Here is a 62,756-nt window from a genome sequence, read left to right as displayed (position 1 = left end):
GATGTCCAGATGCTGTCCCGGGCCCTGCGCGAAGGCACAGAGGGAGCAATCAGCTGGGGGACACGGAACGCTCACCCAGGCCCCAGGCTCTAGGGAACACAGCAGCCTACACTCAGGTGTCAATAGACAGAGAAGTCCGTGGCATGGAGGAGAAGAGATGGAGCTAAATCCAGGGTTTTAGGAAGGATGTTGAAAGAGCAAAAGGATTTGGATCAGAAGAGATAGGGAGACAAGTTGTTCCAGGTTGGATAGAAACGGTTTGGCAAAAATTTGGAGGTATTTGAAGATGAAGAGTGTGTGAAATGTCCTTGGCTGGGGTAAGGGCAGGGCAGCAGCTGCGGGACATTGAAGGCTGGGCTGTAACGCATGTCAGAGAAACATACAGTCAACAAAGCCACAGAGGGGGATCACCGTGTGGGGAGTGGGTTCCAAGAGCTGTGAAAGGCCTTTAGCATTATGCCACAAGCTCCTGTGTCCGCAGCACTGGGCACAACGCCTGGTGCACAGTAGGGGCACAGAGGTTTACTGAAGGGAGAACGTGAGGGAGGGAGGGAGGAGTATCCAGTGGTCTCTGATCTGGAGAACTTTCTATTCTCCTTACAAAGTGAAACCTAGATGACATGTGACACAGGCTTCAGAGGAATGCCGTGGGAGCTGCCCACAGTCACTGTCCTTCTAGCTCACACTAAGGATGTGTAAGGGCTGAGGGAGATGAGGTAAGCTCAGAGCGGGGCTATGCTGGCTCAGGGAGACTCCCAAGAACAGGGCAGGGTGAGCAGCCATAGAACAAGAGGAGGCAAGAGACAGAGGGAATGATGGATGGAAGATGGAGAGGATGGATGGAGAGAGAAGGAAGGGAGAGAGAAATTCTGGTTGTTTCAATAAGAACCACGAAGACAAAATGGCAGGGAGAAGGGTAGGGAGGGATGTTGGGGACGGAGAGGGAATGGATTCCAGATCCACCCCCTAAACTAAGTGGGAATGAGCCCCCTTCAGCCTGGCTCCAAATTCTCCTCCTTCCTGCGGCCACACCCAGGCAATGGCCCACGGGTGGGCAATCTCCAGGGACAGTGTCAGCCATGGGAGGAATAGTGGTCACAGCAGCAGTGATAGTCTTGGGGGAGGACCGGAATGCATCACCAGAGCCAGGGATCCAGGATGGAGGGACAGCAGGTAGAATCTGGAGCAGCAGGTCACAGGAACCACAGGATAGTTTGGAGCAGGATGGCACTGTGTTCACGGAGCCACCCTTGTGGGGAGGCCGGCACTCCTGGGGAGGCCCCAGCCAGCCCGCATCCTTGGCTCCCCTGGGTCTGGAGAGAGGCAACAGTTCAGTCTCAGCTTGACAGTGCTTCTTTATTTGAACTCTAAACAGATGGCTCCTTTCCTCAAGTTGCCCTTAGTCTTATTAGCAGATACACATTAGAGGAGAAACAGAAGTGATGAAATAGACCCCCCACCCCAGGAGTCTTTCCTTGAAACCTCCAGGCCCTGGGTGAGCCTCTCTCTCTGCTGTCTCCTCCCTCCTCCCAGTGGACTCCCGGAACTTCTCAGCCATGTGCCCCAACTCCATCTTCCTCTTCTCCTCTTTCTGTCCAGTGCTTGAAGGCTTGGACGTCAATGGTCCCTTGCTCATCCTCTAGCCTGCCTCATTGTAGGAGTCTGAGAGAGGTGAAGTGTGGAGCTTCCTTTCCCTGGGGAGCCTGCAGAAACACACAGACCCCTGTGTCCACGGTTGGCTCTGGCCTGGGCTGCTCATGTCCCATGCTGGGGAGAGGGTCACTCCATTCCTAATATTCCAGCAGAGAGAGCTGCTGTCCTCTGTGGGTCAGGAGAAGAGGCCATCAGTGAGGTGTGCCTCCAAGAGGTCTGGGGAGGGGTGAATGATCCGCCCCTTTCCTGAAAAGAGGAGGACACAGCTCTGGTTGGAGCCCCCAGATACTCTCTCCAGTGGGCTGCTCTGTCCACAGCCGTCCATCCTCTTCTGGACTCCTGACTCCCAAGAGCAGGCCCACAACCCAGAGAAGATGAATCAGGTTAGGGAGGTGAAGGGCCAGTGACATCCCCCTGGAGAGGCTGCGCCTGGGGCAAATTACCCTATAACAGCAGGTTAATTAGATAAGACCCAAATTACATGAGCAAAGCTTGCAAGCCCAGCACTTTGAAGGTTTCATGTTGTTTCAGAGGAGGGGAGGGCTTGATCTCTGGCTCAGCACAGAGAAAATGACTTCTTGCTCCCAGGCAAGCCAAACCCACGAATTAAGCACTTGATGGCCCCTCCACGAGCCCCAGTGCCAAGCACATATAAGGAAGGGCCCCCGTCAGTCCTCACAGCAACCTGTGGAACCTCTGTGGGATTTTGCCTTTGTCCCTCCTGCATTCGAGCTCCACTCCCACCAGCAGCATGAGCCGCCAATTCACCTGCAAGTCAGGAGCTCCCAAAGGGGGCTTCAGCGGCTGCTCCGCCGTGCTCTCAGGGGGCAGCTCGTCCTCCTACCGGGCAGGAGGCAAAGGGCTCAGTGGGGGCTTCGGCAGTCGGAGCCTCTACAGCCTGGGGGGCGCCCGGACCATCTCCTTCAATGTGGCCAGTGGCAGTGGGAAGAGTGGAGGGTATGGGTTTGGCCGGGGCCGGGCCAGCGGCTTTGCTGGCAGCATGTTTGGCAGTGTGGCTCTGGGGCCCGTGTGCCCAACCGTGTGCCCGCCTGGAGGCATCCATCAGGTCACTGTCAATGAGAGCCTCCTGGCCCCCCTCAACGTGGAGCTGGACCCTGAGATCCAGAAAGTACGTGCCCAGGAGCGGGAGCAGATCAAAGCTCTGAACAACAAGTTCGCCTCCTTCATCGACAAGGTGGGTCTGCTAGGATTTGGGGAACCTATGAACAGCCTTCTAGTCTCTTCTTAGAACGTGAGTTTTTGTTACAGCAGGAGGGATTGAGGTTAGAGATGTGGAGGCACTTACTGTGGACAAGGCAGGTATGTTCTATCATCAGGGTGACTTGTGTAAGATTCTCTGTGTAGTTGCCCTCTAGAGAGGCAGGTCAATCTCTACTGACAGTGGCTTAACAGGGTCAGTGGCAGGAGCTCCAAAGGGAAGAGCCCTGCTTCTTATTCTCAAGGGCTGGCTTGGTGCCACTGCTAAGGCTGGGCCCACACAGGCTGTGTACACAAAAGCCAGTATGAGGGAATCTCCCCCAGAATAAGGAAGCTGTGCTCCCCCTGTCCATCGCCAGCTGATCTCGTCCTCTGGTCATTTGACCAGCGGCTCAGGAGCACGAGTGTGTGGTCATTTCTGGGTGACTTTGCCAAGGGCATTTATTTCGGTTGGCTGAGGACCGTCTTTCAAGAGGTAGAGGAGTGCAGTAGAGAAGAGGGCTCCATGAGGCTCTGAAGTTAGACCTGGCTTCTACCCTGGCCCACTTACCAGTTGTGTACTTGGGGAGAGTTTTATATCCTGTCTGTGCCTCTGTTTTCTCACCTCTACAATGGCGATAATAACTTCTTGGGGTTGTTGTCAGGCTTATAAAGGAAAATGCATGTGAAGCTCTTGGCATAAGGCCTGACACATATTAAATACTCCCCATGGTGGTTGTTGCTACTATCATTTTTATTTCCGGAGATTTACAGGAGGGGTGCTGGGAAGGAGAGGAATCAAAGGTCTGGAACAGGCCTCAAAGGCTCACCCAATCCAGATAAGCCCTGACTTTTGGTAGATAAGAAATTATTGTTTCCATCTTATGAGTCAGCAAAAGCATGGAGATGAAGGCCATGCTCAAGGTCATAGGCGTGGGGGTGGAGAAGATGAAGTTGGACGCTCCTGCCTCCAGACCCAGTACTGGGGACTAGAGGGCTATGTTGGCTCTGTGACAGTCAGACACCAAGGAGAGGTCAGCCCAGGACAAAGCCAATGGTTGACGTGGTCAGCAGCCATCAGGCACCCCCCGCCCCCAACTCTCGACTCCTGCCTGGGGAGGAGTCCTTACTGCCCCTGCTCACCTCAGGGGCCAGCACCGTCTCTGTGGCTGCTACTTCTCTAAGCCATTTCCCATCTGGAAGATCAGCTATTCTGAGGTTTGGGGCTGGGGGATGGCAGCGGCCTGAGCTTTGGTTGGGCTGGTCAAACCTCATTAAAGGATGAAGTGTAGAGACACGGAAAGAAAGATGAACGAAAGATGAGCATGAAGGTAGTCACCTCTGTGAACAACGGTGGTCTGACTGGAGTGAGGATGAAGTAGGCTCAAAGGCCTGGGCAGTTTCCAAACCATTTTAGTCTCCAGAGGAGTCCAATCCCATAACCCAGGCAGCCAGGGAAGGTGGGTACACCTTCTCAGTGACCCAGCTGTGTCCGGTGTTGGGTCCAGATATGTACTGGTGTCCTGCGTGTAGGGTTCACTCTGGGGTTAATGCCCAGCCTCGTGGATATACATTTGAAAGTCAGGATTGGTTAAGCCAAACCAAATGCTGGTGGATCTGCCAGGGTTGAGCTGTTTGGTGGCTCATCCCATCCCAACATTGAATCCCACACAGTTTTCCGATGTCCTGTGTTTCTGACTTTAGGGAACACAACCTTATTTAAACAGTAGCTGTGCTCATGTAGATGAAGGGAAGTCACATTCAAAAACTGTGCCCTCCCAAACTAAACAGGACAGGTGTGTGCAGGTCCACGCCCTCGGGTCAGCGTTCCGACCCAGGGAGGCCATAGTGGCACCGGGAGCTCCTTCAATCCTTCTTGCCCCACACGCCATGCTTGCTCTAGGGAGGATGGTTCTGAGGAGCAGGACTAGGGGAGGATGAAGAGGCCATGAGCAAAACGGAACTGGGGCCTTGCAGTTAGAGAATAGAAGATCTTGGCCCACTGAGTCTCATTGAACTCGATGTGTTATAAAATGAAGAGCAGACCTCTTCTTCAGAGTGGTCAACCTTCCCAAAGATGGACCCGGCCTGACTCTGTCCTGGCACCTTCAGGCATGCCCTGCCCTGCCCTGGTTTGGCCGGGGTAGGTTCTGAGTGACGGGATGCATGGGTTGTAGGGACTCGTGTCTGGGTTCCATTCTGGGCCACACCACTCATTAAACCGTCAGACCTTGGAAAGGGGCTAAACTTCTCTGTGCTTCCGTTTCCTCTCTGTTACAGAGGGTTAACAATTTGCCCACCTTGTGCAGCTGTTGTGAGGGGTAAAGCGCTTTGCACCGTGCCCTGTGAGTGACAAGTGTGACTATTTCTGTGGGGGCTCAAACGTTTCTGGGCTTTGGGTTCCAGGTGCGGTTCCTGGAGCAGCAGAACCAGGTGCTGGAGACCAAGTGGGAGCTGCTGCAGCAGCTGGACCTGAACAACTGCAAGAACAACCTGGAACCCGTGTACGAGGGCTACATCAGCACCCTGCGGAAGCAGCTGGAGACGCTTTCCGGGGACAGGGTGAGGCTGGACTCGGAGCTGAGGAACGTGCGCGACGTGGTGGAGGACTACAAGAAGAGGTGAGCGGGGAGGGGACCCCCGGTAGCTTGACAACTGCCCCGTCCCTCTGAGCTCATCCTTCAGAAGTGGGCCCCTCAGGGCCCTGGCATCTACCCCCCACTTAAAGTTTTTGGAGGTCGGAGTGGGGGGTGCAGGGTTTCTCATCATACCAAACAGAATCACTGCAACAAAACTCTAGAACTTGCTCTCTGCCCTTCCAGCCTCTGGCTTGGCACTTATGACAAATGTCCAGGTAGTTGGACAATGGGCGGAGGATTATGGGCAGAGGGAAACTTTGGGTAACCACTCACGTGTTACCGAGCTCCTGTGTCCTCATTGGTGAAAGCAGGCTTAAATCCATCTACCTCCCAGAGCTGCTATGAGAAGTAACTCAGGAAATGCTCCCATTCCTTTGTAAGGCTTTATGCAAATTTTGAGGGAGGGGGTTGCATCTTACTTCCGCTGAGATATCCCACAAGACATTCGCTTCACATGCTCTTTCCTCATTTTCGAAGTTGGATATTCAACAATCTCCTTCTTCCAAGCTTGGTCACCACACGGTCTCCCCGATAAAGCCTTGCTTGCCTGGCTGGGCCCACTAGCCCAGTACTCCACAGCCCTGCAGCAGCTGTGCCGTCTGATAAGCACACTGCCTGCCCTTTGCTCAGGGTCTTCCCTGGGGAAATGAGGCTTCCCAGTGAGACGCATGAACCCTGGCATTCCCACAGGTATGAAGAAGAAATCAACAGGCGTACAGCTGCAGAGAACGAGTTTGTGCTGCTCAAGAAGGTGAGGGGGCAGGCAGGCCCTGGGCCCTGGGCTGGCCTGGGACCTGGAGATGCAGAGCCTACAGTGTGCTCTGCTCTCAGAGAAAGTGAGCTGATTCAGAGATAGTGAGGTAGGGCCGGCCCCGTGGCTCAGGCGGTTGGAGTTCCGAGCTCCTAACTCCAAAGGCTGCCGGTTCGATTCCCACATGGGCCAGGGGGCTCTCAACCACAAGGTTGCCAGTTCAATTCCTCGAGTCCCACAAGGATGGTGGGCAGTGCCCCCTGCAACTAAGATTGAACACGGGAGTTTGAACTGAGCTGCCTCCCAGATGGCTCAGTTGGTTGGAGCGCCTCCTCTCAACCACAAGGCTGCCGGTTTGACTTCCGCAAGGGATGGTGGGCTGTGCCCCCTGCAACTAGCAATGGCAACTGGACCAGGAGCTGGGCTGCACCCTCCACAGCTAAGAGATTGAAAGGACAACAACTTGACTTGGAAAAAAGTCCTGGAAGTCCACACTGTTCCCCAATCAAGTCCTGTTCCTCTTCCCCAATAAAATCTTTTTAAAAAAAAAAGATATATGTAAACAAACAAACAAACAAATAGTGAGGTAAAGGCAGGGAACTGTGATGAAAAACTATCCAGAAAGGGGAGAAAACGGCAGGGAGGATGCTGGCCTTCCTGAGTGTTTAATGTGGATGCGGTTTGTCCATAATGAAGAACAGTAGATGACAACACACAGGGGCTCCCCCTGCAGCTTGGAGCTTGCTCAGACATCACAAGGATGACTGACAGCAGCCTGGATGGGAATCCCTTCCTTCGAGGGGTACCCATTCCTGCTGAGGGAGCAGAGTCTCAGGACGAGGCAGGGTTAGGCCTTTTGTTCCTTCCTTTCCTTTTCCATGGGCCCCCATAAGAGAAGAAGGCAGCCACATACCTGTGCAGGGCACTCAGCCTGGGGCAGCTGTTGCCTTCTTGGCTGCATTGGCAGTGACCGGGCGATGGCTGGGTTATCTTTCAGGATGTGGACGCCGCTTATGCCAATAAGGTGGAGCTCCAGGCCAAGGTGGAATCCATGGACCAGGAGATCAAGTTCTTCAAGTGTCTCTTTGAAGCTGTAAGTCTGTCTCTCCACTCCGCCCTTCTGAGGGCAGCCAGTGGGTAAAACTCTATTCTGGGGGCTGGGAGAGGCACCAAGGCCCTCACTCTCAGGGAGGCCTCCCTGGTTAGCCATTGATCTCCCATCTCAGCCCTGAGAGACGGCTCAATCTCCGTCTTCCGGGTGGGAAGGAAATGGGCCAGGCCCTGGCTCCATGGTGGAGAGAATCCATCTGGGGCCCAGAGGAAACTCTCTCTGCCCAGGGAGCAATAGCCTTGGTTCAGAGTCTCACCTTGGTTCAAAGTATTTGCTCACCTTGCTTAGAAGAGGTTTTCAGCCTCTGACAGTCAAGTCCTGAGACCATCCCTGTTTCCCCTGTAGGAGATCACTCAGATCCAGTCCCACATCAGCGACATGTCCGTCATCCTGTCCATGGACAACAACCGGGACCTGAACCTGGACAGCATCATTGATGAGGTCCGGGCCCAGTACGAGGACATCGCCCTGAAGAGCAAGGCCGAGGCCGAGGCCCTGTACCAGACCAAGGTGAGCTGGGCGGGCGAGGGCAGCTCCAGTAGGCATGAGGGCTGGACCTGATCGTCCCAGAACAGAGGCAATGTCCAGTTAAATGTGCTATGTGCCCTGCCCCCCTAACACCACAAACCCAAGACATCACGTACTTCCACGATGCGCTCATCATGCTTATCCATGGTTCTGTGCTCTGGGCTCCCCAGTTCCAGGAACTGCAGCTGGCAGCTGGCAGGCATGGGGATGACCTCAAAAACACCAAGAATGAAATCTCGGAACTCACCCGGCTCATCCAGAGAATCCGCTCAGAGATTGAGAATGTGAAGAAGCAGGTGAGGGGTCCAGTTGCCTGTGGCCTGAAGTGGGAGGGGGCACCATTGGAGGTGGGATGAGTTGGCTGAGGACATCAGCCTCCCAAATGTCCGCCCACGAGAGGAAAGAAGCCAAATGAGGTCACTGCCTCAAACACTTACAGCAGACATCCCTGGGGTGTCTCAGCTCCTACTCACCCCAAGGACCTCTGCTTTGACGCCTCCTCCCCCAGGAAGTCTTCTCTCATCCCCCAGGCTGGGCTAGGACCATAGCCCTTTGTCCCCTCTGCCCCAGTCAATGTGCTCTCCAGTCACCTGTGCTTTTCTTGTGCTTGTCATAATTCTATAATTGCACCTGCGTGTCCCTTCATTCACCAGACTGGAAGAAGGCAGGGAACTGGCTACTTTGTTCCCTTTGTTTTCCTAGCACCTAGTACAGTGCCTGGTGCCTGATAGCACCTTAGGAAACATTTGTTGATCAAATGATTGAGGAGAAGTGGACTCAGAGAGCACCCATTAAAGTGCCTTCTGAGGATATTTATTAAGGCCTTACTCAGAGTTACTCCCAGGAATATAGGCTGCAGCCTCAGCTTTCGTAGGTGGCGAGACTAGAGGCACATATGTAATAACAATGGCCATAGTTCCTATCGTTTTATCACATGGAATCCTCACAAAGACTGAGGCAAATGTCACCCATTGTTACAGATGAGGAAAGTGAGGCTCAGAGAGGTTAAGGGGTGGCATAGCTGGCAAGCGGCAGAGCGGTGATCTGAACTAAGGTCTCCTGACTCCCAGTCCAGTGCTCTTTCCACTCTCTCATGGACTTTAACACTTGCTCATCAGTGATGTTGGGCAAGTTACTTGTCCTCACTGCACAGGGTATTGTAAGGCCGGGAAGAGCTAAGGTACGTAAAAGGAGGATAAAGGGCTGAGTGTTGTGCCAGGTGGGCAGTAAACACTTGGGAAATAAGAGTTGGTCCTGAGGAATCTCCTTCCCCGTGCCCCTCGTCTGAGGTCCCATGCACCTGGGCAGCCACTGTCACTGTTGCTGCCACACCATATTCCAATGACCTCTCCTCCCAGACTTTAAACAACTCAAGAGCAGAAAGCAATCTGACTCTTACTCATTTTATATCCTTGGCACAGGATAGCCAAGTAAATGTCTTTGTAATAACTGAAGTGGTGCTGAATTGGCCATCATCTCAGTAGGCAGGATGCACTGTTTGTCATCACCACCAACATCTAAACACAGGGAGCAGAGACAGAGCTCAGGAAGGACTTGTCAGTGCCAGAAGGGGCCCCAGCCAAGGAGAGGAGCAGGGGATGGAAGGGTGGAGGTGGGCATCTCGGCCTGGAATCTCAACGAACAAGTGGGTTTGGACATAAGTGACTCCAATGACCCTTTCCAGTTTTCCAACTTCTTCAATTCATCATTTAGGCTTCTAACCTGGAGACGGCCATTGCCGACGCCGAGCAGCGGGGGGACAACGCCCTGAAGGACGCCCGGGCCAAGCTGGACGAGCTGGAGGCCGCCCTGCACCAGGCCAAGGAGGAGCTGGCCCGGATGCTGCGCGAGTACCAGGAGCTCATGAGCCTGAAGCTGGCCCTGGACATGGAGATCGCCACGTACCGCAAGCTGCTGGAGGGCGAGGAGTGCCGGTGAGGGGGTCATGCTCTGGCAGGAAAGCCCTAAGAGTTAGCGCTTAAAGAGAGGACTTAAAGAGAAAGCCTAGCACATCATAATCCAGAAAACATGAGCTCTTGGGGAGCGAAGGGGTGGTGATGACAGGAATAATAATAGCAGTTAATAATCCCTACCCAGGCATGAGTGCTTACTTCATACCAGGCACTGTGCTACCTGGATTAGCTCATTCAATCCTCAAAACTTTCCTGGGTGTACCTAAGCACACCCACCACCCTACTCCCTCCCCCCCCAAAAAAAAACACACACAAAAGACATTACTATGTTAGGCCTTCTTGTTTCATCTTCCTTACCTGTCCAGGTATACCATAAGCTTGTCGGAGATGTCCCAGGGCAGACATCTCGGCTTCCCCAATGTTCTTAGAAGACGGAAAGTCTCAGTGCCAAGGCCTGACCCCTGGGAAGTGTGTATACCACCCCATCATGTGCACCTCCTATGAACTATTGCTTGACTTGGGTTGCTGCCTTTTTATCCCAAAGATTCAGGAGCCCCTCAGCTTCTCAGGCTCTGCTTATGCTAAAGAAAACCTGGAATTTCCATAGGTGCCCATTGGGTTCAATAACCCACATCAAGCCAGTGGGGGTACTAGCTCTGAGTTTAATAGATTGTGAGTTGCATGATTGCTCGCACTTATTTTATTTCTCTCCTTAACAGGATGTCAGGAGAATTTCCCTCCCCTGTCAGCATCTGTAAGTACTTACATACGTGGACCTAAAATTGTAGAATCTGCAGACCAGAAAGGGCCTTTGTCACACTCCGTGCATGTCAATGAGCAATCTGAGAACCAGAAAGGGAGAAACTTTGCCTGAGATTACGAGTTAGATTGCAGAGCACGCCAGCAAACAGGCCTCCTGATTACCAGCCTAAGGCTCCTTTCTCCTTATCACTCTGTCTCCCCATCGCCAGGGGCTCGCAGCCAGGAAGGCTGTGACCATCGGGAAGGGGAAACAAAGGACATGTTGCAAGAAAATGAGTATGGGTGTCGGTGAGGCTTGGGGAATCACATTTGCAAGTTGTGATGGGACCTGGGCTGGAACTTAGAGGAAGCCGAGGGAATTATTAGTGAATGGGGGACCTTGGAAGTCAAGCTGACAGTGATGGATCTCTGGATTTCTCATTGGAGCTAAGAGAATTAAACTAGAGCTTCTGAAAGATCCGTCTGTGGGACAGCTGGCAGAGGGAGAAGTTAAAGGATGATAAGTTGAACAAAAAATGGTAATAGAAAGGGCAGAGGGTGGGTGTCCAGAATGACAGGTGGGTGTATTGGTCGATGGACCAAAACGACGAGCCTCTGAGAGTTAAGAATCGTCCAGATGGGGTATAAGCTGGCCAGGACGTGGGGGAAGCTGTCTCCGGGATATTTTTACCTGGGGGTGGGGGCAGCTGTGACTGGAGCCCCGACCCAACCCATGGATCCAAGAAGAGCCCCCAGCTCTAGCTGCGGGGCGCTGACCCACTCTTCCTCTGCAGCCATCATCAGTAGCACCAGCGGCAGCAGTGGCTATGGTTTCCGGCCGAGCTCAGTCAGCGGCGGCTACGTGGCCAACAGCAGCAGCTGCATCTCTGGAGTGTGCAGTGTCCGCGGCGGGGAGGGCCGCAGCCGGGGCAGCAGCGGCGACTACAAGGAGACCCTGGGAAAGGGCTCCAGCCTAAGTGCCTCCTCCAAAAAAGCCAGTCGGTAGAGAGGGCTGCCCAGTGCCCTCCCACCCGCCCCCTACGTCCCCAGGGGCTCTGGCTCCCACATGTGCTCTCTCCCCAGCGCCCTGTCAGCCCCATTCCCACCCTGCTGACCCAGCTCTTGTACCTCAGCTGTGACCTTGGCCCCTCCACTTGTCCCAACCTGTGCCTTCCTGAACCTGGACAGGTGTGGACGACTAAACCTGGTGAAATTCCTTCCTGCACACACCCGATGTTTACCTCCCTGGGGGCAGTCGCTCAGCCATGACACCGGCTCAGCCGCTGGCTCCAGCCTGTGGCTCAGCTGCTAACTCCTCTGTCGGGCCCCTGCATCTCAGAGCAAGGCCCGCTCTCACATCGGGGCCTTTGGCCCGGCTCCTGACGATGCTAGGAGCTGGCTCTCTGTTCCAGACAAGGAGGGACCGAAGGACGGACAATCAGGACAGGCCCAGCCCACACCCCACCCTGGCTCAGACTCACGGCTCATTCTGAGTGGGACCAAGCACAACTCAGGGGCTCTTTCTTCACTCTCCTGCACCCAAAAGCAGAGAAGAGGAGGCCCATTTGCTTCTTTCTTCTTAAAGGCCCTTCTGTTGCATTCCCAATAAACAGCACAATCTGATGGCGTGGTGTCTCTGAGTCGTCAAGGTGTGTGGACCTCCATTCAGATCTTCACATGAGCAGGCACCACACCCAGCACAGCACTGCACATCACCTGTGTGACCCATAGTTCTAGATTAATTGTCTCTGTAGAGCAGAAACAGAAGAGGCTCAGAGCAGACATGGCAGCGGGGCTGAGAGCACTGTTCGTGCTGCAGCAAGAAGAGCGTGAAGCAGAGTTTGGGAGGAGAGAGCGAGGAGGGGCAGAGACAGAAGAAAGGAAAACCATAGGAAGGGTATGTGTTGCAGCCTTCCTGAGAACTGGGTCTTTCCTAGAGGAAAGGCGGGGATTTGGAGGACAGCTGTCTGCATTTGTTCAATCCTTTCCTCTCTGCGCAGGGACCTGGCTCCTCAGGGGCTGTCCAGGAGGGGTTGGAGATGGTTGGGAATCCACACTCTGGGCCTCTCTGCTGGAAAGCTAAGGAAGATAAGGAACAAGTTCTTGGCACCTGAGGTTTGACTGGGGTGGGGTGAGTTGGGGGTTGAGGCAGGCTGTGAATTTCAGTGACTGTCGTTGGCATCTCCCCCGACAGCTGTTCACCCTGGAAACACATGGTGGTGGCCAGTCCTACCCTGTGGTGAGGAGAGATGTAAGCAGGACAGAAGGGCATTTCCCAGTGGCCAGCAGGAGCCTGCAAACCTCAGCCTCAAAGTCCTTAGAGGCCCGAGGGGCATCCAGAGATAATGGTGGAGAGATTTGAGAAAGGGATGGATGGGCTAGGTTGGCAGGTAGAACTTCAGAGTAGTGTCCGGGGCTTCGAGCAAAGCCACAGAGCCAGGCTTGAATCCCCCCATGCCCCAGGAGGTGACCATCAGCCAGAGCCTCCTGGCTGCCCTCAACCTGGAAGCCAACACCACCATTCAGCAGGTGTGAGTGGAGGGAGGAGGGCAGATCAAGACTCAGCAATAAGTTTGCTTCCCTGGTCGACAAGGTGAGGTGTGTGCGTGTTTCCAGAATCAGGTGGAGACACTGCTATGTCCTCAGCAAATATCCATACACCTGCTGCTTCTGTTCCCCTCCTGCCTTTGCAACGGTAAGGACCAAGGGGGGATAGCAGAATGAACTTTCCAGTCAAGAGACCTAGAAGAAATGCTAGATTCTCAAGTGTGGAGATGAAGGGCGCTTCTCTAGAAGCTGCTGGTTTATCACCCAGGTCTGGGGAGGAAGTGAAGAACTCTCCCATATGCCTTTGTGCCCCAGGGCTCACAGAGGTCTCCTAGGGGGGTAGGGTTATCCTAGGTTCTGAGTCTGTTTTCTCAAGCAACAGATTGAGGTGCTGAAGAAGAAGTGGAGCTTCGATCATGGGACAGGACCTGAGTTATGTCAGGTCCTGCAGTGACAAGGCTCGGCTGGATATAGATTACAGACCAGGCAAGACCTGGTGGATGATTTGGGGACAATTTTAGGGACAAATGACTAGCAGGTAGGGTGGCCACTAGGTTACATGCTCCTACATGGTCATTTGATCGTGGCAGCCAAGAGCAGCAGCTCTTTACACAGGCTGAAAAATAACCTGGAAACTTGAAAAAATGCTGATGTCTGAGTCTCTACCCCAAATCAATTAAAGCAGGCTACCAGGGTGGGACCCCAAGCATTTATTGGTGTCTTGTAAAAGTTAGTGAAGGGGGGCTGGCCCGGTGGCTCAGGCAGTTAGAGCTCCATGCTCCTAACTCCGAAGGCTGCCAGTTCAATTCCCACATGGGCCAGTGGGCTCTCAACCACAAGGTTGCCAGTTCAATTCCTCGACTCCCATAAGGGATGGTGGGCAGTGCCCCCTGCAACTAAAATTGAACACAGCACCTTGAGCTGAGCTGCCGTAGACTCCCGGATGGCTCAGTTGGTTGGAGCGTGTCCTCTCAGCCACAAGGTTGCCGGTTCAACTCCTGCAAGGGATGGTGGGCTGTGCCCCCTGCAACTAGAAACAGCAACTGGACCTGTTGCTGAGCTGCGCCCTCCACAACTAAGATTGAAAGGACAACAACTTGACTTGGAAAAAAGGCCTGGAAGTACACTACACACTGTTCCCCAATAAAGTCTTGTTCCCCTTCCCCAATAAAATCTTTTAAAAAAAGAAAAAAGTTAGTGAAGGGATTCTAGGGAGTACTGGTTGAGAATGACTGGCTTAATCTTGAGTATGTTGCAGCTGTTTCCATACCCACAGGGGAAGACAGGCGTGATCAGTTAGCAATGCCTGCCATGGCCACCGTGGAGGGGGTGGGGACACACGGTGCCTCTCTCATTGGTGATTATCTGTGCTTTACAGTTTACCAGGTACCTTCCCACCTATTGTCTGAGCACAACACTGCTATTGCCATTTCACAGATGAAAATGCTGAGGATCAGATCCCCGGCCTCCCTCCAACCACCCTGGGCTAGAATAGATCCCAAAGATACCCTGTTCATTGCCTGAGGGGAGAGTGGGTGCAAGGTTCTCACTCCAGCTCATGAATCTAGAAGGGAGTTGGTCCTTGGCAGTGCTGCCACCTGCCTGTTCTTCCTGGCTGGAAGCTTCCAGTAGGAGAGCAACTGCAGGGTAATGTGGAGGTGGGCTTGGTGCTGCCCTGACTCCTCTCATGGCCCTGATGTCCTGATGTAGGGCTCTCTCTCCTGCACAGCAGGAACTGCTCTATTTATTGCACCAGTGAAGGAACTGAGACCCAGGCAGGGGCAAAGGACTCATCTAAGGTCACCTAGGTTTTAGAGGCAAAGCCAGGCTCGGACCCCAGAGCTTCATGCTCTTTCCAACACACTCATGGTAGGGTGGCACTGGGCTCCAACATGCGTGAGGAGGGCGTGTCCCTGAGGTGGGCAGGTTGTCTCAGGAGCAGATGGGATTCTGGACACCAATACAGTCCAACAATTTTATCGTGTTCAGTGGCACTCAGTGGGGTGGAGGAGGGGAGTACAGGTGGGGCCTGAAGCAAGTCAGGGAGGCTGGAGGCCGCATGCGAAGGGAGGCAGGGCAGAGGCTGTCTGGGGCAGCCAGAGGCTACATCATGTGCAGCTAGTTGGCTCTTTCCCGCTCAGTCCTGGCTCCCTGAAGCCCAGGAGGAACAGAGAGAATAAACAGGATCTCTAGAGACATCTGAGTCAGAGGCAAGGGTTCAAGTTCACACTGCAGCAGGGATGAGGCCTAGGACCTTTCCTCCCCTCAGGGTGTGGAGGGGCCTTCAGTAGGACGGTAGAGCCGGAGGCCCAGACGGAGACCTGCACAGGAGACCAGCTTCTCAGGAGTGTCACGGGGGCTCCCTGGGAGCAGGAGTTGCAGCTGAGCCAGGCCCGGTCTCTCCCTGAACGATAGCTGCCTTTGGGTGCCCTTGGAGGTATGCACAGCCTGGCTTTTCTCTGCTGCTCAGCTGCTTCCATCTTCCTCCACCTCCAGGACCACGTCCAGGGGTGGGACATCTCCTGGGCAATTCCCACTCCTCTAGGCCGAAACAGAGCCTCAGAAAGGGTCAGTGACCAGATCTCTGCCTCCGAATCCATTGTGCCTTGTGTGTTACTCCCTGTCATAACAATTCCTGCTGGATCTCCACACCCAGCTAGCATGAGGACCAAAGGGGCAAAGACCTGCTCACGTGCATTCTGAAGCAGGAAATGCCACCCTAAGTCACGGAGCTCCTCACACTGCTGTGTCAGGAGAGCTGGCCTGTTGGCCTGGGGCTGAGCTTCCTGTCGTCTTGCAGGAGGGGTCAAACTGCAGGCCTAGGTCTCAGGCACCTCCATGTTCCCGTCCACAAGCAACAAGGAGTTCCTGGACCTGGCTGCGTCATCTCAAGGTGCAGCCCCACAGGGGAGAGCATGGCTCAGGGGCAGGAGGCCCAGAGGACCAGGGGCTCTGCAGCGCTCCCTGGCTGGGCTCCCTCTGCCTTCTGACAGCTCAGGACAAAAATCGGTAGTGCTGAAATCCAGATTTCAAAGACGTCAGGCTGGAAGATGAATAAAAACTGGGCAGGAAAATTCCCAGAAATGGGATGTCCTTTGGCCTCTGAGTGACTTTCTATGGGAGTTGGGGTTAGGGTGTATGCCTGGGGTGCTGGCTCTAGGTACTGAGTTCCTGGAGCCATGGTTGTGTGAAAGTAAGAGATGGGAAGTGGGAAAGCTGAGGACAAATGTGACATGGGGGTTCCTTGCACTGAGGGACTGGAGTAAACCAGACTCAAGATGGAACGGACTGCGTTAAGAGACAGGGTGCTGACCGTTGTGGGAGATGCTCATGAACAGACTCCGCAGCTCTTGATGTGCGTCATCGTCATCGGGAGCTCAGCAGTTACGGGGATGCTTTGGGTAGATGCTTATCAACTTTTAATTTGCATATCGCTTTTCTGGGGATCTTATTATGATGCACCTCCTGCTTCAGTAGGTCCATATGGCACCTGGGGCTTCCCTACAAGGGGCTGAGGCCTCCTGGCCGTGGCCACGGCTCAGCGCCTTTTCTCCATCTGTGAAGCCGCATCTCTATGACTGTATCCTATGCTCTAGGCCCAGAATACCACATGGGTGTCTGAGAAGAGAGAATGGACACTGATGTTTATGGAGCACCTGCTATGGGCCAGAATTTCCCTGGCCTGGGCATGTTGCCTGCACCACCGCTCTGAGGTGGGTGTTGTTATTCTTAAGAGAGAAACATGCTGAATCCAGGGCCACAGAGTGAGTACACAGAGCCAGGGTTCCGTGAGGTCTGTCTCTCCAAAGCCCACACTCTTTCCACATGGCCACGCTGCTTCCGGATATGGGAACAATTCGCCTCTGCCCACTCACCCTACCCTGACATCCTGTGGGCTTTCTGCTCGTCATGTTGGGACTTCTATCCCTCATATTCCGTCATCTGAAGCCTGATGTCTCTGAGTCCTAGGCAGTGGGCTGAGTTCCCTTTTCCCTACTGATTGCCATGTAACCCACCGCAGTTTCCCCAGCACAGGCTGCCAGCAGAGGCTGTGCCAATCCCCTCAATAGAGAGGGCATTAAGGCAGCACCAAATCAAGCTCCCCTTGAAGCCCCGGTCTCCTGTGCCAGAGGCAGCGGGGCAGCGGGTAGTGTTGGCCCTGGAACAGAAGCAGGAGAAGATGAGGAAGGTGGCTGCAAGGAGGTGGGCTGGGCAGTGGAGCCAGTGCACGGTTGGAGGTATTTTGGGAGGGACTGGGCTGAAGCAGACTGGCAGTTTATCCTGAGAAGCTTCCTGGCTCTGGGAGCAGCAACATCCAAACGAAATCCTAGACCAGAGAGAAGAATCTGGAGAAGTACAAAGGAGAGGGCCTTGTTCATGTAAGTGGCCTCTCTGGGCACTATCTTTTCTCCAGACAGCAGTGTGGTGGCCAGGCTAGCCACCTCTGCAGCCACCCCTGGCAGAGGAGTCTCCGCTGTTCATGAGTACTTTCTGAGGAGACTCCGGAGTCCTCACGTCTCACAGCCTGGCCTTAGAAACACTGCATCATGTCTGACTGGGACCCCGCCAGCTACACAGGACCTGACTCCCTGTCACGTATGTGTTACTTTGCCCAGCAATAAAGACTGTCTCTTACCTGCCTCACTCACCCGTCAGCCTTTTCAGGGGTGAAGGTTCTTGGGTAGCCTAACCCCAATTCTCTAATGGTCCCTCATTCAACAGTGGCCTTATCACAACACCAGCTGAGGAGAGAATATATTTTTTAAGGACAAGTTTCTCCCTTTCTATGCTTTAGCTATTTCTTATCCCCCCCCCCCCCGATTCTAGTCTGGAATATAATCCATTGCCAGTGCCAGTGGAAGAGGGAGGAAACGCCTTCTAAAAATGAAGACTAGGTCACAAAACAGATAATTCAGAAGCACAGAAGACCCAAGAATTATTTTCATTTACGAGAAATAGAAAACATTTATCTTGTAGGAATTAGCTCCCCCAACTTGGTCCTGATTTATTTCTGGTTTGAATAGATGTTTGATGGTCCTGGAATTCAGCCAAATCAGTAGAGAGGGGTCTCTAGTTCTCACAGAAAATCCTCAAAATAAACAAAAGGTGGATGAATCGTGGCTTTGATGGCCCGAGGGACGGAGGGAACAAGGGTGGGTTGTGGGAAGATTCCTTTCGATTTTTTTCCCACAGTCAAGCAAGTGGAGCATCGGGGAAAGGGGCCTCATGCAGGCTGAGGCAGGTTTGAAAGAGGGGGTTGGTGGGGACGCCACACCCTCTGAAACCAGAAAGATGGGGTGTTCCCTCTGCACGTCCTTCACTCGTAGGTCAGCCCAGGCCCAGGGCTCTCTGAGATCCCTTTATCCACTGTCAGGGGTAACGGAGGGCATCTTCCCAACTTGGTGGGAGGCAGGTTCGCACCGCCCTTTGCATATCCTTCGTATTTTCTCCATAGCATAGGTGCACTGTTATAAATGCCTCGGCTGGGAGAGGTGCGTGGTGAGTGCTGAGCAAGCCCCCGTGTGCCAGGCCAGCAGGGTGGGATGTGGAGAGTCCATCATCGACTAAGATTTCCAGTCAGATGCGAGAGCCACCAGCCTTTTATTTTGCCAAAATGGGACATTTAAAAAAAAGCAACAATTACCATCGACTGCCTTCATCACTTCATAAAAGAAGGAGACAATTTAACAGCAGAAAGGACACTCTCTCAGAACAAGTTCAGTTTTTTAGATTAAATAAAGTTAGCCACACTTACTTTTCTCCATTAGCTCCAGATGAATGAAAACTGCTTTAGCATGGTCCCTGCCGCAGCATTCATTGTATGACCTCTTTGTATCTCAGTATCCTTACCTAAACGATGAGAATAAAACCACTCAGTCAACTATTCAATATTTAGAAAATCGTCAAAAGAGATAATGAAGGGGAAGCCTGCAGAAAAATAGCACGAGCTACGGAGTGAGGGAGTGATGTCAATCCTGAAGAGGCAGTGCCGTGTGGGGGGAAGGGCGAGGGCTTCAGCCCCGCGGGCAGGGCTGTGCCTCAGAGGAAGTTCATTACTCCTTCTGTGTCAGTTTCCTCTTCTGCAAAAATGTGAATACTTAATAATAACAATAATAATAACAACAACTACAGCCTAGCATTGTTGTGGTTGAGACCTAAAATGTAAGGCCCACAGTAAACGTTAGCTATTATTAGTATTATTACTGTTATTAGAGACAATGAGAGCAAACCACCGGTAATTTTTAGTTCACTGGAAACTCAGATTCTAACTTGATTTCCCAGCAGCAAGCGTGTTTTTCACCTCCTGCCTTCATCTTGTCCCCTAGACTGCTGTATTTGAGCCCATCTTTCTGAAACTTGGCTTCCTCCAGGGAGCTAACCCATTTCTTCAGAGCCCATGCCTTCCTTCTCAGTCTGTCCTCATCATAATGGAGCTATTGTCCCTGCACGTTTCCCTGAACCACACCCCTGGAATCTCCTCCTAAAACCATGCCTTGCCCCTGACATGTATATATTTTGCTTGTAGTTTACTTTAAACAGGATTGCTGGTTTGATCCCCAAGTGTCCCCTGCCTTTTAATAGTCTCAATCGATGTGTTGTTTCCTCCGCAGGTCCCTGGTGGGCAGAGCTGGAGAGGTGCAATGTTTTCCTGTTCAGTGTTCAGGACAGAACTGCCACAAGCTGACTCAGTGTTTTAGATGATGGTGGGTACAAGAAACCTGCAGAGCTGTGTCCCCAGTGCTCCAAACAACATTCACCTGCACCACACCCGTCTCTGCAGCTCAGCCACCCCTCTGTCTCGCTTCAGAGCTTTCCTTGATGGCGCTGGGAACAGCTACCCGACATCCCCGGGGCCAGGCATGCCAGCGGTCACCACCAAAGCTGACTTCTAGCCATGAGGGTCTGAGGGCAAGAGCAGACAGGCAGGGCTCTGGCTCAGTGCCAAGCCTGGGAATGGAATTTTTGTGGCACCACGGTTGACTTTTTAGGGCTTCTGTCTGGAAACTGGGATGTGAGCCAGGACAGATGAGAGAAGAATAGACTAAAAGAAGGTGTCCTGAGTGGAACAAAGGGAGGAGGCAAAGGGGCCTCTAGTTACATATTTGAGTCTCTGCAGATGTGGAAAGTTAAGGACACAGAGGGACAGACTATCAGGCCCACAAAGGCCAGGACCTGGGGAATGGGCAGGAAGCAGGAAGGTCAGAGACAGTGGTGTGCTGGTAAATGCTTCGCAATCAGATCTCCGAAAAAAATGTGTATATACAGTAAATACACACACATACATACATGTACACATGGATAGATGTCCGTATGTATACACATACTTATACGTATGTACGTACAAGTTTATGATAAGTTTTATTAATATTTAAGATATGTAGCACATAATTTATAATAATAAAATATACACTACTTTTTATTGTAAACTATATAATGCCATTTGAGTCTCATAAAATGCTTTCAGTTGATTTTTGCTAAGCTTTTATATCCATCGCTAGCTGACAAACAAGTATAGCTCCAGCATGAACATTAATTCACATTTCTTCCTAACAATTAAGACAAAAGTGAAACAGTGAAGATGGATGTTGTAACTTGGCTTGTTCCTCAGTGATGTGAGTGACTTTTTTGCTAAATCAGATAATAATTTTTAAATACTGGAAGATAATTTTGTCCGTTCTTTTGGCTGTTCACAATGTAATGGCTACAGACAACAACACACTTTTAAGTTTAATCTGTGTAACATTTTCTTCATCACTTAATTAAATCTAGACCAGGGCTGTCCAACAGAAGTATAACGCAAGTCATGCATGGAATTCTTAATTTTCCAATTGCCACATTAAAAAAAATAGCTGAAATTAATTCTAATAATATACTATACTTAAGCCAATATATACAAATATTATCATTTCAACATGTAATCAATATAAAGACTGTAAATGATATATTTTACATTCCTTTTCATACTAAGTCTTCGAAATCCAGTGGGTATTTTACATGTACAACATATCTAAATTTGGACCGCCCACATTTCAAGTGCTCAATAACCACACCGGGCTAGTGGCAGCTGTGATTGACAGTGCGGCTCTAGACAATCAACAAAAACAATAAATCACGATCTGATTTGCAGTGTTTGGTGATTCCTTTGGTGTAAATGCTCACACGATGGTGATTTCAAGCTACCAACACGATATCAATAATCACAGAGCTATAAAGAGATGTGCAGTGGCCCATGATTGTATATTACTGCCATCATTCAGATTCAACAGATATAAACAACCTCAAGGGCTTAAATAATAGAAAATAAGTAGGCTAGGGCGGGGCGGGGACTGGGCAGGGAATTCTGGGATCTCAGTTATCTTAGCTGGCTGGTCTAGAGGGGATTGTGGCTCCAAATGTGCTTATCTCTGTGGCCCTGCTGACTCCTTGCTCTGTGGGGAGAGGACAGCTGGAAGGGGCCAGAGCGGAGGCTACTGAGGTGGGGTGCAGGGAGGTAGCCCTTGTGACTAAGTCAAAGGGTGCTCCTGGATACAGGACCTATCCTCGGGACACTGGCTGGAGCAGAACTAGGCACCTACGCCAAGCCCTGGGTGTCAGTGGACGGGAGGGTAGAGCAGGCAGAGGGTCAGTGCTGAGCCCATCAAGGAAATGGGAAATAAGTACAGACAGAAGCTTGGAAGGTAGGAATAATGATAAAAGCTTTGTTTATTGAGGGTGTCGTGTGTACCAGAACATGGATTAGGTTAATTTTTAATTTAATACTTCCTTATTAGATCCTTATCAACAACTCCATTAACAACTCTATTCTATATAAATGAGGAAACTTAGGGACTATAAACGTGCTTACGGTCACCAGCCAGAAGTCTGGTGGGATCAGGAGTCCCCACACTCGCTCCTACCCTGACAGTGGACAGTGTGCTGGAGGAGGAGAGGAAATGTCACTGTGACCTCTGTGTCTGCTTCAGGGCTTGGCTCTGTCTCCAGGAGCCAAATCTGAAACATCGGTGTTGGGAAAAATGCTCCAGAGAAGCTGGGGACTCCATGTGGGACCAACGACATGCGTCTGGGAGGCAAACTGTGAACTGGGCAGGACTGCCAGATAAGGTCAAGGCCACCCAAGGACTTGAATGGGGATGGCCTGTGTGGCCACGGTCATGAGCTTTGTGCACTAGGGAGGGAGCAAAGCCCTCAAGGTGAGAAACCTTTCAGGAATTTCTCCTGGGTTCTGCCTGAGGTTAGGGAGAATGGTTCTCAGCATCTCTAGGAAGGCACTACCTCTCATCAGTAGGGTGGGGTTGGGCACCTCAGCCATCTCCTCTTCCCTGACACACACTTGGGCAGAACTGCCCACGGCCCCAGTTGTTTTGACTGCCTGGTCAGAAGCTACTGCTTGCTACACTCACCCTCTCACCTTCTAAGGACTGTAATTTGGTTTTCTAAGTGCTCATTTGTGGTTTTCAGACACTCGATGGTATAATTATAGAAATGGACTTGCCACCTCCCTGACTCTGGGTCAGGTGTACTTGCTGATCCAGGTGCACAGCTGGATGTTCTAAGGATAAAAGCAGCCCAGGTATTGCCCCTTGCCCTTGCCCCTAGTCTCTGCCCCTGCCTAAGTGCCACAGAAGGAACACGTTTGGTGGGAGATGAGGCCTGAGAGCAGAGAATGAGGCCTGGCCTTACAGCTGGAAAATGGATGCAGAGAGTCAGGAAACAGAGGGGAGTCTCTTTGCCTATTCCCCAGGGTCCTGGAAGGAGGAAACCAGAGGCATGTGAGGAAGGGGTCTGGGGCAGAGGCTTGAGGAAGGGACAAGTGAGCAGGGAGGGACCCTGGGCCGAAGCGCACTCCCTGCAGATGTGTTAAAGCTGTGCTTTCCAAAGCAGAGACCACTAGCACTGCTGGCGCATAAAATCATCTCAGGCTGTGTCACAGCCTGTTTTATAGTCCTGCTGTTATACGTATGTGTGGTAGAAAAGATATCATTCAGTAGTTAACAGAGTTGTCTTACAACATACATACAATAGGTAAATTCACAAGCCAGTTTAGGGAAAAAATATTAAAGAAAATAATAGTACAGGTGATTCATGATTATGGGCAAAATCATGATGGTGGCACTTGAATGACTGTAGTTTGGCAAATATTTAAGGAGTTGTATACATATTAGAGAGGGCTAAAGAGGCTCTGGCTGGAGAGGCCAGAACCCCAGCATGGGGTTGGGTTGGCTGCAGGCCAGCTGCCAGCCCAGGGAGGCTGTGAGAAGGGCAGGGTGGAACAAGCTGCTGCAGTGTAGATAGCTTGGGATATACCCACAGTATTCTCCCTGGGGGTTGCTGTCCTCCGAGTCAGAGAAGGGTCAGGACTAAGCAATGTCCCCAAACTTATAAATTTGCCAAAGGGAAAGAGAAATTGATCCTCTTCTGAGTAACGCCGCAGAGCAGAACCACGACTGAGGAGCAAATGTTGGAGGGAGGCCGATTTCAACTCACAATGAGGAATAACTGTCTTCTAATGAAAACTCTCTGAAAATGGGTTTGGTGGGTCTGGGGAGAGGACAGTTCCCATCACTGACCTCTAGTAGGGCTGGGGAAGGGATGCCCTCTGGTTCCTCCCAGCAAGTGCAGTGTGACCCTCCAATGAGGGAAGGCTGAAGAGAGACAACCATTGTGTTCTCAGAGGCAGGCTGAGGAGAGGGTCTGCAGCCAGGTGGTTGGAGGCCCGTGTTCCCAGGGCCCAGCCACGTGCTTGAGGAGAGATGCTTACCCATCCAGTTGAAGGCCAGTTCCAGTTGCTGGGAGAGGAATGAATGAGAACAGGGAGAATGAAACTCTGAAACCTGAGAGGTGTTCCTTCCCTCAGCCTTCAGATTTGTGAATATAGACCCTGCCTCCGACACCTCAGGGTTGTCCATGGAAAACAACCCCAGCCTGAATCTGAACATGCCAGAATAAAGAATATGGCCAACCTGCCTCCCAGCCTGAGGCTCAGCTTGAACCCTGGTACCAGACTGAGGCAGGTAATCGATGGTGCTGGAGGCCTTTGGAGGTGCCTGCGCAACTGACTCATGAGGTGGGGCCCAACTGGGTAATCTGAACCTGATGTTTTGGTGTTAGAACATTCCTGCTGGATTGGTTTCCTTAGAGAGCAAACTCAAGATATCATTTACTCTGCTCCTTCCACTTCCATCTGGGGCCGTGCACCACCAGTGAGAGAGTCGTAACCCACGCTCAGTTTCATGGAGGGATGTGGAGAGGTCACAGGTTGTGGGAATCCTCACGAGGGTGTAGGGTGAAGCGGAGGTAGAATTCACCAGCAGCCTAGAGCTATTGTCAGGTGAAGGACTGTCATTAGCTTGTGCTCCCAGCTGAGGTAATTATGACATGAACCCATTAGGCCTGTTTGTGTTCTCCTCAAGGAGCAGAACCTCCGGCAAAACTCTAACACAAAGGGTTCTGTTCTTGCCAAACAAGAAGGCTATAGGGCTTTGGGAAGATGGATGGAGCCTATTCTGTTTGGGGTAAACCTTCAAGGGACTGTCTGGGGAAAGGGTGGGGGTGGTTTTTGCTGCCACCCCCACAAGGAACTATCAGCATTTCGTTCACCAGGCCAAATTCCTCAAGGAGAAACAGATCGTGGTGTCATATGTCAGGATAGACCCATTCTTCACCAGTTGGCAGAGACTCTTCCCTACAAGCTGCCATCTTGCCTTTCTTGGCCTCAGCAGCGTGAAGCCCGGTAGCTGGCATCAGGCGATGTGGGGAGAAACCAAGGTAGACAAAGGCAGCAATGAATGAAGTCAACTGTCCAGGAAATAAAGCCACCAAGCTTCTGAGAGACCAATCCCCTCAAACAAACAGGACGAAGCCTGCCAAGGTGGGGTGCTCTTCACCAAGCAGCCTGGGTCCACCCCAAGAGGCCAGACCCCAGGGTGGAGCAGGCATGGGCTTGATGGCTCATTCTCTTCCAATGGTAACTGAAGGATGGGTCTGATTCTGGCCTGAGTTCTTCCTACCCTCTCAGCCAACAAGTGAGCACCTGCATTTGTCAGTTTATGATTGACACTGCTCTTGCTGAGTGTTGGGGCAAGGAAATATGGAGGGGTCGGAAAGGAAAGGTCAGTACTGACGAAGGTAGACTCAGGGACCCAACCCAGAGTGAACACTGTTTAACAGACCAGGTGACAGAAACCCAGAATGCATGCAGACCCTGAGGCAGGAAAACATGCATCCATAGAGCCTCCCCAGCAGATGTGAATGTAGCCTGTTTACTGCTGTTCCATGGCCCTAGTGCAGGGACTAGTAGTATAACATGTACAATAGGCTGTTAAATAAGACAAAAGGGGAGCCTCTGCAGTGGACAGTTTTTGGAGGAGAGCTGTGAGGAGAAGAATTCGGGATGAAGGAGAGGCACATAGGGCTGGGTGGAAGAGGCAGGGAAGATATCCTGAACTTGGAAGAGGGTAACCGGGCTGTGGGGGATACAGAGTAGATTCCCTTGACCAAAGCAGACTCTGGATAGAGACAGTGTGTTTATTTCCTGTTGCTGCTGTAACAAATTGCCAAAAAAGCAAATTAATTATCTCAGAGATATGGAGATTAGCGTTTGAAATGAATATCACTGGGTTAAAATCAAGGTGTTGGTAGGGTTATATTTCTTCCGGAAGCCCTAGGGTAGAATCCGTTTCCTTGCCTTTTCCAGCCTCTAGAGGCTGCCCACATTCCTTAGCTTATGGCACCTTTCCTCCCCTTTTTCAAAGTTGACAAGAATGGTCAAGTTCTTCTCACATGACATTACTCTGACCTCCTCTTTTTGCCTCTCTCTTCCATTTAAGGATCCTTGGGATTACACTGGTCCCACCTAGATAATCTAAAATAATTTCCTTATTTTAATGTCAGCTCATTAGCAACCTTAATTCCTTCTGCAGTCTTAATTTCCCATTGCCATGTAGCAAAACATAATCACAGGTTCTGGGGATTAGGGTGTGAGCATCTTTGGGAACCATTACTCTGCTACCATAGATGGTGGGAGGGATGGTGAGAAAAGAGGACCCATAGGAATGAGGAAGTGAGTATAAGGCTAATAGGTAGCTACTATGAGCTCTTGAGCAAAGGAGGGCCATGCTTCACGGACAGACTGGGGATAACCTCAGTTCTCAGGGTTAGCATGAGATCATTTTCCAGACTCAAAACAATGGAGCCATGTTATGTATGTCTGAGGTCTTGCAGACCATGACACGTTATTGTTCTCTGCTGAGGGCAGTGTGCCAACATGCAGGAGTCCATGGTTGGTGCCAGACTGAGGGGGCCCAACCCTCAAGGATGCCCAGGTCAGCTGATGGCTGGAGACTGCCCAGGAGCCTGGGTAGGTCATGTTGCTCTGGCTGCAAGGCATGGATAGCCACTGAGTGTCTCCCTAGGCCTGGGTGGGTGGAACAATCCCTTGGAGCAGACTCAGATACCTGTTGGGAATCCTATGCCACTGAGGAGGGAAGAAGGGCATGGTGAAGGTGGGAGGAGGGTCATTGTGAATAGAGCTTTTGTTCATACCTTGGCACATATCCTGCCCGGGAAGGCTGATGGCTAAGTGAAGAATACTCAGGCCTCAGAGATCCAGAGAGTTGCAAAGTTCCATCTTGTGGGAGTATTGTAGTGCTGATGGCCCTAGTGGTGTCTCCAGAATTTCTTCATGAGTAGGGCTTGAGGTTTATAGGCTAGATCTAGTTAAAAAGAGGTGATGGAATGGCAAACCTGTCTGAAAGATGATTTGCAGAGGAGCACACCTTTTCATTTATGTGGTCTGTTGAGTTGAGGAGGCTTAGGGTACTGGGCTTCTCGAGGTCCCCTGGGCACCAGCACTTGAGCGCTGGTTGAGATCATTGATTGGCTCTAGGAACAGCCAAACCTGGGTCAACTCTCAGGCTCAACACTTATTAGCTGTGTGATCTTAAATTAGACACATTTCCTTTCTGAGCTTCAGAAAACAGGGATAACAATAGTGCATTATCACCATTGGATAACGTGAGTGGTAAACAAGACAATGACTGTTAAATCACAGCACAATGTCAGACACACAGTAAGCACTCCAATAGCCATTCATTTCAAAAAGGGGCTGGAGGAAATCAGGCCCAATGTCACCAAAAGAAATGAGGCTGCACATCTGAATGAAATGGGGTTAATTTCTCATGCAAGGACTTGGTCCAATGCCTATGAGGTCACTGGATAGCTTGACCTATCCCAAAAAATCAAAAATTCCAAATAACCCTCATGGTTCATCCCATTTCATCCCCTCCTGTGTGTGGCCTCTGCTCATCCAGAGCAAAGTTCTGTGGGGTCCTGTCTTGGTGGCTTGGCCATAGGGAGTTTCAAGATTGGGAAAGATGAGAACTTGAAGGAAAAGGTGAAGGCTGTAACAAGACTCCAGAGGAGGTATTGGGGGAGCAGTTTTCAGATACTGTTCGTCCATCTGAAAGACGCTGCCCCAGAGGCCTCTGGGTCTTTGCCCCATCTGGTGCCAGGGAAGTAGAGAGAGGAGTGGCAGTAGGTGACCCCCAAGCTTTACCCCCAGGAATGTTGTAGAGAAAGGCCCCAGTCCACTGGAGTCTTGCCCCAGAGTCCATGGGTTTGGACAGTCTGGAGAGCGGAGGGGGTCTGGTTTCCCCAAGGATCTACCCCCCGTCTCCACTCAAGGATAGAGCTTCCTCTCCCTCGGCGTTGCTGGAAGATGCTGAGACACACTGACTACCCAGGGGCATCTGAGGCCCTCTGTGTTTGCTTCCCTCAGGCTGGCTGGAGACCAGAGACGGGGTTGAAGTCCTTCTCTTCAGGGGCAAGACAGGGCTGTGGGCTGGCAACTTGAGTGCCAACAGTGGTGAAGAGAAGGGTTTTTGGAGCCATACTTCCCTGGGTTCATATCTAGGGTCTGTCACCTACCAGCTACTTAAACTTTTTGGGCCTCAGTTTCCTCATTTGTAAAATAGCGATGATAATAGGCCCACCTCATGAGCTTGTGAGGATTAAATGAGTTAATACATCCAGAACCGGGTCTGGCACACAGCCAGCGCCATAGAAGTGTGGCTAGTATTATTGTCTTCTATCATGCCACACAGCATGTCCTGGGCACTGACCCATGCCATGTCTTGAACTGTGGACGATTATGGAAAGTCCAGAGTTTCAGAGAGGCACCCCATCCAGCAATTGTCAGACGTGTCTCATCCATTGGAAACAGATTGCCTGAGAAGGCACCTGGGCCTTTTCCTCATGTTTTGTGGCAGGGAAGCCAAAACAGAGACAGAGACAGAGACAGAGGGAAAGACAGCGACAGACAGAGACAGAGCCAGCGTCAGAGTAACTGCCCCTCTTCGAATGAAAGCAGGGAATGGGGAGGTAAGCTCTGGAGTGGGGGGTGTGAATGCACTCATCTGGCTAGAGAGCAGAGTTGAAGCTGACTGGCCATGGGAACCCAGAGACTCATGAGTGGAATGAGGGACTACGATGGAAGCCCTTGAAAACTGTTTCAAAGGATATGGATGCGACAATGGAGTACTGAACACAGGGAAATGGAGTCATGTGTGATATCTCAGTCCTTCTATCAGTCAGGGGGAGTACAGGGTGGGGAGAGGGGGAAGACAGAAAGGGGTTTCCATCACCCATTTCTCTTTCCACCTGTGGTCAGCACCCACAGCCTGGTGGAACTTGGTGGCCTGGCACGCGCATGTGCCTTAGGGGAAAGGGCCTTGGTGCTGACTTTGGCTCAAAGGCTAGTCTCCACCCTGGAAAGGCCCGGATCAGTGCCAGAAGTTCTCAGGGCTCTGGGCGGGGAGCAGTAAAACCACATCACCCATGACAACCACTGGTCAGGCCCCTCTATCCACGTAGGCCTCTTTCCACGGTGGCCTTGGGAAAGGGTCCTCTGAAGGTCATTGAGATATGCAGCCTTGGAGTGAGACATGAATGGCTCTCGCTGAAGCTCAGGTGAGGCAGTGCCTGGCAATAGATGGCAGGAAGACTAGGACCAGACCCAGTGCTGGCTCTCACCCCACCTTGCTGAGGGATTTGGGGTTAGGTCTTTACTCCTCTATGAGTGAGTCACTAAGGGACAAGTGGGCATGCCTGGGAGGGGGTGGGGAGGAATAGAAGTCAGGAAAGTGGTCAAGGCCTGCCTTGGATGGCTTGTGGAACCTGAGTTTTCCCTGAAACCAAGTTAGACAAGGTTCCCTAATCCAGCCTTTGCATGGCCACGCCTGTCACCAGACTAGTGTTGTGGGTGACCGTCCTGGGCTTGGCAAGAAGAGCAGGAGGACCCCCAGCCTTGTCCTCAGAACCTTCATCACCCACTCGGGCTTGTCCCATTCTCTACTGTACCCCTCACTGTGGTGGCCCAATGCATGACACCCCATAATTGCATGTTGAGTGAAGAAATGATGAAATAATGGGTACAAGTGTTTCCACACAGTCTCTTTTCTCAGTTGCCTCTGACCCTGTGTCTCTCTTGGGAAAAGCTAACCTGTTTTTACAAGCACTCAACAGTGACTGTTGGTTCCAGTGGACAGTGAGCAAGGCCAGTGGTCTCTGTGCCTATGGGATGTGAAGACGTGAGGGTGTGGCTGGGCCGGGAAGGTGTCCATTTGCCTCCAGGACTGTCCTAACTCAAAGGGTGTTTCCTGAGGCTGACTGGCCCTGCCTTGGCGTGTCGGCTTTTTTGTTCCCCATCGTATCATCACTGACTCACCCCAGGTGATTGGAGCTCACCCAGAGCAAAAGGGAAAGCCAGATGGAAACCAGACTCTGTCTCCTGTGCCTTGCCCTAGCTCCTCAGGACACGGTGCACCAAGCAGAGACTCTGGGAGGGCAGTTCCAGTCTCTACCACTGAGACAGGGTAGCTAGCATGTCGCTAGGTAGACAGGGAGGTCCCTCGTGGAATAAACAAAGACAGCATATCCTAAAACTCCAGGTTTTGAAATCACTCCTTCACTCCAGGACATAATGTAACAAGGCCTTGAGGTTAATCATAAAATTCCTTTTGGCCTGACAAACGGAGCAGATCTGATAGATAAGAGTGGGTTACTTTGCTAATTCCTTTAGGATGGGCAAGCAGAACAAACCTGGTAGACGAATTTCATTAGAAGGCGTCAGTTCCCTTCTTCAAACAAGTTCCCTTCCCCAAGCAGGCAAGGGAAGGTATCAAAGTAAGAGCTTTTGCCTCAGTCACGGGGCACCCCCATTTGGGAACTCTGACCCTTTGCTTTCAATAAACTATCCTCTTTTTAAAACTCTTTGCGTCTCCTGGGTCCGTGTTTCCATTCTTCGGTCTCACGAGACACGATCCCGGCCTACACCCAGAAACTGCCGGCAGATCCAACATCACCTACATCACTTGGGGACTCACAGAGACATATTCCTCCTTCACCACCCATCCTTAGTGGTAGCTCCTGTGGCAGGAGTAGAAAGGGGCAGGGAGAAAAGGAACATGGGCAGGTTGAGAATGTAACCATGCTCCCTTGCCCGCCTCTGACACCCTAAGGATGGAAGCCTAGTATAATTGAACAGTGTCCTCGTCTCTCCACCACAGGGAAACGTTGCATATTCCCAGAGCACCAGGCACACGCACACCCACATGTGAGGACTAAAGCAAATGCCAAGAAAATCATAAAAGCCCTTCTTTGCTTATTCAGCATTTTAGATATATACTCGTAGATGCAGAGTTTGTAGGACAGAGCCTGGCACGGGGTAAGTCCTATGTAAGTGTTTATTAAAAAAAAAATAAACCGTCCCACCCACCCCCCCCCCCCATGAGGAAGCAAAGCACAGAAGTTTTTGCGGTATATCCTTTTTTTAGTCCCTCTGACTAATTAAAATATTTGCTGATTGCCAGCCCATAGTTTCAATCAACCAAGGGGGATTTTCAAAGACTTTGGTATGCCATTGGCAGAATATCTTCCAATGAGGGAAGAACATTCCCCAGACTTGCAGGGACCTGCTGGAGGGAGGCTGAGAGCTCTGTTCTGCAGTCTCGCCCCACAAGTGCCAATCGCCTGCTAAATCTGAGGGGTAGGGGCCAAGCTGCTCCCCACAACCCCTTGCATGTCTGCTCCACCCTTCCTGCCCAACCCCAGCCAGCTCCAAGTTAAAATTCCAGCTCACATGGCCTCCCTTGACGAGCCAAGGCCCCTTTCCTTCTGCATGTGCAAACTGCTTATCTCCTAGCACCAGAATGGGAAATGGCACTGAGAGGCTGGGCTGTGTCCAGGGTCCCCACCAGTCAAAGGCTGGATTAGGGCCAAGATACAGCCCAGACTGAGCCCATGAGCTTTTATACCTACCTTCTGACCCAGAACTTGTGTGACGCCCTTGCACAAGACACTCAACTTCACAGGCTCACTTGTCACCATGACCCAAATAACGGCAATAGGGGGTCACGTTGAGCCCCTCCAAGCCAGGACACAGAGGTTGCTTTCCTGTGGACATTTGTGTTTCTACTCAGGCCTATTTTCAGATGTGGGGTCTGAAAGTCCTAGAGAGGCTGGTGGGGTTCCCAGCATCACAAGACAGACTCAGCCGCACGAGGGAGGGGTGTCGAGGGAGGGGTGTCGTATTCAGCCCCAGTCCACAGAGGGGCCAGTTTCCTCTATGCCCTGCCATCCTGAGAATCCAGCTGAGATCAAAGCTGAGACCCAGAGCCGGGGTGTGGGCAGAATTTCTGCTGGCTATGTGGGAGGCAGAAGAATTCTCCCTCAACTCCTCCCAGAGGTGAAGCCTTTGTGAAGAGTTGCTGGGGCGCGTGCAGCTCCACCTGCCCTTCCCCATCCTGCTGAATCTGGCTCCGGGAACACAGATAGGGCTGCCAACCATTGCCCATTCCATAGGGGAGTCATGACTCAGCTATGGCTCCCCACTCTTTGTGCTGAACACCCATGGGGTAGAAGGTTTGCAAAGAGGAAGACACTGAAGTTTTCTTTTTCTCCTCGAGGGGGACGTGGTGGCTGGGCCGAGACATGGAGGCACCTTGTGGGCTCAAATACAGTCTCTCAGGGCGAGGGGTGGGGGAGAGGAATAGAGGGAAGTCCAAGGAATGAAGAGACATGAAATCTGTCCTCAGGGTGCCCAGGCTGAAGGGGACAAGTGACCTGCCCTCTGGACGTGGACACAGAGACAGACGCAGGTGAATAGCATGGGGCTGGGGAGGATCTCACCCACTCCTTCCCCTCACATCTGGGGAAACAGTGAGGGAGACGATCTTATTTCTGTCAGTTCCACTCAAAAGTGATTGCTGAGCACCTCCAGTGCACAAGGCTGGGCTGAGTGTGCGGTGAGTCAGATTTGTTCCCTAACCTTGGGGAGTGGTACTCTCTGAGATCTAGAGAACATGTGCGAAACATCTTCTATGAAACATGCCTTGAATTCTTGGATTGCACATGTCTTCTATTAAAGGCACACAGATTGGGGTTGGGGCCCCGAGGAGGGAGCCCTGGGCCGGTACTGCAGGATTTGCCTAATCCTTGCCCCGTGACACCTGGACCAGTCTGCTCCTTGCCTGGACTGGAAGGTGTGTCTCTGACACTGCCCGTAGTCTCTGTCCCTGCACTCCTCTGTGAAAAAGGCCAGAGCAGTCGTCCTTGTTCCCTCTCTGCCAGGAAGACCAGCAGGGCCAGCCATTAGAGCTCACTGCGCCCTGCACTCGTCTTTTGCTGATGGGAAAAATGGTGCCTGGCGAAATGAGTAACGTGTTCTGCCAAGTCTTGGTAACTCCCTCAGTGAGCTCTGTGTAATCCCTCTCTTCCCGCCACAGTGCAATTCCAGGCTGGGGTGGGACTCTCCCACACAGCAGCGGGGCTGTGCCGGGCTCCCCTAGAGGAGCAACCGTTGTTTAGAGCTGTCCAGGACTGGCACTCTGGGAAAGGTTGCTGGGTGGAAGGTTCCCACAAAGCTAAACAGAAAAGAGCCACTTTTCCCCCATGTCAGGTATCCAAATACTCGCTGCCACAGTGACTTACCTACCCACACAACTTTGGTCCCTGGCATCTAAATCTGAGCTTGGCACACTCTAGCGATTCTCAGACTGGCCAGAATGCATTCCTGTTCCACCAAGTCCACAGCTGGGAGGAGGGGGTATGGGGAGAAAGAATGTCCCAGTATCTCAGGAGGGGTGGAGCTTCCCCAGGGACAGTGGGGATCATACCCATGACCTGTGCTGGAGGGGACATACCTTGATGGTGAGCCTCCAGTGCAGAGAGAGAACTCGTGCCAGGAGTCCTCAGACACCTGCTTCAAGCTGAGAACTGTTCTGTCAGGGGCTAAGCAGCCCCCAATAGGTCTCAGGGCCCCCAAGACACTCACATCTGTTCCCTGAGAGGTAACAAAGTGTGAACTTGATGAAGTCAGTACATTCCATTTCTGAGAATCTCCGGAATTTTCCAGACAGGGAGGCAACCCAAACTCCATTGCCTAAGACCTGTAACACCCGCTCTGGCCATCGATCTGTCTGTCTGGATTTACCTGCCCACTGCTTTCGCATCACCGTGTCTGGTGCACAATCACATTTTGGTTGAGCCCCAGCAGCTCATTTTCCCACAGCCGCAGCTCCCTTGTGGCCAAGGACAGGCCCTGACTAGAGATCCCGGAGCTCAAGCTGTGTCCTCACTCCTTTACTCGTGAGAACGTAGCCCCTCAGACCCGAGGCTTCAAAGCCATCTCCACCCCACTACTTCCAGCCCCAGCCAGGGGCCCCCCCATAGCTCTTGAGGGTCCTAATGCTGCCTGAGAGTCCTGCTTCTGTTTGGGGGAGGAAGAAAGGTGGCTCCACTCACATTTGCAGCCAAAAAGAGACAGTGTGATTTAGGATTGACACTTGCCAAGGCCTGACCAGACCCCCTCTCCTCCACGTGGACAGGCTTTGCAGAGGGTTCTTTGGGGGTCTTCCCTAAAGGAACTGGGGCAGATTGTTATGCCAGCTACCTGGTCCTCCAAGTCTGCTCTGTGTAGTCTCGCTGGCAGGATAATCTGCAGACCTAGAATTCCATTTTCCATTCCCCTGGCCCTGAAGGAGACTTTGGGCTGGAGCCCAGAGAAAGCACAGCAGTTCCCGCTGCTTAGAGCGGGTCGGTTCTCCGTTATAACAGGCCGGCAGATTCTCAACACGTTCCTGATGAGATTAGAAGCTCCTGCAGGTATGTGTTTGTGGCGGCCCTCAGCCTGTATCAACAGATACAATGACTCATTTCTTGCCTAGTGGAATAACCAAGGGCTTGCTGGGACACACCTGGGGGGCTGGGGAGCAGGGAAAGCGACTCCCCGTGAAAAGACACATAACTGGCAGGCTGATTCTCAGGACTTTGGTGAGGGATCTCTGGGGTTTGCTCAGCCCCACAGGGTCCTGCCCAGGCAGAAGTACAAGGGAAAATGCTGAATTAGGAGGAGCTGTGGAGGAATAGGTCTGGCCCTGAAGAGAGCAAAGCGGCATACACCAGGTGCAGAGGGTGTCCCCACTTTCTCTGTCTCTGGGTTTGGAGTTTAAGGAGACTTCCTGGCCTGAACCTTGCAGGAGAATCTTCCCCTGGGCTGGGGGATAACTATGCCTCTCCCATGAAAGGAAATTCTGCAGTAAAGGACAGTTTATTTTCCCTTTTGGCACGTCATAGCTGAGATATCAGGCTACAGTTGCCTTCCAAGTGCTGAAAATCCGTAGCAACCTCCTGTCTGGGAAGTGAGAAGGGCAGATCACTGCCAGTGGGGACTTGCTTTGTCCTCCACTCCTGGACAGTATACACCTTGCTGGCATGGTTGTTAATATCCCTGGTCTTATAAGGATCCCTCGGGACATTGGCCAAATGTCCCCTTGCTTCCTGGAATCCGTCTTGGGCTGCTTACAGCCCTGGGCCCCCACGGGGACGTGAGCCTTGCAGGCAGCGTGGCCGACTTGCTGCCAAGACACCCATGCTGCAAGGCAAGGTTCTTCCTCACTAAGCAGAGCCTGCCAGGAAGAAAGCGTTTGCACCCCACACCACTGTGCAGGTGTGATTGTGAGCTCACAGCTGCCCCCCAGGCATGCCCAACCCACTTAATCATTCACAGCTCTACAACTCTCCCTCCCATCTCTGCTCTAGAGGATAAAAGGGGGATTGCCTTCCTGGGTAATAGCCACCTACTGCGTCCTGCTGAGCTCTGTTCTCTCCAGCACCTCCAACCCCTAGTGTCTGCTACTCTTCCTCCACCGGGAACAAGTCATCATGTCTCGCCAGTCGAGTGTGTCTTTCCGGAGTGGCGGCAGCCGTAGCTTCAGCGCCGCCTCAGCCATCACTCCATCTGTCTCGCGCACCAGTTTCACCTCCATGTCCCGGTCCGGGGGTGGTGGTGGCAGCTTTGGCCGGATCAGCCTTGGGGGTGCTGCTGGAGCAGGGGGCTACGGTAGCCGGAGTCTCTACAACCTGGGAGGCTCCAAGAGGATCTCCATCAGCGCTGGTGGTGGTGGTGGTGGCTTCAGGAACCGATTTGGTGCCGGTGCTGGAGGTGGCTATGGCTTTGGAAGTGGAGCCGGGATGGGATTTGGTTTAGGCGGTGGAGCTGGTGGTGGCTTTGGGAGTGGTGGCGGTGTTGGCTTTGGGCTCGGTGGAGGTCCTGGCTTTGGAGGTGGCTTTGGTGGCCCTGGCTTCCCTGTCTGTCCCCCTGGAGGCATCCAAGAGGTCACTGTCAACCAGAGTCTCCTGACGCCCCTCAACCTGCAGATCGACCCCGTCATCCAGCGGGTGCGGACCGAGGAGCGGGAGCAGATCAAGACCCTCAACAACAAGTTTGCCTCCTTTATCGACAAGGTGAGACAAACTCCTTTGTGAGAAACCATTATGAGTGTGGAATAAATGCAGAGGAAGTAGGAAGAGGGAGATTTTCTGACTTTGTGCAACTAGCTTCATAGTTTGCAGTTACGTGTTTTATTTGTTTCCGTGACCCAGATTTATGGCCTACTTTGTTAATTAGACTGACAGCTTGGAAGAGAGGGTCTTAGTTCTTCCGCTTCAGAGATTGCGCCAGAAGGGCTGCTTGATTACTGTTGGGCAACGAGACGAATCCTGTGCTTCATGTACCGGGGCTGATTGCAGAGAAAGGTAGATGAGTTTCTCAGGCAGTAGCCTGAGTGCCTTCGCAGCCGCCACTGCCCTAGGCTACACTCTGCCCAGCCGTGCCCAGAGCTATCTGTGTCCTGGATAAGTGCCCTGTCTCCCCAGAAGAGTGAGATTAGGTGCTTCACTCTGGATATCCCCTCCCGGGACCCAGGGAAAGGCAGTGCACCTGGGAAAGGTTTCAGGGGACAGCATGAGATTGGAGAAAAAAAACACCACTGGTGATTAATGACTGAAACATGAAATTCAGGTTTTTGCATTTTCAAACTCTGTCCCCTCCAGGTGCGGTTCCTGGAGCAGCAGAACAAGGTCCTGGACACCAAGTGGACCCTGCTGCAGGAGCAGGGCACCAAGACCGTGAGGCAGAACCTGGAGCCTTTGTTCGAGCAGTACATCAACAACCTCAGGAGACAGCTGGACAGTGTCCTTGGCGAGAGAGGCCGCCTGGACTCGGAGCTCAGGAATATGCAGGATCTGGTGGAGGACTTCAAGAACAAGTGAGTCATGGTGGAGTGGCGAGAGGGGTGGCTGATATCTTCCTGGCAGCATATGTACTTCATAATCAGACTACTGCTTCTATCTTCCCCATGGGCTAGACGCTTATGCTTTCTAGGGACACCCAAGGTACTGAAATCAAATCCAGGTCCGTGTTTAGAAATTTTCAGCCCCAAGCTCAGCCCCTCTGCAAGGCACTTAGCAACCTGCCACAGCAATAAGCTCGACGCCCTTGGTACCAGCTGGTGAAAGAGCAGCAATGTAATCCTGCTTTTGGGGTTTTTTCTCCCCAGTACACTCAAAGTACACAGCATGGGCTTTTTGGTAGATTCCGCCCAAAGCAGGAACTGATGACATAACCCAGCTTGATGGCTCAAATAATTTCTTTAGTCCTTATGAAACAGCAGCTGGGCTGCTAGATATTTTTTGTTTGTTCAAAGACTTTGAAAGCTGGGAAGAAAAAGCATTAGAGACATTGATTAGATGTGGAATTGGGGAGAAATATCACAGCTTTTCTACAGGAATATTCTTGAAGCCACCTGGTTTACATGCAGGTGTTATAGCAATAATGGAATGATTCTCAGGTGGGCAGTTAAAGAGAAAAGAGTATTCTAATGGGTAAGGGCCTTGCCCAGTGGCTCACACTACCAGTGCCCCCTCCCTCTCTGCCTATATGATGTGAGAAGCCCTTTCCCAGTGGAAAAGAGGCCCACAGTTGACTTTATGCAATAAAGACCCCAGGCCTCACTTGCCCCTCATCTTCTGATAAGCACTTCCTGTTCCTTTTACCCCAGGTATGAAGATGAAATCAATAAGCGTACCACCGCTGAGAATGAGTTCGTGATGCTGAAGAAGGTATGTGGGCAGAAGAGAACCTGCTGCCTATGGCTATGCTCTCTTAAGGTGTCATTCATTTAAGTCAGGGTGGAAATTGGGTGCAGTGCCAACCGTCCGTTTCTCTAGGACGTGGATGCCGCCTACATGAGCAAGGTGGAGCTAGAAGCCAAGGTCGATGCACTGATGGATGAGATCAACTTCCTGAAGATGTTCTTTGAGGCGGTAAGAAATGCCCCTTACTCAAGACCCAGAGACATGGTCACTGGGACAGCACCAGGGATTAGGGTCTTCAGGCTTAAGTGGCTTCCAGTGGCTCCTACGCTGTAACTACACCCTTCGCTTTCCTGTCCCTTTAGTAGCACTAACCCTTTATTAGCTTATAAAGCGAATCCTTAAAAAACAAAAGACCTCTTCAATAATCCTTTTGCAGAGTGAGTTATTAGAGGCACAAAATACACCTTTCCTGGACCTCCCCTTTCTGTTTTCTCCCAGTGTGGCAAACCACTCAACTAGATTCTTTTGAAATAAGGTATGACCCAAGAAGATTCACATCTAAGAGGTTATTATATACAGTAGAGGTTTCTTGGAGGTTCAGCGTTGTTTACGTTTTTTTTAAATAGATGTAGTAATGGTTTGGATTACTTATTAACTTATCTAAATGTTTGATGTTAGGTGGTTATTATATTTTTTTCTCAAGTTGACAAACCATAGTGAGTGACCTATTTGAATGGACCTGACCCGAAATAACACAGAATCAGAGGACTGACTTCAAGTTTCCCACAGGAGCTGTCCCAGATGCAAACGCACGTCTCCGACACGTCTGTGGTCCTGTCCATGGACAACAACCGCTCCCTGGACCTGGACAGCATCATCGCTGAGGTCAAGGCCCAGTACGAGGACATTGCCAACCGCAGCCGGACAGAAGCCGAGTCCTGGTACCAAACCAAGGTGCGTGCTATGGTCAATACGCCATGAGTGAAGGGATGGCCATGTGTCTAGGATTCTCGGCCATGACTAAATGCCAAGGATGGGGCTCCCAAAACCTGCAGAGGCCTCTTGGATTGAATTATGGGAACAGTCATGTGTGCCTTTGCCACATAAATTCAAGAACTGTAAGGAGAATCTCACTCTGAATCTCCCACCACTGTCTCCAGGAAAGCAAAGGCACTAAAGAGGAAATTATCTAAGACCAGAAACCAGCCCTGGACCTCAGATAACTACACCTCTTGCCACCTCTTGGTAGCTCCTGCCTGTGAACATTGGGAAAGTGTTTCCATCCTCATATAAATGGAATCTTTCCTTTTCTCTGGTGGCACCAGTATGAAGAGCTGCAGCAGACAGCGGGCAGACATGGCGACGATCTCCGCAGCACCAAGCATGAGATCTCCGAGATGAACCGCATGATTCAGAGGCTGAGAGCTGAGATCGACAATGTCAAGAAGCAGGTAGGGAGAGGCTGAAAGAAGGCAAGAAGGGGCCTGAGCTCTGGAAGGGAGGCTTGTTTTGTTTTACTTTTTCTAAACACATACACACCCAGAGCTGCAACAAGTACCAGCATTTCAATGTTTCCCCCATCCACAATGACGAGAACAAAGGTACTGGCTTGTCTCTGGGATCTCAGAAAGAGATGCCTGAGCCCAGCTCACCGCTAAAGTATATCCCCACTCTTCCTTCCTTTCCCTCTAGTGTGCCAACCTGCAGAACGCCATTGCTGATGCTGAGCAGCGTGGGGAGCTGGCCATCAAGGACGCCAGGAACAAGCTGGCAGAGCTGGAAGACGCCCTGCAGAAGGCCAAGCAGGACATGGCCCGGCTGCTGCGCGAGTACCAGGAGCTCATGAACACCAAGCTGGCCCTGGATGTGGAAATCGCCACCTACCGCAAGCTGCTGGAGGGCGAGGAGTGCAGGTGGGCAACAGTGCCAGGGGGAGCCTCACGTTTGATAAGTGGAGCTTCTTCTCCACTACAGGATGTAAAACACACACATGAGCGACCATTATCATGTGCATGATAATTACCCATTTTTATTTGGTTTTAATCTGCTGCCTGGGCATACAACTAACCTGTGCAATGTGGTCCTAACTCACTTTTCTGACCCTATTCCCACCACCAGTATTCTTAGACACTGCCTCTCCTTCAAACAACTAAACAATTCAACAAATGTCTTCCCCGTTCTTCAAATACTTCCTTCAGGGAGCCTTTCACGATTACTCCAGCTGAGTTAAATTCACCTGCCTTTGGATTCTCAAACTACTCCGTTTTCTTCAATCTTCTGACACTCTCTACTGCCGACTTTCTGTTAGAAGTATTTCTGTCCATGCCAAGTCCTCTCACAGAATGTAAGCTCCTACAAGGCAAAAACTGCTTCATACATATTCATAGTTCCCACAACCTCTTACTCATTTTTTCTATATAATGGGTGGAGGAGAATGTGAATTATAATCTTCCTTTGGTAGCCTGTTTCCAGGTCAGGTCCCCTTCATTGGGAAATCCCTCCAGAGAGCTATCTCTTTCTCTAATTAGAACAGTTTTTTGGTCATGACTATAGGAGTTATCCACACAGAGTCATGCTGTCTTTGGGGGAGTTTGTAACTCTTATTTCAATTTTTCCTCTTTCAGATTGACTGGAGAAGGAGTTGGACCAGTCAACATCTGTAAGTACTTTAAACAGACATTAACAATGATGATAGTATTTGGTGCCAACTCAGAATCTTGCTGTTTCTAGATTCCAGATATTCCAATCCACACTTATGGGCATTTAACACACTTCATGAGAGACAGGTGGTGGAGGGGAGAGAACCGAGATTGAGACATGAGGCAATGTGCCTCATGTTTTATCTCTTACACATCTTGTATTCTGCCCTCTGCCTTGCCCTCCCCTCCCCCCTTCCCCCAAGGACTTAGCACCATCCCTGGCCTACTATGTTCACCAACTGTCTGTCAGGGACTTAACTAAATGACTTAGTTCTTTGGGCCTCATTTGCTACTCTGTAAAAGGGGCCGGTGCTAACACCAGCAGGATCAAATAAATTGGACCTGCAGGATCAATCTGATAGACTGGTCTCACCAAGTTCTCCCTCTTTTCTCTGCAGCTGTCGTCACAAACAGCGTGTCCTCTGCCTACGGTGGTGGCGGTGGCTATGGCGGTGGCTATGGCGGCGGCTATGGCGGCGGCCTCGGTGGAGGTCTTGGCAGCGGCCTCGGTGGAGGTCTTGGAGGAGGTCTCGGCGGCGGCCTCGGTGGAGGTCTTGGAGGAGGTCTCGGTGGAGGTCTCGGTGGAGGTGGTGGCGGCAGCAGCTACTACTCCAGCGGCAGTGGGGCCGTCGGCCTAGGCTCCGGCTTCAGTTCAAGCAGTGGCCGAAGCATGGGGGGGGGCTTTGGCAGTGGCAGCGGCGGTGGGGTCAGTGGCTCCAGCGTCAAATTTGTCTCCACCACCTCCTCCTCCCGGAAGAGCTTCAAGAGCTAAAAGTCTGCTGCAAGTCACTGCAACTCAAGGGCAGCGACACGGCCCCTGGTGGCTGCCTCTTCTAGGTGGTTACCAAGCCAAGTTTTCTCTTTTACTGGAGTGTAGTCTAGACCAAGCCTATTGCAGAACCAGACTCTTTGGTTCCTGGAAAGCCCCGATCCCTCGTCTCTAATCTCCCATGCCTCGATTCTATGTTCTGCTTCAAATCAGTCTTTAAGTCTCTACAGCCTGGTCCTTGATCAGAGAAAAATCCAAAATTTTCCAGTATCGAAACCATCAAAACAGAGTCCCCACTCCAATCCCAAATTTTGTTCTGGTTCTGACTACCTCCATAGTGTGTTCAATAAAATGCTTTTATAATATAAGCTGTTGTGCAGAATTATTTTTTCAAGGTCTACAACCAGCCTAGAAATCTCTTGAGGGTTGATCTGTCCAGATGTGATTGGTTTCTTTGATGATTCACGGGGAGAATGGAATGACCTTGAAGGGAAAGTGGTCATTCTGGGTGGTCCAGAGATTCCAGGACACCCGAGAGGAGGTTGCTAAAGCCTCTAGAATGAAGGAATCGCTGGAGGGCATAGACAGGAGTGTCCATTGTATTGCAATTTGGACAGATTGTAGAGTCTTTTGTTGGAGGGGTCTCCCTTCAAGGTCGGCCAACTTGCTAGTAAGAGCATAAATCAGCTTAAGTAAAATTTATAAATAAGGCACATATTGTCTTCAGAACCCAAAAAGGTCTAAAAGACATTGGGCCTGTTCTAATATTGTGGCTACGGGGAGGGTCAATAGCTGTTTCTTAATAGTGTCAGAGACAGAGTGGCCCTTGGATTACCAAATAATTTCCGGAATTTAGCTGAGGTGACACTATGCATGGGACAATGGCCCATCCTTTTTTTGTGAGCTCCCTTGTGAATATATGTCCTGAATGAGTGTGTCCAGTGAATCTCTTTAGAGGAGGACTCATCAATGTAATATTATACCTATGTTCCTGGGGAAAATCAGATGCATTTAGCATCCTGCCTACAAAGACCGTGTGCAATGGCAGAGCTGTTGAGGTACTCCAAGTGTCTGGGAAAGACGTATTAGAGCCCTTTAGAGGGGAAGCAAACTATGACTGAGAGGCTGTTGAAATGGCCATCGAACAGAACATTATTAACCAAGTTGCTGATTGGATAGGGTCAGTAATTTCAATAACACAGTAGTGGGCTTTAATGGGTGTGAGCGTGGCATTAGAGCTGTGGTAATCCAGTATGAGGGACCTTTATTCTTTCCAATTTTAAAAACAGGCCAAATTGGGTGGCTTAAGTGGAGAAACAGAATACATAGCACCACTTCTCTCTCTATATCCCCTGAAATGAGTTTCACTTTTTGAAGGGCCTGTTTTAATTTACATGGGCATCTTAACTATTTTAACTGGAAAGTCCATCTCATTTTGTCAAGCCAATTTTCAAGGATCAATGACTTAATTTAATGTTAATTTGTTTCTCATTGGGTCAGAGTGTCCATGACCACTGTGAGGTATTTTAGGGGGCAATGGATGGTGGGATCATGTGAAATTTACGTAAGTCAATAGTTCTGACAATTAAGGTGAAGCATACGTGTTTGTTCTCTATTTTGTGTTCAAGATTACAGGGTACCTTTTTCAAATTAGTGAGATTCCCAGGCATAAGGATAATTTGAGTTCCAATATGGATTAAGGCCATGAAGCTTTGCCATTTGGTGTATTTCATCAGATGTTAAAGTTAATGCACAACCTATGTGATAAAGGTGCAAAGTCAATCCACACCACTTTTCAACTTCTTGATGTATAAATTCTCTTAGTAAATTTTGGATTTCCCATTGCATGAAATTGTGTTTCAGTTTTTTGTTTTCTCCCCAGGTTTTTTACATTCCTTCCGTTCTATTTCTTCTTGTTCCTTCCTTCTTTCCTCCCTCCCTCCCTCCCTCCCTCTCTCCTTCCCTCCTTCCCTCCCTCTCTCTCCCCCTCCCTCTTTCCCTTCACCTACTCCTTTCCTTTTTCTGGTTACTAGATACACTTGTGGGAGAGAGGGAATCTCTCTACCCTGCTCATATCCTCATATCTCTAAATTTCTTCCCCCAGAGAGCATCAAATCAGTATCGTCAGAGTTTGGGAAATTCCCCATATAAATAGTTGAATTAACCCCTTAGTTGTGCCACAAAGGTGTCATATATGTTTTCCCCTATAACCCTGAGGATGAGGATTTTTTGTTTTTCCAACAGAGACATAGGCAGCAGCAGCAGCAAAGGCATGTTGTAGGGTCCTAGTAACTCACCTGCCCATAAGCGTGTGGCCTCAGCATGTCATAGCAACTGCTCGTCCTCTACTTGTGCCATCACCTAATAGGACTATATATTGCACAGGTTATCAGTCTTTCCCCTGAGCATTTCATAGAATGGGGGTCAACACTTGCTTGAGACACACATCAATGTTCATCGGTAAGAGTCATCCCTTGAGCTTAGTGACTGTCATTGTTTACAGAGGAATTGAGAAACACAGTTCAGTATGAGGCACACAACTAGGTCTGGGTTGAGACACATGACCCAATGCCACACTAAGAAGGCCCCAATCCCATACTCCTGACCCTTCATGACAATGACTGAAACATTTGATATAGGTCAGTTAAGTCTCTAACAGAGGCCTTGGAAGAACTCAGTAAACGCAGCACAAAGCACAACAGCTCAAGGTGCAAGCTTGACAGCAGGCAGCGACACAATTCAAAGAGCCCACGAGCCAGAAAGCAGCAGCTCAAAGTGCATCCTCGTAAGCAGGCAGCAAAGCCAGACTGCAAGCCAAAGCAAGAAAAGAAAGACCCTAACGGTGGCAGCCATCATCTCAACATCCTGCTCACAGTACCATTTACTAGACCACCCTAGAGAGGCAGGATGAATCTCCACTCAAAATTCGGTTTAGCTATTGAGACTGATGAGGCCACACGCACTAAGATAGTATGAAAATGTATGTTACTCACATAATAAGGCTTTCTGAAGAAAGCAAGACAGGCTTTCCAAGCTGGTTCAAATATGGTTTGAAAGCGCAGGGAAAGGAGAGTAGAGTGGAACTTCTATTCTAAAAGTTGTGTGGAAATGAAAAAGATCTAAAAGAGTCAAAACAATCTTGAAAAAGAAGAACAAAATTCTCATAGTTCCAGCAATTGAGATTTATTATAAAGTATAATAATTATGAGAGTATGGTATTGAGAAAATGACTGGAAAATGGATCAATGGAACAATATATAGAATCTAGAAACAAACTGCATATAGATTCATTAGATTTATAACAATGGTGCTATTGCAGTGCCATAGGGAAAGAATAAGTGCACAGGAAGTGGTGGCTGGTTAGTTGACTCTCCATGGGGGGGGGGGAAGATAACATGAGTCCTAATTCATCCCATTCACGAAAACAATTACAGTTGTATTATAGTCCTATATGTGAAAGATAAAACAACAAAGTATTTAGAAGAAAATAGAACCTATCATGATGCCCTGAGGGGAAGCAATATTTCCTAAACACCATAAAAATTGCTTTCCTTAGAAAAGTATAAACTTTGCTCATAAAACAACATTAAGAGAGCAAAACAGCAAGACCTAACCCAGGATAAGACACGTATAATATATCTCTCAAAGAACTTGAATGTAAAATGTCCAAAGAACAATAACATATTGCCCACAATAACGTTCTGTTCAAGTGTTGGAAGAATTCACAAAGAAAGAACATATGCTGAGCCAGTTTCAAAAGACTAAAATGACATAGACTCTCTGCTATGACTATGGCATATTAAATTTGAAATAAAAAAACAATAAAACATCTCAAAAATCCTAATTATTGGGAAACTAAACAAAATACGTTTAAGTAACCTATGGGTTAGTTAATGAGGGGATACTTTGGAGGAGAGGGTCTGAAGGTCGGCCCTGACCTATCCTCTGCCCCTTTACAATAGAGATTCGGAGCAGCAGCCCAACCACCAGCGCCCTTGACTGTAATTCAGTATGAAGATGGACCTACTTCGTTGATAGGGCCAGATTTAGCAAATACAAATAAACACAAGACGTGCAGTTCAATGTGCATTTCAGATCGATAACAAATAACTGTTTAGTATAAGTATATGCCATGCAATATTTAGGCAGGCTTAATACTAAACGTTTAAAATTGTTTATGTAGAATTCACATTTACTCGGCGTTCTCTATTTCGTCTGGGTGGCCTATTCACAGGTGCCTGAGATAGTAATGCTTGCTCTGAGTATCAAGCCTCCTGGCAAGTAGTTGGCCTCTACAGAACTGGGTGCTCGCTGGCCCTCACTTAAGGGTGGTGAGGGAGGCCTGTAGGTAACCTGCTGCCATGGAGCTTCTCACATGAGGTGGGAGAACCAGAATCTTAGCCTGGCTCATTTCAAGTTTCCCTATCAGCGTTGGGGGTTTTGTACAGCACGGCTGTTCCTAGCTCTGTTTTCACCATGACCTTGACCTCAAACTCCACAGCTATATAATAGAAAGGTGGGAGGTGACTAATTCTTAAAAGTCTTCCCCAGCTCCAAAGCTTCTGCCTAGTGACCTGCTCAGCAGCAAGACCTTTGCCCACCTGCAGACAACCATGGAATGAGGCAAGACCGCAACTGGATTTGTGAGCCAGGGCAGAGGGTCTCTGCCGTGGCTTTAAAATACCAAAATATTATTGTAACTGAGTGGTTATTGCTGTTCTTGTGGAAGTTTTCCTTGCTTTTTATTCTTTTGCATATAGATAAGACCAGGTACAGAATGCCTGATTAGTTGGATTCTAGAATAAGCTTTTATAAATATGGCCTAAAAGATAGAGAGTCCATTTCTGTCTGAAAGTCGAAATATAGCTCTTACAGTAATATCTGGAAAGATTTGAATGAACCTCCATCATCTGTTTTTGCTTGTCAAAATTTGTATACATGTTTGCACTGAAAATGGTTTCTGCATATCCTATGATATTTTCCCAGCCAGAACCATCTCCATGCTAATCTGAATGTCATCTGTCACTGTGCCCACAAATTTGATAATCTAGATGAAATAAACCAATTCTTTGAAAGACACAATCTTCCAAAATTCACACAAGAGGAAATACACAATCTCAAGAAGCCTATATTTATAAAAAATTGAATCAATAATTAATAACGTTCCAAAATAGAAATCATCAGGCACAGATGGGTTCACTGATGAATACTATGAAACATTTAAAGAAGAAACTGTACCAATTGTCTTGGGTTTGGCAATGACTTTTTAGATATAACACCAAAGGCATGATTCATGAAAGAAATAATTGATAAGTTAGACTTCATAAAAATCAAAAATTTCTGCTCTGCAAAAGACACTGTCAAGAGAATGAGAAGTCAAGCTACAGACTGAGAGAAAATACTTGCAAAAGACGCATCCGATAAAAAGACTGTTACCTTAAATAAAAAGAATTCTTAAAACTCAACAATAAGAAAACTAACAATCTAATTACAAATTAGGGCAAACACTTTAACAGACACTCCACTAAAGATGATTTATAGATGGCAAATAAGCACAGGCAAAGATGCTTCACACCATTTGTCATTAGGGACGTGCAAGTTAAGACAACAAGATACCACTACACATCTACTAGAATGGTGAAAATCCAAAACTCTGACAGCATCACATCTGGCAAGGATGTACAGCAAGAACTCTCACTCATTGCTGGTGGGAATGCAAAACCGTACAGCGACATTAGAGACAGTTTTGCTGTTTCTTATAAAATTAAACCTGCTCTTACCATATGATCCAGCCATCATGCTTTTAGTATTTATCGAAACGAGCTGAAAACTCATGTCCATGTGAAACATGCACACTATGTTTGTAGCAGCATAGATTCATCGATTGTAAAAACGTATGCTTTGGTGCAGACGTTGATAGTGGGGGGGCTGTGTGTGAGGGTGGAGGGGGTACTTTCTGCTCAATTTTTCTGTGAACTCAAAATTGCTCCAAAAATTAAAGTCTATATTTTAAGTGGTACAACTATTTTGGAACTTACTTTTTTCTCTCTCTGTGTGTGTGTGTGTGTGTGTGTGTGTGTGTGTGTGTGAGAGAGAGAGAGAGAGAGAGAGAGAGAGAGAGAGAGAGAGAGAGAGAAATTGAGAGAGAGAAATAGAATTATCAAGGCTCTGATTATGTAATACATGAAATATGCCTGAGCAGACTAGCTACACATTTACTCTTTTCATTTTTTTTATTTTGGTCATTGTGGTCTCATTTATTTAATGTATGGTCACTGTGGTCTCAAGGATATATTTTATTCAATTACTTCTTTACATTTTTTTTATTAGTTTCAGGTGCACAAGACAAAGTAATACTTAGACGTTTATTATTTATATCCCTCACACTGTGTGAACCCCCCTCCCCCCATCCACTATCTCTCTGACGTCGCACACAGCCATTACATTTTCACTGTCTCTATTCCTAATGCTGTACTCCGCTTCTTGTTGTATATACATACATACATATATATACATATATATATATATAAAATTATAGTTGGCATTCATTATTTTTCAGCTTCAGGTGTACAGTGCAGTGATCAGGCATCTACATCTTCCCTGTACACATTTACTCTTGACGCAGCAATTCTATTTCTAGGTATTTATTTTAGCAAAATGAAAACACATGTCCACACAAAGACTTATAAGTATGTTCAGAATCGTTTTACAGAAAGTAACCCCAAACTGGAAATATTTTAGGAACCCATCACTCGAAATGGGTTCTGCCAGGGTATCCACAATCTGTCACTAATCCCAACCCTAGGCTAAAAGTGAGATTATAAAGGATTATCAGATGGAAGCCACTAAATGTTGAGGACACTGAGGCGTGTTTGCTCTCTAGGATATTCATACTATCTGAGGTGATTTTGAGATGAATTGTTTGGATAGAAATGTCCCCAAATCATCCTGAATTTGGGGGAATCACCCAGTATACTCACAATTAACTAGATATTTCCCCTTTACTGAAATAAAAGGAGTTTAACCAGAAGGCAAATATAGTAACATCGTGCACCTCGTTCAATCACTTACATTATTTAAGCAAGTACTTGTGTATCTCAGTAGAGGGTAGTTGGAGTATTTTTACCCTACTACACATTTTTTTTTAATTGCACGGTATAGTGAGGTGGACCCTACAGTGGTGAGGAGGTAGAAACCAGGAGGCAGAAATAAGAAGGGAGGAGGGACATGAGGGAGAGAAAAAGAAACCAATCCACAGCTGGGTGTTCTTAGGGATTTTATCGGCCCCTCTGGAGCCCTGGCTTGGCTATCTTCAACCCCTGTTCTTATCGAGGACCTCTGATAAATGCCAGAGGGAGAACCTGTTCCTTCTTCCCCTCATCCATGCCCTTTTGCCCTGCTCACCCCAGGCCTGATGTACACTAGCCCAGCTGTTCAGCTCATTCTCTTCCCACACTCACGTCTTCTCTAAAGTACTTTTCACCAACAACAGCACTTCTTGCCTCCGAGCATCTAAATGCCTCACTCATGAGTTATGCATTGCTCCTCCTCCTCCAACTAGTTTCCCCACATTTGTTAGGAAAGCCAAAGGGTTGTCCCCTTCGTCAGAATACACGCTTCAGTCCCCAGCCCAATTATGCACTCATCAGTCACATTCAAGTGCATCTACCTACCCAACACCAGTATGCACAGGGTGAATCAAAAAGAGACGAACACTTTCAAAAGTGTATTATGCAAGAACCAGGTTCATAGGAATATGTAACAAAACCAATTGAAGGAAACAGTCCGAGTTTTTTCTATAAGTGTATAAATTCTCAATTTGTGTCCCTCAAGCTACATGATATGCAATCCTATAGGCCGACAGTTACAACTCAATTCATCCCAGACTAGCAAAGCACACTACTGCTGGTGGTTGAAATGACAGCCACCGTACTTCCCTGTATGTCCTCCAGGCTATGAGGGAGCCATGGGACCGTATGAGGTTCTTCACGAATCGCCACTAGAAGCCACATGGAGCGATGTCTGGGGATTTGGGACTGCAGTTCCAGAGGCAGGTCAGTGCTTTGAACTTAGCATGCATTGAGCACAGTAGAAGGTGTTTTTCCTTCTTTCATTCCTTCCTTTCTTCCTTCCTTCCTTCCTTCCTTCCTTCCTTCCTTCCTTCCTTCCTTCCTTCCTTCCTTCCTCCCTTCCCTCCCTCCGTCTCTCCGTCTCTCTGTCTCTGTCTCTCTGTCTCTCTCTTTCTCTCTCTCTCTCTCTCAGTATAGTTGACATGCAATATTCTATTAGTTTCAGATATACAACATAGCGATTCAATATTAATATACTTTATGGTGCGATCACCACAATAAGTCTAGCAACCATCCATCTCCATACCAAATTATTGTATTATTGACTATATTCCCTATGCTGTGCATTATATCCCCATGATTTATTTATTTTGTAAGTGGAATTTGGTATATCTTATTCCCTAGAAGTTGTTCTTTCAATGACCTCTGGATCCCATGATTGTACAGCCCTATCCCTCTAGGAATATGGAGTTGTCAATAACCTCCTGCTGCTGTGGACAAAGCCACTCAGGCAGATGTCATGTCCAGATAGGCAAACCCATCACAGTGTTCTATGTTAAAAGAAAAAAAAAGGATGGACCACGTATGTGAAAACTGAGAAATACAGGGAAGGGTTACAGTTTAGTGCGTACTACATGTTCATACAAACACAGAAGTGCAATTTTGAAAGTTTCAGCACTTTCTGAACCACTCTGTATATCACAGAAGGCTGCCCTTTCCACTCCAACGTCGGTGCTACTGTCTACGTTCTTCACACGTGTGGCTGCATGTTTCTCTTTCAATGGGTGCTCCCCGGGGGCAGGACTGGCTCTGTGGGGTTCCCTCAGAACAGCATCATCCTGAGCTGGGGCTTGCAGGATTCGGCACTTCGTCTGAAGCTTTTGAGAGATGATGACAAAAGCCCATCCTTCATTCTCATCAGCCAACTTCACCCAGGGAGGCAGAAAGACAAGACAAATCCTCTTGAAGCAGATTTTCCATTGGCTCAGGCGTCAGGAGTTCCCTCCTGTCTTCTGCCATACTGGAAAGAATGCAAGAAGTGCAGGTTAATACATCATCTATATATATTGCATTGTGTGTTCTCCACCCAGAGTCAGTTCTCCTTCCATTACACTTGAAATCTATATAATTTTACTAACCAATGTCACCTCAATAAATCTAATAAAGATAAAAAATAACCACAATAAGATGAACCCCTAGCCCCCCAAAAAAGTACAGGATAACCCCTGGGCCCTAGAACAAAGGCATTCCTCATTCTCTGGCACGCAGAGATGGCAGCTGACGGATGGAGGCTCTCCTGATACAGAGTAGAGGCTGGGTTCAGCAGCCTGCTGAGGAGAAGGCCAGCTGACTTTGGAGTTACTCACACTGCTTGCTTCAGTTTCTCTCGCATAGTTGCCTGAACTATCACTCTTTGTTTTAATCATAGTATAAAGGTCTGTTGCTCTGGGAAAACATAACCCCTGCGCTCCACCATGGAACATGATTCAGGGCCGCTGGGGAGATTTCATCTGAGAAGTCAATTCTCTAACTATCCAATGGATCCTCACCAGCTATAAACACAATCCTGTCCTGGGTGCTTAAGCAGGCATAGAGGGCAGAGGGCCGGACTCTAGAGGAGGAAAGAAGTACAGCTTCGCCCAGGATGGCAGCCTAAAAATAGGTTAGGAAACATGGGGCACCTCTGCACACCCAAAGAAAGATACAGAAAATCAAGGGCAAACGAATTAAGTACAGACTTGACCTTTTAAGAGTGGTGGGACTAGGAAAAAGTGAAATCAGAAATAAATCTGCCATGGGATTCCTCCTCTCCAACTCTCCCTCCTTTGCCATAGGAGCTCTCGTCATCTCTCATGGGTCCTCTTACCTAAACTCACTCATGGTCAGGGTCACTGGGATTGGTGCCCAGGACATCATTCCCTGGCAGGTGATGAAGAGAATTTTGAAAAAAACAAGAGTATATCTTTATATATAATATAATATAATATAATATAATATAATATAATATAATATAATATAATATAATATAATAATAAATATATTATATTTAAAGTTATACTCTTTATATATAATATATATATAAATGTCTTATATATCTACCATTTATATTGCTGGTGTTATCTGGTGTGCATACCAAGCTTGAGATTGGATAATATGTTGAAGTTAAAGCATCCTCTGATTGGCTAAATGGTTGAAAGTGAGGCTCCTGCTGCAATAAAATTATATACTTCATTCAGAGATGAGTCTACCACCGCCCTAGAAATAGATAAAATCAGTATTAAAAGAGGAAGCAATCTGGTCACCTGTGCTGGTTGATGGCAGCCTGGCCCTCTGTGCACAGCCAAATAAACAGACGAGGACCCAGCAGGGGGTGATGCAGGGGAACCTGACTCCAGAGGAGGGAGGGAACAGCCTTCTGGGCTCCCACCAAGAACGTGGATTCTCCTTCCGACTGCTGGCCACTGTCACTGTCCAGCTACTTGGGCAAGGTCTTGCCGAGGCATCTGCTTATGTGTGGCTTCTAGGTCCTTACTAATGTTGCTTTTATTTTTTTTACACCACCCCGTCACCACAACACACACACACACACACACATACACATATAAGTTGCACCTGGGTTCCAGTTATTGAAGATTCTGGTGGGTGCCTGAATACACCAAGTTTCTTCATACTTCCATTATAATAATAATATTAGCTCATCTTCATTGAGAACTTATGTGCTGCCACAAGGCTAAGGCCTTTACATTAATTATCTCATGTAATTGTCACAACACTGTAAGGTAGGTACTATTTTCACCCCCAGTTGACATCTGTAAAAAGTGAGTGATTTGCATACAGACCCATGGGAGTCCGATTACGAGCCTGAGCACTCTGTCTCCAGAGCCCACACTTTTAACCAGGGGCTGGCAAAATTTTTCGTAAAAGGGCCACATAGGAAATCTTTTAGGTTTTGTGAGCCACACACTTTCTGTTACAACTACTCAACTCTGCCATCATATGCAAAAGCAGCCATTGGACATTGGACATTGACGTGGATACAAGACATTGAGCCAATGCATGCTGCTCCCACCTGACTGGCCAACCCTTCTTACCCTGCCTGGTATCCATACCAAGCCTAAAGCCCCTATCCCAAGAAAGTAACATGGATCAGAACACTGTACCATGGGAAGGAATGCTTCTTTCCCAGAACTGGGTGGCAGCCCATTTCTTGGTCAACCATTGTGCAACCGGGGTGGAGGGAGGGGAACTGCTTCCATTGTCAGAAGGTATCTCTTTCCAGCCAGACGCTGACTTAGCACCTCCATTGGGCAGGAAATGCCCTGCCCTCCTGAATGCTGTTTGCCCCCAAAACATTGGAGAAACAGTAACAAAAGCTTGTAAAATAGTAACAAAAGCTTTCTTCAGGTCCGCTGAATGTGGGAGTTCGTCTTCCTTCCCCTGGTTGCCCATTTAACCAGATGTGCTCGTAGAACATGCTTACAATTGCTCTCAGTGCTCCTTGTGCTCAGTATTTAATGCATAGACTGGAAAAAAAGAAACTTATTCCCCTCTAAACCAAACACCATACTCATCTGACAGCCTTCTCTCCACTGAGAAGATATGTAGGGATTTCAGATTTCAAGGGCTGAGATTGAAATATAAATTTGGAAAGTACTTGTGACACCATCATACTTGTAAGGGCACATTTTTATGATTCACTGCTTCTATATGCCCCTAAACTTTCTGTACACACCCCATTAAGATGTTTGACTCAATTCTTAAGAAATGTTAAAACTGTGGGAATCAAAATTCAGTGAATTTCTTAATGATTTTTGTCCTACTCGTTTTAGATTCTTTAAGTTAAGATCTAAGTGAACATTCCAAAACAGCAGAGAAAAGGTGTCTATGAATTCCAGTTGAAAATAAAAATTTACATGATAATCATCTCAATGAAAAAGCACACATTGGGAAGGGAGGTGCTTGTTTGGAGAGAAACCTCACTGCAGAAGTCAGTTTCCTGGACAGAGTGGCTTGGGTACTGTTTTCTGTCCTCTCAGGAAACGACCAATTGAGCAGCTTATCAGACATGACAGAGAGCAGGTGTTGTTCTTGCACTATAAAAACTCAACTCTTTTGTTCTTTTTGCCTTTCAAAAGAAGGTTATACCCCCTAAGTAGCCCCCATTCCCATGGCCAGGCCACCAGGAACAACATCCAGGAGCTCCTGAAGGACAGGTACAAACATGGTGGAAAAACCACTGCAGGCCACTTCTTGCTAAGGGCATTGAGCAAATGCCTGTAAGCCCTCAGAGACAGTCCCACCCTGATGGGAAGGGTGGTGCTAGTGGAGGAGAAAACCTGTGTGGGAAGGGGACACACAGACGAATGTCTGAGTAAGCAGAAGGAAAAGACAATTATCACAGATCAGTGCCTTGTCTCTTTTGTTTGAGAATATGACTAATTCATGACTTCAGTGAATTTAGATCCAGCCTTATTGTGTTGGGATCAAGTCAAGGCTGGAAGGCAGGAGAATTTATCCCTGACTAAAGGAAGCCAAAAATGCAATCTTCATATTTCATACCTTTATAGATACTAGGGGTGATCTCATTGTTTGTAAAGCCCAGCCCTTCCCAATCCGCAAGCTCACCTTCCAGGACAGAGCCCAGCCCATTTCACCATATATAAACTGCTGCTGGGCAGCTCATCTCACACACCTGCTTCTCTCAGCCCTACCCTCCAGCCTCTCACGCCTTCTTCAGCCTCCTCATCTTCGGGAACCATGTCTAGCAAATCCATCACGAGGAGCAGCCATCGTGGCTTCAGTGCCAGCTCAGCCAGAGTCCCTGGAACCTGCCGCTCTGGTTTCAGCAGCGTCTCCATGTCTCGCTCCAGGGGCAGTGGTGGCTTCGGTGGAGTGTGTGGAGGAGCTGGCTTTGGCAGCCGGAGCCTCTATAGCCTGGGGGGCTCAAAGAGGATCTCCATCGGAGGGGGCAGCTGTGCCATCAGTGGCGGATATGGCAGCAGAATTGGAGGTGGCTTTGGCTTTGGAGGTGGAGCCGGGAGTGGATTTGGTTTCGGCGGTGCAGCTGGTAGTGGCTTTGGGCTCGGTGGTGGAGCTGGCTTCGCTGGTGGCTATGGGGGCTCTGGCTTCCCTGTGTGCCCCCCTGGAGGCATCCAAGAGGTCACGGTCAACCAGAATCTCCTCACTCCTCTGAACCTGCAAATCGACCCCACCATCCAACGGGTGAGGACTGAAGAGCGGGAGCAGATCAAGACCCTCAACAACAAGTTTGCCTCCTTCATCGACAAGGTGAGCGGGCAAGACCGGCCCTCCTCTGGGATCTCTGAGTCCCCAAACTAGAGAATAGTGAATGTCCTACTTGGGGGCAGAACAGGGGAGAGGGAGAAAGAGACTCTCACAGGCTCCCCAATGGGGATAGAACAGCACAAAAGGTGATGGAATTAATTAGAATTACAGAATCTTTAAATATCCCTCATTCTGTCTGGGAAGAATTCTCAACTTTTAATAACCATGAAACACTGAGAAATGGGAGGGACTGAGCCATACCTCCTAAAGAATCTAAGAGGTTAAAAAGAAAAGTCCAGTGGACAACTAACAGCCCTAGAGCTCTGGGCAGGGGAAAAAAGAAAAGGAAGAAAACAAAATTCTGGCTGGGTTAGAAAAAAAACCTCAGAAACATCTATATGTTCCATAAAAACACTAATCTATACTAGAAACAGTTAACAACCATTAAATGAGGATGTTCTAGAGGAAACTCATGCACTAAATGGGACATTAGATTGGATCTAATTGTTAATTGGTTTAAATTTGATCATTAGATTTTAAACATTTATCATCCCCTTAACTGGGTCCTAACGCAATACAATCTTTGTGCAATGTATCAGGGAATACTATTTTAAACTAGATTTGTGATTGTACTTGCCAAGAGAAAGAGAAGAAACATCAAAAGTCACTGATAGACGTCAGAACACAAAGTCAGAGCACCCCAAGGTCCATGGGGGAACTTCACTGGGAGCTCTGTTGGTTGCGAAGGAAAACAGTTTGGGGGAGCACGACTGTCAGCCTGAGGCTCTGCACATGCTCTGTAGAAACCCAGCATCACCACGGGACCAGCCAGGCCTGCTTGCGGACCTGACAATTCAATCTCTTTCTTACTTCCTTCACCTGGCAAACAACCAACTTGTGTCCCTCCAGGTGCGGTTCCTGGAGCAGCAGAACAAGGTCCTGGACACCAAGTGGACCCTGCTGCAGGAGCAGGGCACCAAGACCGTGAGGCAGAACCTGGAGCCTTTGTTCGAGCAGTACATCAACAACCTCAGGAGACAGCTGGACAGTATCCTCGGCGAGAGAGGCCGCCTGGACTCGGAGCTCAGGGGCATGCAGGACATGGTCGAGGACTTCAAGAGCAAGTGAGTACAAAGAGAGAGATGGGCTCAGTTTGCCTATCAAGTACAGATGTGAGCATCGTTTTGTAGCAAAACAAGTCTGTGAAATGAAAACTCATAATTGTTGCCTAAAAACAAACACAAAAGAACAAAAGTATCATTAGGTGGATGGGGAGAAAAAGAAGGAAACAATTCAGGAGCCACAAAAATCATCCTTTAGACTTACAGGAGGGCAAGCTCAATTAGGATGAATCCACTATGGAAAGCTTGGATCCCGGGCTGCCTTTTCTGTGCCATCTTCAGCGCTGCTCAGTTACACCTTGTCCCTTTCTCATTCTAGATATGAAGATGAAATCAACAAGCGCACTGCAGCAGAGAATGAATTTGTGACTCTGAAGAAGGTAAGCTGATTAAGATCAGGGTCATTTTTCCTGGCAGAAGGAGAGAACTCTGGGTCTTTGCCCACATCTGAGAGGAGAATAGTTGGGGGAATTGACTAAAGATGGGCAGATGGGGAAGGAGGGCTAAGCTGACTCCAAGTTGCTGGCTTATTCCCCAGGATGTGGATGCGGCTTATATGAATAAGGTTGAACTGCAAGCCAGGGTCGATGCTCTCATGGATGAGATCAACTTCACGAGAGCCTTCTATGACGCAGTAAGCATGTCCAGCTCCCTTTTATTTACTGTAATGGGGCCCAGCAAAAAGGGGCAAGGTCTCGGGGTTATGAACTCTGTCAGTGTCGCTGGAGAAGATGATCTGACAATCTCTGTTATGTAGGAGCTGGCTCAGATGCAAACCCACGTCTCAGACACGTCTGTGGTCCTTTCCATGGACAACAACCGTGACCTGGACCTGAACAGCATCATCAACGAAGTCAAAGCCCAATATGAGGAGATCGCTCAGAGAAGCCGAGCTGAGGCCGAGTCCTGGTACCACACCAAGGTGAGTGGGCAGCTGCTGAGGGATTCCTGGGCTCACTCCCTGAAGACCAGCAAGACTGCAGTCTTCACTGAGAAATCGACTTCTAGGGAGCTGGGTCCTCTCACAGAAGGTGTAACCTGCACTGACCGAGTAGATATTTACAGAATTTATGTGTGACTCTAGTAAGCCACAGAAGTGCAGTGCGGGAGGAAAGCTAATATAGATAAGGACCCAGTGAGCGTTGCTTTAGTTTCACCCTGATGCTGGATCTCAGATACGTAGCGCAGGACATGGTGGTTCTGAGGCAAACTAGACAGTCAGTGGTTTCATAACAAGGATAGCCTGAGATCAGTGTGTAGTATCCAAGGGCCTTATACAATCTCTTGTGGGGAAGCCATTAGGTTCAAGTTTAATAAATGGCTGATTCAGAAGTGAAATTCACCAGCATGTGAAAGGCCGTACACATCACCTTCTCTCCCTCTGGACTACAGTATGAGGAGCTTCAGGTCACAGCTGGCAGACACGGGGATGACCTGCGTATCACCAAGCAGGAGATTGCTGAGATCAACCGCATGATCCAAAGGCTGAGATCTGAGATCGACCACGTCAAGAAACAGGTAGGATGGGGACTATGCAGAAAAAAAGCATCGTTTTCTTGCTGCATCACCAGGCTGTCATCAACCATCTTCTGGGAGGTGCCTGGGAACTGAGGTAGCAGCAGGAGGGGAGAACATGCAATACCTACCCTCAGTGAGTTGCCACAGGTAGGAGAGATGATCCCCACGTAAGAGCGTGAGACAAAGGTTGGAACTAAACCAGTATCCCTTGGCCCTAGCTATAAAAATATACGCAAGAGGCATTGAAAAGAGATTACATAAGGAGAACGATTGACTTGGGAATATAAGAAACAAGTTGGATGTGTGCTGTTGTATCTTCCACCAGTCAGCCCCCACATCCTCGTGCAGGAAGCTTAACACAAAGAGGAACAAAGGTTAACACGTGGCTCCCAGACTAGATAAGTCTTGCAGAATAGGCGAAGACTTGACAAAAGGAGTCAGAATGCCTTTCCCATGCAATCTGGGCTCTGGAACTCTTCCTCGCTGGGAAAGAACGACGGTTAGTCTCCTCTGGAGGACGGGATTACAAGTTCCTTCTGCCTATCTCCCCTCTAGTGTGCCAGCCTGCAGGCTGCCATCGCTGATGCTGAGCAGCGTGGGGAGCTGGCCCTCAACGATGCCAAGAATAAGCTGCTTGGACTGGAGGACGCCCTGCAGAGGGCCAAGCAGGACATGGCCCGGCTGATGCGTGACTACCAGGAGCTCATGAACGTCAAGTTGGCTCTGGACATGGAGATTGCCACCTACAGGAAACTGCTGGAGGGCGAGGAGTGCAGGTGGGTAACTGACAGCCCCTCAGACAATGGGTGCGTTTCCATGATGGCCAGCCAATGAGGACAAGTTCAGGCCCTCTCATCGTGGCCATGATTCTTACTCTCAGAGAACCATTTAAAAGGCACTTTCCCACCAACTAGCCTCACAGGGAGGCTTCCCACACTGGTTCCGTGGTGGCTCTGAGATCTCATGGTCCCTGTGTTTCCTTCCTCCTAGGCTGAGTGGGGAAGGCGTTGGACCAGTTAACATCTGTAAGTATCTTTGCTTACCTCCCTCCCTTGCCCTTGCGCTCTTCTGACTGGTGTCAGGCTCGGTGAGTGAGCTCACCATGTCTCTGTGCCCTTGTCCTCCTCCCTCCACAGCTGTGGTGCAGTCCACCGTCTCTGGTGGCTATGGTGGCGCCGGCGGTGTTGGCGGTGGCTTAAGCCTGGGCGGAGGCAGCGGCTACTCCTATGGCAGTGGTCACGGACTTGGAGTTGGCTTCAGTTCAGGAAGTGGCAGAGGTTTTGGTGGTGGCCTGAGCTCTGCTGGGGGCAGCACCTCCACCATCAAATACAGCACCACCTCATCCTCCAGCAGGAAGAGCTACAAGCACTGAGGTCCTCCTGTTATCGGCTCTCAGTTCCACATTGTCTCAAACCCTCTGTTTAGCTGCATGGTCTATCTTCAGGTTGCTGCTTTTTTCCTGCTTTCCACTTCTCTTAGTCTTTGAGTTAGAACTGAAGTTGCTCAATACCTTCATTTCTCCTCTGGCCTATACCTTCTCCACCTGAGCTGCCATTGCTCACCATCAGAAGGTCATTGTTTGGGTTCTACTGCAGAAAAGGCAACTTCCCTTTGGTTTCCACTGTCCCAGGGATTTCCCATCTTCCAAGTGTGGGTTCCTCTCTTGCAGTAATCATTTAACACAAGTGAGATGAAACACAAGTGTACAGAGTCTGTATCCCTATTGTTTCCTCTGTTCTTTGCTCATTTATAATTGCTAAATAAAGCAGATTTATAATATAATGCATGGTTTCCTATTGCCTTGCTTTGTCCTCAGTGGTTTTGGAGGTTTTTATCTGATAAATTTCTTTTCATGAATAAAGGAGACTCCCAGTTCCCACATGCTTCACTCGCTCCTTTAGAAAACTTCAATAAACAGAAGTTTGGCACCTCCATGATCAAGGTTCATCCCAGATCAGATTCCATCTAAATGTTTGGCTTGAGGAGTGGTAGGGATCTGGTCCACCGTCACTGTCAAGTCTGTTTTCCTAGCCATATCAGGCACCTGCAGCTTAGGCTCTCTGAATTGTTGTCTAAGATGCCACCTCTTCCTGCCCCAGTGGTCACCCATAATTTCCAGAGAAAGACCTTATGTCCAATTAGAGTAGAAGAACATTGACAAGAAAATAAGATATTTGATTTATGTACAATTGCCTCCAGGACTAAGAAACTTGCTTGACAACATATATCAAGACCAATTAAAATGTGCACATGCCTCTCTTGAATAACTATGGTATACACCTGAAACTAATACAATGTTGTATGTTAGCTATATTTTAATGAAAATCTTAAAAATAAAATAAATGTCCACACTCCTGAACTATAATTACACTTCTAGAGATGTATCCTACGCAAATAGTTCAAAAGCAAAAAGTTGTATATCATGGATGTGAATCTTAACAATCGTCTCAATGTAATAATTTTGGAAACACTAGAGCTGGTCAAATTAAGGAGCCAAAATTCAGGCACAAAACTCAGATGACAATTTCTTGAAGTGTAAAGGCAAAACATAAATGGAAATTCCCACCTTCTTACATCAGAAGCCTGTCACAGAGGCTCAACGGAGTCGAATCCTTGTTGCTCCAAAGAGATGGTCCCACATCCTCTCTGGTGTGCCTTGGCCTGTTTTGACTTCTGTGGATGGGAAATGGAAAACTCAGATACAGTTCAACAGTGGTCTGTCAACTTCTGCATCCTGAGGGCCAGTCATTGTTTCCATTCTGTTTTCTCTATGTCCCTAATTTCCAGGTTCTCACATCACAAGGGAAATTTTCTTGGATGGGCTCATTTATAGAGGGTGTTTCTGGAAGCTGCTGTATCAGCATCTTGCTGTGTTTACCTCTAACCATCCCTCCAGCAACGTGAGCAGCCTCTCACTTTGGCATCTCTTCACTTTCTGCCCAGAATTTCCCCAACAGTAGAGGTGTGATGACAGGCTCCCGAAGTCTAAGCTTTCTTATCACACTTTCTATTATATACCCATGAGGAATAATGGAAGGTAAAATAACTGACAAGGAAAATTATCTAGCATATAGAAATACACAAAAGAAGGCTTAAAAACAGTACACACACACACACACACACACACATATACAAATACAGATTTATACATAGACAGACACACACACGGGATGACAAGTTTGCGAACTTGTTGTAATGATGTTGCTAACCTTTTTTGATATCAGAGGGATTATTTATCATGAATTTGTACCAATTCGACAAACACTTAACCAAGTTTACTATTTGGAAGTGCTGAAGAGTCTGCATGAAATAGCTAGACGACCTGAACTTTTCACCAACAATTCACGGCTCTTGCATCACCACAATGCACCAGCTCTCACAGAACTGTCTATGAGGGAGTTTTTAGCCAATAAACAAATACCTGTATTGGAACATCCTCCGTATTCACCTGATCTGGCCCCTAATGACTTCTTTCTTTACCCAAAGATAAAGGAAATATTGAAAGGAAGACATTTTGATGACAGTCAGGACACCAAGGGTAATATGATGACAGCTCTGATGGCCATTCCATAAAGAGTTCCAAAATTGCTTTGAAGGGTGGACTAGGTGCTGGTATTGGTGCATAGCTTCCCAAAGGGGGTACTTCGAAGGTGACCATAATGATATTCAGTAAAGAGGAATGTAGCACTTTGCCTAGGATGAGTTCGAGAACTTAATTGTCAGACCTCGTATAGTCTGGGGTTCAAAAATTAAGTAAATAATGACAGATGGTTGGAGCAAGTGTATCATGTTGGTGTGTGAGGTTATAGACAAAGGAGAAGGCTAAAATGATCCTTATGGCAAAGAATTAGAGTTGCAGACATCAGCATGAATTTATGTTTAGTTTAATACAGATACTGATGGTTACATATGGTAACTTTTATAGACATGTGCATATACAGGGACTAGAATACACACGTTTGTTTTTTGCTCTATCACTTAATGGTGCCTAGAAACAATGACACCCCAATAACAATGAGCACATCTGGCACCCAGATCTTGGTTTCTAAAACAATTACCCAATATTAGTGTAATGGTTAATTTTATGTGTCATCTTGACTGGGCTACAAGGAACCAGATATTTGGTCAAAAGTTATTCTGGGTGTTTTTGCGAGGACGTATTTAGATGAGGTTAACACTTAAATTGGAAGACTGAGTGGATTACCCACCATAATATAGGTTGGCCTCATTCAATCAGTTGAAAGGGTAAATGGAACAAAAGACCGACCCTCCACTAAATAAGAATTTTCTTTCCCACTGAGACGAAGGGACTTCCTAGTTCTGCAACAACCTGCCAGCCTTTGGACTTGAACTGGGACATCAGTTCTGCAGATATTGGAGCTGCCAACCTCCAAGATCACATAAGTCAATTTCTTATACTAAATCTCTCTCTCTCTCTCTCTCTCTCTCTCTCTCTCTCTCTCTCTCCATATATATATATATATATGGACAACCCAGACTAACACCATTAGGAATAAAGTCTCCCTTATTAAAAATGAAGGAGAAATGATTGATTCTAGGAATGGGGTGGTAAAAAAAACCCACTGAAAGAGCCTCCAATAGCCAAATTGGAACAATTTAAGCCATAAATAAATAAATAAATAAATAAATAAATAAACAAACAAATAAATAAAATTAAATTGTATAAATATTCATGGCCCATACTGATCTGAGTAAATGATTGAATAATAATAAGGGATGATAGCTATCATGCAGAAGAACTCCAAATTATTTATATAGGTGCTCCCGCCTCAAGAAGGTACAGAATAACTCTTGCCCCCTAAGTGTGGGCTGTGCATACTTACTTCCTTCAAAAGAGTACAGTATGGAAAGGGGTTAAAAAGTAACTTTACAGTAGAGAAATCTAATGAACATTCCTTAGCCAGGTGATCAAGGTTAACATCAATAATGATGTCACATTGATAACATGTACCCGTGATATGATGTAATGAGAATGGCGCATTACCTCTGTGTCTTTCTAATATTTGTGGTCTCCATCATTACGGAGTCAACAAACCTGACTTTGTCAGACTACAGACTGATTGAAGTTAAGGCGTACTTGTCACTGATTACATTTTTCAATCTAACTGCACAACAGTTATTATAGCTATTATAACCAAAGGTCATTTACTAATGAAATCTAATACTCATTTATATTCAAATTTAGATTAAAAGTCACTATTACTTAGACATGCATGGAAATATTTACAAATGAAATGACTTGATGTCTAATTTCCTTTAGGATACTTTAACGAAAAAAATAGAGGATTCAGATATAAAAATTAGATGAAACAATGAGAAAATATTGATAATTGTTTAATCTGGATAATTGGTACGTGATGGTTTATATACTATTCTCTTTATTGTATCAGTTTGAAATTTTCAATGATACAAATTTTGTTTATGAAATAAAGTAGGTTGTTACACTGAGAAGAGCACAAATATATTCTGGAATTAAATTTCTAGTGTCGGTAAATCTGTATCCTGTAGAAAAAATCCAGGTGACTCACAACATGGTTCTAGAGAAGAGAGAGGCCCTAAAAACAATGAATCTGCATTGAATAAAATTGTTTCCATGAAGTTTGAGAGAGGAAAAATATTTCTAACCTAAGTTATTAACATAATACTATAATTAATATGATATCTTAAATATAAATACGTGAATGGGAGACTTCTGAATACAACACAGTAAAAGAAAGGGAGGCATTTCCTCCTTTTCAGAAATTACCTAAAAACAAGAACA

General features: G+C 48.5%; 3 protein-coding genes across 4 annotated transcripts; all 3 read left to right on the top strand.

The window, feature by feature from the left end:
* Positions 1-2,404: 2,404 nt before the first annotated feature.
* LOC308502483 (keratin, type II cytoskeletal 71) lies at positions 2,405-11,539 on the top strand (the record flags this gene model as incomplete). Its single annotated transcript, XM_081060335.1, has 9 exons — positions 2,405-2,848; positions 5,257-5,471; positions 6,180-6,240; positions 7,238-7,333; positions 7,697-7,861; positions 8,050-8,175; positions 9,593-9,813; positions 10,512-10,546; positions 11,328-11,539. 9 exons carry the CDS (start codon positions 2,405-2,407, stop codon positions 11,537-11,539), a joined length of 1,575 nt encoding a protein of 524 aa, XP_080916461.1.
* A 23,759-nt stretch (positions 11,540-35,298) lies between these two features.
* Positions 35,299-40,983, top strand: KRT5 (keratin 5; the record flags this gene model as incomplete). Of its 2 annotated transcripts, XM_081060320.1 has the most annotated exons (10): positions 35,299-35,880; positions 36,469-36,683; positions 37,476-37,536; positions 37,645-37,740; positions 38,302-38,466; positions 38,838-38,963; positions 39,205-39,425; positions 40,137-40,171; positions 40,610-40,651; positions 40,772-40,983. In XM_081060320.1, the coding sequence occupies 10 exons, from the start codon at positions 35,299-35,301 to the stop codon at positions 40,981-40,983; spliced, it is 1,755 nt and encodes a 584-aa protein (XP_080916446.1). The 2 variants fall into 2 exon arrangements, with proteins under 2 accessions (XP_080916446.1, XP_080916445.1); XM_081060319.1 differs by having other exon boundaries at positions 40,610-40,983.
* A 12,824-nt stretch (positions 40,984-53,807) lies between these two features.
* Positions 53,808-58,346, top strand: KRT6A (keratin 6A; the record flags this gene model as incomplete). The annotated part of the gene is made up of 9 exons (XM_081060327.1): positions 53,808-54,338; positions 55,245-55,459; positions 55,776-55,836; positions 55,995-56,090; positions 56,214-56,378; positions 56,849-56,974; positions 57,530-57,750; positions 57,965-57,999; positions 58,111-58,346. The coding sequence occupies 9 exons, from the start codon at positions 53,808-53,810 to the stop codon at positions 58,344-58,346; spliced, it is 1,686 nt and encodes a 561-aa protein (XP_080916453.1).
* Positions 58,347-62,756: the final 4,410 nt, after the last annotated feature.

This window comes from Rhinolophus hipposideros (assembly GCF_964194185.1).
Source record: "Rhinolophus hipposideros genome assembly, chromosome: 9".
In the NCBI taxonomy this organism is placed as follows: Eukaryota; Metazoa; Chordata; class Mammalia; order Chiroptera; family Rhinolophidae; genus Rhinolophus; species Rhinolophus hipposideros.
The sequence above is the reverse complement of the archived record's forward strand: the minus strand, read 5'-3'. Positions and strand labels throughout refer to the sequence as shown.